We start from the raw sequence: 72,089 nt of genomic DNA on the forward strand, positions 1-72,089 counted from the left end.
GTTCAAAAAATCAAAAATTTAAACCCTAGTTATACTTTTGTTTGGGCCTAATTCTAAGCAAATTGAGTCTAAACTTGGTAAAAATAAGCTTAAACTTCATGAAAAACTTTGAAATGATCCTAGATGGTAAAATAATAATAAAATGATCATTTTCTGGTTAATTAAACTTGTGAATAAGCTGATTCTTTTTTTAATTTCACCCAAAATTCATAAATTTTGATGAATACATGAACTCTTTTATAACATTTGTCATTGATAATTGATGTAAAAAGCTGTTTTGAAAGCTTGGTTCAAACATACCAAGATATAGACCTAGTTTGATTTTTTTTTTAACTCTATTCATACAACATTATACCTAGGTGTAAACATGGTCAAACCTTAGAAAGAGTCCCAAATGAAAAAATATATATAATAATTTTATTTTTAGGAATTTAAATGACCATTTTGTGTTTAAGTCTGCTTGTGAATAGGCTAAAACCTCTTTTGTAACTTTTGCACTTGGCAATTTGCTTGAAAGTTATTCTGAATGTTTGGTTACCTTACCCAATTACCTAAATCCAATGAAGTAATTTTTCTTAGCTATTCTTCTATTTCTAAAGCATTTCATATCTTTAACAAAAGAATTTTAATTATAGAAGAGTTTATTCATGTTGTTTTCAATAAAGTTTTCGAAGTCAAGAAAAATAATTTTGATGATGTTGTCAATTTTTATGCTTTGAATTTAAATGAAACCCCTTCTTCATCTAGCGACTTGGATGCATCTTCTTCCGAAACATCCTTACCCAAGGAATGGAAGTATATAGATGATCATCCTAAGGAGCTAATCATAGGAGACACATCAAAAGAGGTTCAAACTCGTTCTTCTCTTAAGAATTTTTGTGCCAACATCGCTTTTCTCTCCCAAATTGAACTAAAATGCATTGACGAGGCCTTGAAAGATGATTCATGGGTTATCGCAATGCAAGAAAAGTTGAATCAATTTGAGAGAAATGAGATGTGAAAGCTTGTTCCTAGGCCAAATGACCATTTAGTTATCGATACTAAATGGGTCATTAGAAACAAGCAAGATGAATTTGGTATCATGGTTCGAAACAAGGTTAGATTAGTGGCCAAGGGTTTTAACCAAGAAGAAGATATCGATTCTGAAGAAACTTTCACTCTTGTGGCACGATTAGAAGCCATAAGGATGCTCCTTGCCTATGCTAGTAGTTGTTGAATCTCGGATTTTGATGATGAAGTCAATTGTCATTTGTTATCTAATCCATATGTTGAGATAAGTATGTAGGATTAACTACAATGGAAGTAAGACATGTAGTAGGAGTTGCACCGGAGTCAAGACCATGATCACATTGGGGGTTCGAGAGTTCGACGGAAGTTCGGACGGTCGTCGGAGGTTCTATGGGAATAAATCCGAGAAGTCCAGGAGCTTGCCAAAGAAGCTCGTCGGAACTCGTCAAGTGGATCGTCGCAAGTCCAGGAGTTTGCCGAAAGTCCGCCGGAGCATTGTCGAGGGTTCGTCGGATGTTCGCCGGAAGTTCGCCGGAAGAAGCGATTGATGCACCGGAGCAAGTTGTAGTAAATGCCTTAAGAAATATTATAGTTAGCATGTAGATTAAGCTAGGAATGGGTGGTGATCCCATTAACTTAATCTGGGGGAAATTGGGCCCTTGACAGACCAAAATTGGGCCGAATGGATCAGCCCATTCAGACCCAGATTTCCTAGCCAGCGGTGGCACCGCCCAGGAGCTCAGGAAAGCTGGGCGGTGCAACCGCCTAGGTCATGCTATGGTACCGCCCGAGCTCAATCTCCGAGTGAGACTGGGCGGTGGTACCGCCCCTATCAAGTGGTGGTACCGCTTGGGCTCAATCTCCGAGTGAGACTGGGTGGTGGTACCGCCTTTGTCAGGCAGTGGTATCGCCTAAGCTCGGTCTCCGAGAGGTAGTATCGCCCAGTTATGGCGATAGTATCGCCAGGACCCTAAAAATCTAGGAGATGACATTTTTTAGCTCTAAATTAAAACCACTTTGGGGCCTATATAAACCCCATCCTTTCCTGTATGAAAGGGCACTAAAAATCCAATCTTACTCTGTGATTTTTAGAGCTCAAAAGTGTTGTATAAGCTAAAAGTTCTCCTCCCTCTTTTCTTCCAAGTTTCAATCATTCAAGAGAGGAGTGAAAATTTTATAAGGGTTGTCTCCTAAGCCTGTCAAAAGGAGTGAAACTGTAAACGGGTGATTGGCCTTCGCCTATTGAAGGAAGGCCTCTAGTGGACATCGGTGACCTCGTCGGAGGAAGAAGCCAAAAGTGGATGTAGGTCAAGATTGACCGAACCACTCTAAAATTGCGGTGCTCTCTGGTTTGCATTTATTCTTGCTGCTTACCTTATTGTAAACCTTCATATGTGCTTTACTTTCTCATTACTTTTGCTACACTCCTTTACGAACTCACCTTCAAGTTAAGCTTCTAAAAACGGTTTTACGTCAGAAACGATTTCATCGTACGAACGTCGTTTTAAATCATCGAAAGTTTTCCGCTGCACTAATTCACCCCCCCTCTCTTAGTGCTCTTGATCCTAACAATTGGTATCAGAGCGGGGTTAACTCTCAAATGGATTAAAACCCAAGAGAGATGGCATACGCTAGAAACCAAGAGGGCCACTCTATTACACGTCCACCCATGTTCAATGGGACGGACTACACATATTGGAAGACCCGAATGAGGATCTTCCTTATTTCAATGGATTTTGAACTTTGGAATCTTGTCGAAAATGGATTTTCGAAGTCTTCTCTTCCAATGATCGATTGGAATAAATTCGAGAAGAAGACTTTCACTCTTAATGCAAAGGCTATGAATGCCTTATTTTGTACGCTTGATAAAAATGAGTTCAATCGTGTTTCAGATTATGAAACTGCGTTTGATATTTGGCATATACTCAAAGTGACTCACGAAGGCACAAGTAGAGTAAAAGAGTCAAAAATCAATCTTTTGATACATTCTTTTGAACTTTTCCAAATGACACCGAACGAGACTATTGGCGACATTACACCCGTTTCACGGATGTCGTCAATGGTCTAAAAGGACTCGGCAAAAGTTTTTCGGATTTTGAGCTCATAAATAAGATTCTAAGATCCCTTCCTAAGAGTTGGGACCCTAAAGTCACTGTTATTCAAGAGGCTAAAGATTTAAATAACTTCCCTCTTGAAGAACTAATCGGGTCATTAATGACCTATGAAATGACTTACAAGGCTCATGAAGAGCAAGAAGACATCCTTCGAAAGAATAGGAAGGATATGACACTTAGAACTTTAGATGACCACTTGAGAGAAAACTCAAGTGATGAGGACTGTGATGATGACTTGACACTTTGAACAAGGAAATTCAAAAAATTCATTAAGAGAAACAAGTTTAAAAATGACACAAAAAATAAATTTGAACCCAAAAAGGATCAAGTTATTTGCTACGAGTACAAAAAGCTAGGACATCACAAAAGTGATTGTCCCCAAGCCAAGAAGAGAACATCAAAGAAGAAGGCGCTCAAAGCAACGTGGGATGACTCAAGTGCATCCGAAGAAGAGGAGTCCAACACCGAGCAAGTTGCTCATTACGCCTTAATGGCCATCGGAGAGGAGGTAACAAATTTTATTGATGCAGATTTATTATTTAATGAATTATTAAATGCCTTCCATGACTTATTTGATGAATGTAAAATAATCAGTAGAAAATATAAATTGCTGAAAAATAAGTATGATAGTCTTGTTAGTAATTTTGATAAATTAAAAACTGAATATCATGTTAGTTTAGCTCAATGTGAAAAATGCCATGATCTAGAAACTCTCCAAATGGAGAATTTGCTACTTAAGGATGCCTTGAAGAAATTCGAGGTTGGTAGCAAGTCTTTGAACATGATCCTCACAAATAAGGGTCACATTCCCAAAAGAAGTGGAATTAGATTTGTGAGAAGTCCTCACCAAAATCCAACGACCTTCATATAAGGCCCTATCTTACATGTTCGACATCAAAGCAAATGCAACTTTTGTTGTAAATATGGACATAAAATGTATCATTGTCCATTCAAGAAAATTAGTTCGAACAAACTGATTTGGGTTCCTAAAGGAACCATGATAAACTTTATGCAACATGATAAACAATGTAGATCAGTTTTTTAGGCATCCAAAATTAAATGGGTACCTAAAAATCACCCTTTCTTGTAGAAACGTACACCATCAAAAGCTAGGAGCAAGAGATAATATCTTGCTTTTTGGGTACTCGATATTCATGACTCGAGATCCAAAAGAACATATAATGCTCTCTAGCCTAAATAATAAAAGGAGGCTTAGAAAATTAATATTATAGAGTGATACTGATACAATCCTGTTTGATCCCTCAGATTTCGAAACTCATAATTCTCCCTTCACATACCCTCCGGATTTCTGAACTCATCGAATTGATTTATTCTTTACCTTCGGATCCAACTATATCATGAACTTACGTCTTGCTAGCAAAGTTTGTCATAAACTTGCGAAGCTTACCAACTTGGATAATAAGTCATGAACATATCTAAAATTGTGTACGACATTTAACGTAGAGTATGCGCGTCACAAGATCTATCTTGAACGTACGAAATTTCTCATCTTGAAATGGAAACTCTTACATAATTATGAAAGTAAAGTTGATTGCTCCACAAATGAAAACTCTCCTCAAGTCAAAAACATCCAAATAAGCCCATACAGCCGCCAAACAAGGGCTCACCGCCTATAGGCGGGGTTAGGATCGAGAGCACTAAGAGGGGGGGGGGGGGGGGGTGAATTAGTGCAGCGGAAAGCTTTCAGCGATTAAAAACGTAAGCTGCGTTCGTTCGATAAAAACTATTTTAATGCAAAAGCCAATTCTAAGATTACTTATGATTAAGTGCAGTTTATGTCTAAACACAGTTTGCGTCTAAGCGCAATTTATGCAGTTTGCAGTTTGCGTCTAAATGCAGATTGCGTCTAAGCGCAGTTTGCATCTAAGCGCAGTTTGCGTCTAAGCTCAGATTGCGTTTAAGCGCAGTTTGCGTCTAAGCGCAGTTTACGTCTAAACTCAGATTGCGTCTAAGCGCAGTTTGCGTCTAAGCGCAGATTGCGTTTAAGCGCAGTTTGCGTCTAAGCGCAGTTTACGTCTAAGATCAGATTGCGTCTGAGCGCAGTGCAGTTTGCGTCTAAACGCAGTTTTACGTCTAAACACAGTTTTACGTCTAAACGTAGTTTTACGTCTAAACGCAGTTTGCGTCTAAACGCAGTTTTACGTCTAAACGTAGTTTTACGTTTAAAAGTAGTTTACGTCTAAAACACAGTTTTACGTCTAAGCAGAATCAAGACGTAAACGTAAACTGCAAAGAAACTTGTTTGCAGAAATCAGTTTGCAGTTATAAACAGAATTAAGACGTAAACGTAAACTACAAAGAAACTCGTTCGCAGAAATCAGTTTGCAGTTATAAACAGAATCAAGACGTGAACGTAAACTGCAAAGAAACTCGTTCGTAAAAGCGCAGAAGACAGTTTACAGTTATAAATAGAATCAAAACGTAAGTGTAAACCGTAATGTAGAGATCGTACGAAAACACCGATTTACGTCTGAATGCATATTTGAAAAGAACAGAACTTAGAAACTTGTTCGTAAAAGCGCAGAGAGCAGTAGCTATGTAGGAGGTTTGCAGTAATGATAAAGTGCTCAAAATGAAAGCAAACTAGAGATTTAGAGTGGTTCGGTCAGTCTTGACCTACTCCACTTTTGGCTTCCTCCACCGACGAGGTCACCGACGTCAACTAGAAGCCTTCCTTCAATAGGCGAAGGCCAACTACCCTCTTACAGATTCACTCCTTTTGACGGGCTTAGGAGACAACCCTTACAGAAGTTTTCTCTCCTCTCTTTACAACTCAAACTTGAAGAATAGAAAGAGGAGAACTAGCAGTTTTGAGCTCTAAGAAACACAGAAAGATAGCAAGATTTCGAGTGTGTGTTCTGTGCTTTCAGTGCTGAATGGGTGGGGTATTTATAGGCCCCAACCCAATTCAAATTTGGAGCTCAAAACGATCAAATCCCAGAATTTCGGGATCAGACGGTTGCACCTCCTGACTGGAGAGGTTGCACCGCCTGGCAGAGCTCGAAGACTGAGCCCAGGCGGTGCCACCTCTTGACTGAGGCGGTTGCACCTCTCTGCCAGAGCTCGAAGACCGAGCTCAGGCGGTGCCACCTCTCTGTCAGGGAGGTTGCACCGCCCAGTCTTGCTCGAAGACTGAGCTCAGGCGGTGCCACCTCCCGGTTGGGGAGGTTGCACCGCCCAATCTCGCTGGGAGGCTTAGCCCAGGCGGTGCCACCTCCTGGCCTAGGCGGTTGCACCTCCTGGTGCAATCAGGGTCCGAATGGTTAGCTCCATTCGGCCCAATTTCAGTCTTTCAGGGGCCCAATTGCCCCAAGATTAAGCTAATGGGATCACCTCCCATTTTCCAACTTAATCAACGTGCTAACTACGATTAGATCTAAGACAATTTCTGCAGCTTTGCTTCGGTGCGTCAATCGCTTCTTCCGGCGAGTTTCCGGCGAACTTCCGTCGATCATCCGATGAACCCTCGGTGATGCTCCTGCGGACTTCCGGCAAACTCCTGGACTTTGCGACGATCCACTTGGCAAGTTCCGACGAGCTTCGCTTGGCAAGCTTCTGGACTTCTCGGATCTGTTCTCGCAGAACCTCCGACGACCGTCCGAACTTCCGTCGAACTCTCGAACTCCCAACATGATCATGAACTTGACTCCGGCGCAACTCCTGCTGCTTGTCTAACTTTCATCATAGTTAATCCTGCACACTTAAAACAAACACTTCGATCGAGACAATTAATACTAAGCATTAATCACGTTGTCCGGCATGTCATTGGTCCCTCGACGCTTCGTCCGATTCTTCGGCGCATCGTCCTTTCCTGCAGCCTATTGCCCAATCGGCCAGTTGACTCTGCAACTCCGATATCCTTGGCACAATACCCGCTCTTCTTGGCCCGATGCCCGAGTCCACGACCCGAAGCCTTCTGTCGATACGTCGACCGATCCACCGGCCCGACGTCCAATCTTCTGACATGTTCCTCCGGCACAACATGATGTTCCTGCTTTAATTGTCTCATCCTGATCAAAGCATCCTGCGTCACTCAAAACGCATATTAAATCATAAACATATATCAAGTAGTTTCATTATCAAAATACGAGATTCAACAATCTCCCCCTTTTTGATGATGACAACCACTTGATGACGGAGTTAAACTTAACTCCCGGAGTTTAAACAAACTCCCCCTATCAATATGTCATATTGATAGAAACTCTTAGATTCAAAGATCTAAGCAACATGTCATCATAAACGGAGTTAACCTTAACTCCCAGAGTTTAAACAAACTCCCCCTATCAATATGCCATATTGATAGAACCTTAAACTGAATTCAAGTCATTGCAATATTCATCATGAATACTTGCAACACGTCAACATGAACATATGCATAAACTTATGCATCACATGTCATGTCATCAACATACTTTCATCAACATACTTCTCCCCCTTTGTCATCAACAAAAAGGAGAAGTATCACAATCAAGTGTTTGTGATATTGGTTCAACTCATTGCATGAAAAACATAATATCAAGTTTTATCATCATGCAATTTTGCTAGAAAATATAGCAAGTGTTGATTCATGCTTAGAATATTCAAGCTATCAAGTTTTAGATATGCAAGTTTTATAGCATACAAGATAGCACTTGGTATGAAAATTAGAGATGTTCAAGATAGCAAGTTCTACATCATGCAAGCTAGCAAATTAGATATGTTCAAGAAGGCAATTCTTGCTTCTTGAAATATGAAAATTTTGTCCTCTTTGCTAGATGCGCAAGTTAGCATGTTTGCCTCTTGAGATAGGCAAGATAGCACATTTGCTTCTTTTGAGATAGCAACTTTTCGCTTCTCTTTAGACTACAAGCTAGCAATTTTTTACAATATACAAGTTAGCAAAAACCTCGAAGGCAAATGCAAGATAACTTTCTTGTGTAGGCTCATGATTATTGCTTCCTATTGTAATGTGCAGGTTGCAAGTCTTGCTTCTTGAGATATTCAAGATGGTGATGTTCAAGAAGACAACTTTTGCTTCTTGAAATAAGCAAGTTAGCAATCTTTGCTACTTAAGATAGGCAAGCTAGTAATCAAGTTTTTGCATCTTCTTGACTTGTGCAAGCTAGCTATCTCCCCCTTTGTCATCGTCAAAAAGAAAGGAAGAATACAATTTTGTAGTTCTTTTTTCCTTTTACAACGATTTCAAAATCATGACAAAGGATGAATAATCAAGTTATGAATGTCAAGACAATTTTTCATCATGAATATTTTATCATTGCATTATCATAAGTTGAAGTATTACATGCATAATATCATATCATCATTCATAATTACATTAATGTTTCAATATAGCAATTTCTTCTCAAAATGTGTAACTTAGCACTCATCATGATTTACATCATATGCAATACATCACATCATAATTAGAAAGCACAAGTATTGCATGCATAATTGCAAATCATAAATGTTTCATATCATGATGGTATCAATTTTGTCAAATTATATCCTACCATGCATGATCAATAACTCCTCATTTGTATTTCATGCATTATTTCATTTCATCTCATAAGGAATATCAAGAAAAGTTATTGGATGAGGAGATAAATATTTTATGAATACACGGAATTGTATAAAAATCATATCATAAGTGTTTCATGTATTCATATTATCACATGAAGCATATTATCATTTTTAAGATTCATAACATGAATAACGTTATTACTATTTCATCAAAATCAATTTCGAGATTCACACAATATCATGAAATCATTAATCTCGATAAGATGGGAAAAGCATTTTCTTTTTAAGTGATTCTTTTAACGCATCATAAAAAAACTCATTCATAATTCAAGTGATTTACAAGATATCATAAATGAATTTATCACTTGTATTTCATCAAAATCGAGAACTCTAGAGATAGAAAATGATTGAAGCATTTAACATGATTGATGCATGATTCATATTTAAAGTGTATCTTATGTCGTAAATACGAATCAAGCATTTGTCAAATCTGAAATCATCCTCAAAATTACATTCAATAAATTCATGTATGACAAGCATAGATTTATTGAAAAATCAATAAGATAGAGGATTACATTTCAAGTGTTCATCAATTGTAGCATTTCATCATATGGTAAGATATCAATGCGTAAAACTGTGAAGCAAGATTTTGTTTGATATCTTGATACAGGGCATGATGTACACATTTCGAATATTTTGGCAAGTGTAGCATTGCATCACATGGTAAGATATCAGCTCGTATGATGCAAATTTTTGTTTGATATCTTGATACAGGGCATATAGCAATGATAGCAATCATATATTTCTTGGTGATGCAAGCATGGGATAATCATAGCATAGTGTTTATAGCATCAATTCATATATTTCTCCCCTTTTTTAAGTGTTTCATTTTAAGTGATCGATTTCATGTTAGCATGCCTTTTCATTTATGTCAAATGAAAACATGCATCAACGTTTAGGATCGTAAAATGAATTTCATCATAAAACCATCAATCACAAAAATCATCATGTATATCTCATGCATGAAATTGTCAATCGAAATATTTAATTTCATCATTATGCATTTCTTCAAATCAAACATGATCTTTAATCAAAATCGAGAAATAACAATGAAAATCAACGTAATGCACATTATTACTTCTTAACCATGATTTCATATTTTCAATCAAGATCATTTTATTTGTTTATCATAAAATATGCAATATTATCATTTTCGAAATTACTTAGTATGATCATAATAATTTTTTTTTAACATGTAATTTTTAAGAAAATTAATTCTAACCTAAAAGAGAAAAATACATCATGAAAGCATCAAGTAATTTCAAAATAAATTAGGGGGATTTCGATTACCTCATCATTGTGGGCTGTTAAGGCGTAGTTTGCCGCCTTGCTTTTGTTGACTTTCTCTTCTTCGGAGGAGCTCGATTCATCCCAATTTTTGTTCTTCTTCTTGCGTTTAAAGCAAGTAGTTTGATTCTTTTTGCTTTTTAATTTTCGTTTCATTTGTAGTTTAAGTTCACCATAACTTGAGCTTATGCTCGAGTGGTCTTCAAATGTTCTATGTCCCAAATCCTTCCTGTTCTTTGGAAGGTGGTTCTCAAGTTCTTCACGTGCATTGCACGTCATTTCATATGTGATCAATGAACCAATTAGTTCTTCAAGTGGAAATTGGTTCAAGTTTTTCGATTCTTGAATAGCAGTTACTTTTGAATCCCAAGTTTTAGAAAGTGAGCGCAAAACTTTGTTAACGAGTTCAAAATCCGAAAAGCTTTTACCAAGTGAATTTAAACCATTGACGACATCCGTAAAACGGGTGTACATGTCAACAATGGTTTCGCTTGGTTTCATATGAAAAAGCTCGAAATCATGCAGTAAAATATTAACTTTCGAGTCTTTGACTCTACTAGTTTCCTCGTGCGTGATTTCAAGAGTGCGCCAAATATCGAAAGCCGTTTCGCACAAAGAAACCCGATTGAACTCATTTTTGTCCAAAGCGCAAAATAAGGCATTCATAGCCTTTGCGTTTAAAGAAAAATACTTCTTCTCTAAATCCGACCATTCGTTCATCGGTTTAGAGGGAAGTTGAAAACCATTTTCAACGATATTCCATAAATCCAGATTTAGAGAAATCAAGAAAACTCTCATTCGAGTTTTCCAATAAGTGTAGTCCGATCCGTTAAAGAACGGTGGACGAAAGACCGAAAAGCCCTCTTGAAGAGCCATTTCTCTCGGGTGTAAATCCGAAATGAGAAATACCCCGCTCTGATACCAATTGTTAGGATCGAGAGCACTAAGAGGGGGGGGGGGGGTGAATTAGTGCAGCGGAAATCTTTCAGCGATTAAAAACGAAAGCTGCGTTCGTTCGATAAAAACTATTTTAATGCAAAAGCCAATTCTAAGATTACTTATGATTAAGTGCAGTTTATGTCTAAACACAGTTTGCGTATAAGCGCAATTTATGCAGTTTGCAGTTTGCGTCTAAATGCAGATTGCGTCTAAGCGCAGTTTGCATCTAAGCGCAGTTTGCGTCTAAGCTCGGATTGCGTTTAAGCGCAGTTTGCGTCTAAGCGCAGTTTACGTCTAAACTTAGATTGCGTCTAAGCGCAGTTTGCGTCTAAGCGCAGATTGCGTTTAAGCGCAGTTTGCGTCTAAGCGCAGTTTACGTCTAAGATCAGATTGCGTCTGAGCGCAGTGCAGTTTGCGTCTAAACGTAGTTTTACGTCTAAACAAAGTTTTACGTCTAAACGTAGTTTTACGTCTAAACGCAGTTTACGTCTAAACGCAGTTTTACGTCTAAACGTAGTTTTACGTCTAAACGCAGTTTACGTCTAAACGTAGTTTTACGTCTAAACGTAGTTTTACGTTTAAAAGTAGTTTACGTCTAAAACACAGTTTTACGTCTAAGCAGAATCAAGACGTAAACGTAAACTGCAAAGAAACTTGTTCGCAGAAATCAATTTGCAGTTATAAACAGAATCAAGACGTAAACGTAAACTGCAAAGAAACTCGTTCACAAAAATCAGTTTGCAGTTATAAACAGAATCAAGACCTAAACGTAAACTGCAAAGAAACTCGTTCGTAAAAGCGCAGAAGACAGTTTACAGTTATAAATAGAATCAAAACGTAAGTGTAAACCGTAATGTAGAGATCGTACGAAAACACCGATTTACGTCTGAATGCAGATTTGAAAAGAACAGAACTTAGAAACTTGTTCGTAAAAGCGCAGAGAGCAGTAGCTATGTAGGAGGTTTGCAGTAATGATAAAGTGCTCAAAATGAAAGCAAACCAGAGATTTAGAGTGGTTCGGTCAGTCTTGACCTACTCCACTTTTGGCTTCCTCCACCGACGAGGTCACCGACGTCAACTAGAAGCCTTCCTTCAATAGGCGAAGGCCAACTACCCTCTTACATATTCACTCCTTTTGACGGGCTTAGGAGACAACCCTTACAGAAGTTTTCTCTCCTCTCTTTACAACTCAAACTTGAAGAATAGAAAGAGGAGAACTAGCAGTTTTGAGCTCTAAGAAACACAGAAAGATAGCAAGATTTCGAGTGTGTGTTCTGTGCTTTCAGTGCTGAATGGGTGGGGTATTTATAGGCCCCAACCCAGTTCAAATTTGGAGCTCAAAACGATCAAATCCCGGAATTCCGGGATCAGGCGGTTGCACCTCCTGACTGGAGAGGTTGCACCGCCTGGCAGAGCTCGAAGACTGAGCCCAGGCGGTGCCACCTCTTGACTGAGGCGGTTGCACCTCTCTGCCAGAGCTCGAAGACCGAGCTCAGGCGGTGCCACCTCTCTGTCAGGGAGGTTGCACCGCCCAGTCTTGCTCGAAGACTAAGCTCAGGCGGTGCCACCTCCCGGCTGGGGAGGTTGCACCGCCCAGTCTCGCTGGGAGGCTTAGCCCAGGCGGTGCCACCTCTTGGCCTAGGCGGTTGCACCTCCTGGTGCAATCAGGGTCCGAATGGTTAGCTCCATTCGGCCCAATTTCAGTCTTTCAGGGGCCCAATTGCCCCAAGATTAAGCTAATGGGATCACCTCCCATTTTCCAACTTAATCAACGTGCTAACTCCGATTAGATCTAAGACAATTTCTGCAGCTTTGCTTCGGTGCGTCAATCGCTTCTTCCGGCGAGTTTCCGGCGAACTTCCGTCGATCATCCGATGAACCCTCGGTGATGCTCCTGCGGACTTCCGGCAAACTCCTGGACTTTGCGACGATCCACTTGGCAAGTTCCGACGAGCTTCGCTTGGCAAGCTTCTGGACTTCTCGGATCTGTTCTCGCAGAACCTCCGACGACCGTCCGAACTTCCGTCGAACTCTCGAACTCCCAACGTGATCATGAACTTGACTCCGGCACAACTCCTGCTGCTTGTCTAACTTTCATCATAGTTAATCCTGCACACTTAAAACAAACACTTCGATCGAGACAATTAATACTAAGCATTAATCACGTTGTCCGGCATGTCATTGGTCCCTCGACGCTTCGTCCGATTCTTCGGCGCATCGTCCTTTCCTGCAGCCTATTGCCCAATCGGCCAGTTGACTCCGCAACTCCGATATCCTTGGCACAATACCCGCTCTTCTTGGCCCGATGCCCGAGTCCACGACCCGAAGCCTTCTGTCGATACGTCGACCGATCCACCGGCCCGACGTCCAATCTTCTGACATGTTCCTCCAGCACAACATGATGTTCCTGCTTTAATTGTCTCATCCTGATCAAAGCATCCTGCGTCACTCAAAACGCATATTAAATCATAAACATATATCAAGTAGTTTCATCATCAAAATACGAGATTCAACAGGCGGTGGCACCGCCCAGCTGGTGGTATCACCGTCGGCTGTCACGGGTTGCAAGCGGTTGCACCGCCCAGCTAGCAGTGCCACCGCCCGTAACTTTGCCCCCTTTTAAACTGAGCTAGGGCCGACGGTGGAACCAACCCCAACTTACTCCCCTCTCCTTCTAGCAGCTCCAACACTTCTCCACCTCCATTTCTTCCCTTTAGCTGCCCAAATACTGCCCATTTCAAAGCAAAGATCAACAATCTCTCATTCTCTTGAATATCTCACTTAAGGTATTCTCTAAGAAGCTTTTGATTTTTGTTTACTCTTGCTCATTACTATCTTCTTAAATAGCAGTAGTTATAGGCTTTATAAGATCCTCTAGGGACAAAGGGAAGAGGAGATTAGAAGAAGACTTTGATTCCATCCTTTTCGATTCAAAACTTCATGCCCAAAAATTTGCTTCCATAGAGTTTAGAAATGTCCATAAGAGAAAGTATGTTGATCTAAATGAACTAAGTAATTTAGAGACAATTCAATGGTTTGTAAATTTAGATCTACTCCCAATACTACAAATTAGTGAACCCATCTACCCAAGATTTGTTAGGTTGTTTTACAACAATCTACAAGTAGATGAAGAAGAAAGAGTGTCTACCTATCTCTTATGGCAACATATTTTCATTACGGATAGATTCATTTGCGACATGATAGACATTCCCGTAAAACATAGAGGTCTTTATTTTAGAGGATTGTGGGATGATGAAACAGTTGGGACATCCTACATTGAAGCCTTAGGAATAATTTTTAGTAATCCCAACTTAGTGATAGTTCCTAAAAGCTGTGAGCATCTACTACCACTAAACACTAAAGTACTTCATCATATTCTAACTAGCATCATTCTCCCTAAACAATACCATCATGATGAAGTGAGTCAAATGGAATTATGAACCATGTATTGGATCAAAACAAACAAGCCTACACTTTATGAGCATCTTTAAAATGGTTTCAGAGAGACAAAAGTACAATATTTTTCATTATTAGGATTTTTAATGACTATTTTGTGGTTAATTCAGCTTGCAAATAAGCCAAATTTTTTTAGTTTCACCAAATTCTGATAATTTTTTATGAATCCATGAACTCTTTTTAAAAACTTTAGACTTAGTTACACTATTTTTTAGCCCTTTTTAAAAACTAGTGCACCTAGGTCTAAACTTAGTCAAAACAAGGTCAAACTTCATAGAAACCTTTGAAATAGTATCAGATGGATAAAAGTTACTTGAGAATTTAAATGACCATTTCGTGGTTAATTCAACTTGGGAAAGGTTGAAATGTTCTAATTGATTTAATTTTGATAAATTTTGATAAATTCAATAAGTCTTCTGAAACATTTTTATTTGATAATTGGTTTGAAAGCTATTTTGAGAGTTTGGTTCAAAAACACCAAGATTTAGACCCAATTATATTATTTTTTAGGCTCTATTAAAAATAGTACAGCTCGATCTAAACCTAGTCAAAAACAACTTCAAACTTTATAGAAACCTTTGAATGACCATTTTGTGGATTTTAAATAGACAAAAGTACAATATATTCTATCTTTAGGATTTTAAATGGCCATTTTGTGGTTAATTCAGCTTGTGAATAAGCTGAATTTTTTTAATTTCATAAAATTTTTACAATTTTGATGAATCCATAAACTATTTTATAACATTTGTACTTGATAATTGGTTTGTAAGCTTGGTTCAAAAATGCCAAGATTTAGACCCCAATTATACTATTTTTTGTAGCTAATCCAAAAACAGTATAGCTGGGTCTAAACTGGGTGAAAATAAGCCCAAACTTTATGAAAACCTTTGAAATAATCTCATATGGACAAAAGTATAATATTTTTTTTATTTTTTATGATCTGTATAATTTATATGTATATATTATTATTATAATAAATTGATATATATTAATAAATTATTTGATATTATTTAGTTTGAATCGAGACAATTTTGGGTTGGTTCAATTGAGTATTTAGTTGAATGTAATGAATTTGAAAAGGGCAAGAGAGGCTACAGATTTTTAAGGTGGAAAAGACAAAAAGTAGTTGAGGGTTATTTTGTCATTTTAAAAATTAGGGGTTCTCTACTGTAATAAATGGAAAAGTGAAAACTAGGGACTTTTCTATGGAAATTATCCAAGTTTTAAATATTGATCTCTTTTTATTTTTTACTTTGAAATTGTTGAGAATTATAATATGGTTTCGAAATTATTAGAAATATTAAAAATTGAAAGGTTGTCAAAAGAAAGTTATTATTGGCAAGATAGTCTGTCACTAAATTATCAACGTCCTTTTCATTTAAATAAGAATTAGCAACAAAATTGAAGTATTTTGTAACTAAAATAAATTTCTTTTAATTTCTTTTTTTGGGATATAAAGAATAACATTTTTTTCATATCCATCCATATGAAAAAGAAGCAATTGCTCATAACATTGTTATAATTAAGTGGAGATGTACAGCGAAGTGGTTGATTGCTTATAATTAAGTGGTGATGTGGATGACTTAATTGTTCAGTCCAAAGACTCATAGTGAAGTGGTTGAATGCTTAAAGACTTTCACATACTTCATGACACTTGAGGTTTAGACATGACCTATCAACTAAGAAGATGGTTCATACCCTATCTCATATTCTTCACTCTAGTTATGTATGGGAGGGCCGGTGGTTGCTCAACAATCAAGAAATCTAAAATGCATTATTCATATATACAATGCAAAGACTCACTACCTAAATAAATAACCAATGGAAGCTCTCATCCAATACTCTTCCAACATCTTCTCAACTTTAGAAGTGTATGTCCGAGAATAATATCGATTAATAATGTAATATAAACATACGTTCATACATTGTCAATAGACACGTTATTTGATAAAATGGATGTCCGAGCTCTGGCTTGCTCTTCCAATAATAAATTTCCACAATAGAACTCAATAAGATATTAACCATTTCTGGGATTTATCTAATAAATGAAAGGCCTATTGAGATTTGATTCATAGTTATCTAGGTAGTTATCATGATCTAGTAGTTACAGGGTGATCTCAATAACTACTTGAATCATAATCTAGTAGTTATAGGGTGATTTTAAAAACTACCTCAATCATGATCTAATAGTTATAGGATAGTTACCGCTAGGTCCTATAAATAAGACCATAGTTCATAAAACAAGAGATATAGAGAGTGTATGCACTTGGGAATATCTTGTAAGTGTTCTTATGAATCCTCCTGTTTTAAATACTACATTAGTTTTCTTGAATCGAAAGGATTCTTTTACTTGCATCGTAGTATTCTGTTTTATCGTTTCCTTGCTCCTCCAGATGACGAAATCAGGCTGAGGGAGAATAGAAAGAAGGACTTAAAGGTATTGTTCTTCATTCAACAAGATATACATGAGATAATCTTCTCGAGAATTGCAGCAGCGACAACCTCAAAGCAAGCTTGGTTGATACTTCAAAATGAATTTCAAGGCTCATCAAGGGTGATTATGGTAAAACTTCAAATCCTTCGTTGTGAGTTTAAAATTTTGTTCATAAAAAGCAATGAATCGGTACAAGATTTTCTTTCTCGAGTGACTGAAATTATTAGTTAAATTAAATCTTACGGTGAACATCTTCCTAATCATATAATTGTTGTAAAAGTTTTGAGAAGTTTAACACCAAAATTTGATCGTGTTGTTGTCGCAATTGAAGAGTCAAAAGATTTATCTACATATTCATTTGATGAACTAATGGGTTCCTTGTAAGCACATGAAGTAAGGTTGAACAGGTCATTTGAAAAAAGTGAAGAGAAAGCATTTCAGGTTAAAGGGGAGTCTATTGTAAAAAGTTTGGTCACATGAAGGCAGATTGTTGGAAAAGAGAAAAGCAAACAAGCTATGTGGAGGAAAATAAAGAAAATAGTAAGTTGTTTATGACTCATTCACAAGTTCATAATATCTTAAATAATATTTGATTTCTGGATAGTGGATGTTCTAATCATATGTCAGGCATATAATATTTATAGATATTATGAAACTCACAAGTTGAAAGTTAGACTAGATAACAAGCAAACCCAAGTGGAAGGAAAAGGTGATAATGTTTTCTTTGTTTCTACTTTATTACATAATTTGTTGAGTGATGGACAATTGATAGATGATGGATATTCAGTAATATTTGATGATGGTTCATGCACTATTAAAGATAAAAAAATTTTGGTTTGATTACAGTAAATGTCTGTATGATGCAAAACAAGATGTTTCCACTTGATGTGTCAAATAATGAAAGGCATGCGCTTGTCGTAACTCAAAAGAACGAGTCTAACTTATGACATTTAAGATATGAATACTTTAACATTAAGGGTTTAAAGTTGTTAAGTCAAAAAGGAATGGTTTTCGGATTGCTTAAAATTAATACACTTGATGTATGTGAAGGATGCATTTATGGCAAACAAAGTAAAAAATCATTTCCTATTGAAAAAGCAAGGAGAGCATCTAATTGTCTTGAATTCATTCATGCTGACTTATATGGACCTATGAATACAAAATCATTTGGTGGAAGTCAATATTTTTTATTGTTTACTGATGATTATAGTCGTATGAGTTGGATATATTTTCTGAAATTGAAATCTGAAACATTTGATAATTTTTGAAAATTCAAGGTACTTGTAGAAAGGCAAAGTGGCAGATATATAAAGACACTTCGGACGGATAGAGATGGTAAATTTTTATCTAATGAGTTTAATTCTTTTTGTGAAGAAAATTGTATTCACAGAGAATTGACAACACCATATACACCAGCAAAAAGGTGTAGCTGAACATAATTCTCTAATGGTTTACCTCTATGTTGATGATATTATAGATATGGGTTCATCTAACTCTTCTTTAGCAAAATTTAAAAAATGCATGATGAATAGTTTTGAAATATCAGATCTAGGTCTACTGCATTATTTTCTTGGGTTGGAAGTGAAGGATCAGATGAAATTTTTATTTCACAAAAAAAGTATGCATTGGATCTACTCAAAAAATCTAACATGATTAATTGCAAAGCTACAGCAACACTCATGAATATAAATGAGAAATTGAAACTTAAAGATGGTACAAGTCTGACAAACGCAAGATACTATAGAAGTTTAGTTGGAGGTTTGATTTATCTAACTCATACTCGACCAGATATTGCATTCTCTGGTATAGTATCCGGGTTTATGTATAGCCCAAGCAAACATCATCTCGGAGTTGTTAAAAGAATTCTGCGTTATATTGTTGGAACTACAGATTATGGTATTTGGTATTCTCATAATTTTAATTGTAAATTATCTGATTTCATTGATAGTGATTGGGCAAAAGCTTTAGATGATCAAAAAAGTACTTCAGGCAATGTTTTTAGCCTCGGATCAGGAGCTATATCTTGGAGTTCTAAAAAGCAAGCAACAACTGCGTTATCGACATAAGAAGCAGAATATCTAGTCACAACATCAACAGCTTGTCAAGCAATATGGCTTAGAAGACTTCTTGAAGATCTTCATCAAGAATAAAAAGAAGCAGCAGAAATATTTTGTGACAATAAAGCCACAATTGCAATAACGAAGAATCCAACGTTTCATGGAAGAACGAAGCATATAGAGATACGGTATCATTTCATTCGAGATCTTGTAACAAGTGGAGCCATAGCAATGAAGTATTGTGGAACAGATGAGTACATTGCAGATATCCTCACCAAGTCGCTTCCAGCTCAAAAGCATGTTTATTTCATATCGCAAATCGGTGTATGCAACTATGAATCAAGGGGAAGAGATTTGATTCATAATTATCTAGGTAGTTATCATGATCTAGTAGTTACAGGGTGATATTAATAACTACCTCAATCATGATCTAGTAGTTATAGGTGATTTCAATAACTACCTTAATCATGATTTAGTAGTTATAGGATGGTTACCACTAGGTCCTATAAATAAGACCATAGTTCATGAAGCAAGGGATATAAAGAGTGTGTGCACTTGGGAATATCTTGTAAGTGTTCTTATGAATCCTCCTATTTTAAATACTATATCAGTTTTCTTGAATCGAAAGAATTCTTTAAATTACATCGTAGTATTCTGTTTTGTTTTATCGTTTCCTTATTCCTCCATCCCCAACAAACCCAAGCTCTAATGTAAAGTACACAATACTAATCTTTTCTGGTATTAACAATCTTTTCTGGTATTAACAAACCCCACTGATCTTGCAAGATTTTACCAATGAATCACATAGAAATCCGATTAAATGGAGTGATGAAATTAATATAACATTTTGACAGATGGCCATTTGTATGTAGCATGCAGCATCCTAGCAAAACATTGTCTTGACTGTTGACCATTTGTAGCTAATGTAAAAGAGTCCACTGATTTGCAACCAATAAGTTAAAATCGGTCCACTCTTATTGATAAAACAACGAACAAATGTCAACTCAATTGAAGCCTGATAAAACTGACACGAAAAAGAAGACATGTATCGCTTCAGTCTCTCCATCTGTAGCCACAGCTTGGATTGCAGCAAACGAAGAATAGGGTCATACCTTCCTCTCCCCTGCTGGTAGCCTGCAATCAATCATATGGGGAACCATCAATGTATCACAACCTAAACTAGATGTGAGAGGCAAGTACAGTGTCCTACTTCAGAGATTACCATGTTCGAGCGAGAAGCCTACAACTACTGCTTTGGGCACTTATTGGAACTCAAAGTTTTGAGGTATAGTACATGTTGGCAGTTTCTCAATTTTGGTGTAATTTAGTGACTTTTAGTGATCTTCCACAAGGGAATGATGCATCCAAGATAGGTAACCAAATAGGAACACCTAGGCAATTTGTGGACACATAGGCACACTTAAACAAAAACGAACAGCCAGCAGGAATTGCAAAGCATGGTTAGCTCAACACTGGTAACCGTCGAAGGCAAGTACACAACTAAATTTCATTAGCTGGAAAGATGAGCAAGAATTTAGGGAACCCTTCTCCATCTGGCAAAAGATTCTCCTTGGTAGAAATAAACTCTAGCTTAAGAAGAGTTCCAAAACAACTTCGGAGTTCTCTAATAATATTAATAGATAGTTAAATAAAGAGCACACTTCTGATCTTAACATTTTATCCCATTATTCATATTGGCTATTTTGGAAATTGTGACTAGAAAACCTAATGAGGTCAAACTGGTGGCTGTCCACCCAATGAGAGAATGGAGTTGACATGATCCCTTTTCCTCATGCTTCAGAAGCATAGGCTTGGAGAACTAATTCAACTTCATCAGAAGTGCATGGAGGATTACTCTACCATGAGGAGCATGAATGCCCCTTGATGTCAAAGAGATCTGCAAAATAGAGGCCATTGGGAATTTTTTCGGAAAACCTCCTTTAATGCTCAGATCAAGAACTGCCCCAAGAGAGTGATGGATTTGTGAGCACTCTTTCTGAGAAAGTGAGAGTTAGACATGGCTTTTCTATTTGTTTTTCTCCCTTTTTGGGATTCTCCTCCCTTTCTTACCATACCCATAGATGTCTTTTATAGTGCTAAGAGAATAATGGTGCATCATTGAAGAAGATCCTCCAAATCCATATGGTCATTGAGAATATTCTTATTGATGCTCCAGTGCAAGATGGAGGCCGAATTGCAAGAGTGATGGTCAAGCTGGGATGGGCTGAGCTTTATGGAGACACCATAGCCCTTCCCAACCTACCCCCAGTCCGAACCGAGGTCCATGTCTCCAACCTACTAAGTATCACGTGGGCCAAGCCTCCAACCTACTAAGAGTCACGTGGGCCAAGCCGAATCACCCGAGTCATGCCAACCTAAATAGTTTCAATTTTAGCTAATTCCTAATTGTGCTGTGCTGATCCGGGTAGTCTCAACCTTAGTTGTCCTGACTGAGGTTGTTATAAGTTGCCACCTTGCATCCAATACTTCAGACTGAATGAAATATCTAGTTGTTTTATGGATCGTGAGGAGCATGGAGTTGCACACATGATAGTGTTCCATTGACATAAAAAATTTCCACACATCAGTTGCCCCCATCCCATTCTGAGACCAGTTTAGGTATCAGAATGCATTGCTTTTTCCAGTGGAGTGTAGATCGCCAACCTTGACACTTAAATCTGCAATTGTTGTAGAATAGGATAATCTAGGCTACCAACATGGATCATGGAAACATTTACTTGAGTCTGTCATGATCAATCTCAAATTTACTTGATGGCGAAGCTTAAGCTTTGCCGAGATAGGTGGTTCTGCTATTTTCTTTTGAAAAGATCCTATCTTTTCTGTGCAAACAAATAATTTTTGTCGATTCAAATCTTGTTCCACCTTCTAGGAAATGTCACATGTCCCCGAGTTTCTTTGACCGCTTGGCAATAGGGAATGAACCATCACTTCAACCTCATAAATTAGAATTAGGGCGTTTTCTTTGTTCATGCAACCTTTAAGCTCTCTAAACTGTCTTCCTGCCTTGTCTTCAACAACCTTGTCCTTGACTATTTCAGCTGATGTTACACCAATAGCACTTGAAGAATGCTTATTTAGGGTTTCTTTTTTGGGGGGCACAAGATAAGTTGTGAAGGCAGGATTTGATCCTAAGACCTTGCGGTGATCTATTGAGCCTTTTACAGGCTAAACTAGCTAGCACCTTTAAAAATATATATCGGATGAGGTTTCAAACCCTCGACCTTTGATAAGTACAAAACATATTGAATAAGGCTTTGAATCCTCAACATTTGGTAAGTGAGCCTAGTTTTGATGTGATATAATTTTCTAAAAACTAGTAGGTCTTCTCCCCTAGCCCTTCCACCTCGATTGCCCTCTTCTTCCAAGGGGTTTCCAACATCTGATCCCAATTCTTTAACCTTGTGAGAGCTAATTCCCCTCTACCTTTACAGGAGTTGGAATGTCATATCTTAAACTAAAATTGATAATATAATACCCATCAGACCATTATAAATCTATCTTAGTCCTGCTCACATTCGATGTGAGACTAACCGGGGTGTTATACCCAGGGACCAAGAGACCATGAGAGGTCAGCCTAGGTGACCCTCCAACCAGTTGTTATTGCACCTTGTCCTATTGAGGCCTACATTTGTCAACAAGAGAGCTTGGGAAGAGACCTTTGAAAGGAGGGAAGTTGGAGGTAGTCATCATGTTCACCAACTTGACTCAACCAAGAGAAGAGGAGGGTCCCTTGAAAAGGAGTTGGCAAGAGGAGCAAGGAGCTTGATTCATCCCCTCTTTCTTCAACCAAGTAATTGTGGTTGAGCGACTGACCAACCTGACGAGTGAGGAAATCAACTCTCGCTAGAGAATGATTGGCATGACCAAGCATGGAAGACCATGAAGGAAGATACAACCTTTGTCCAAGATGCCATATTTCTAAGGCTCACCAACGATCCCCTCTTTCTACATTTTTTTCTTCTTTCTTATTCAATATTAATATTGTCAAGTAGAGCTTCCACCTAAATGTCACGTTTATTGCTTGAGATCAAGATGCAAGTTCATGGTTATAGAGCTGATGGAGGAGATTAATTGACTCTTTGAATAATATAATAGACTAACCAAACAAAATACTATGGTGAACAAGGACAACCTGACTAGATTAAAAGAAGAGTGGGAGAAGCACTAATTTGTAATCAATAGAAGGAAGAAGCAAATGGTCAAGGTGAGAACTAATTATGAAAACCAAAGGAGCTATATGATGTCCAACAGAAGGTCCAAGTGCAAAATGACAATGTCGGTCTCCACTAACAGGTGTAGAATTCTGCATGAACATTTGCTAAACTATAGAGCATGGTAGATGAGTTGATAGAGCTAACATACATAGCTATGGAAGACTAGAAGTGTTCATAGGTTTCTTCAATTTACCCGGTTGACATCTCTATATAGGAATGCCCTCTACCATGTTTAGGCAAAAGTGATGTGCAAATGCTCAAAGTTGGACGCTAGCACATAGACTGATCATGAGGTTGATGAACATGTTTATCAGCTAGAAGGAGGGCAATATAATAATGATTTAAAATGCCTTGAACATAATCCTAATTTGCCCCAACAAGCTCTAAGCATCAGCAGATGAAGAAGTTATGCTCATGGATGGCGATCGTCCAATGCGTCAAGCTAAGGAGAGTGAAGCCGTGGGTTGGGTGGAGGAACACCGAGCTAGAGAGCCATTTAGTGATTTAGACTTGTAATTTTCCACTATTTGTTTTTATACAGAGGTCGGTTTGACCAAATTTCTTGCTAATGTAATTCGGTCGACCTCATTTCAGGTGTACTTTCATTTTCTATTAATGCAATCTCCATTTCCCGAATATATTGTGATTTAACCATTTTCCTCGTTGGTAGGACCACCCCTGTCCCATAAGTGAGGCAGATGGGAATTCCTCCCATAGATATTGTCAGAGCGTTACAATAGGTGGACATAATGCATGGGAGTTATTCCACCTATATTCATTGTGCACTTGTCACTTGCTTTTCCAAGCCATTAAGGATCAAACAGTCTATATCCTCTGCTAGCTTATTAGACTACAAGTGTCTACCAAACTAAATCATAAGGTAATATTATATTTGTCATAGGATTACAAGTTTGCTACCAAACTAAATCATAAAGTAATACTATATTTGTCATAGAATTCCTTGAATTTATATTGTTGAACTGGATTTCACTGTCAAAGACAAGGACCTTCAACATACTAATCTGAATTACGAAGCTCTTCTAGATGAATTGCTCAACCAACCTCTTTTTGTTAAGCTAGCAAGTAGCTCGACTTTGACTCATTTGGTGAAGTGGATGACTCAACTAGCAAATGTGTGATGCATTGAGGGGGGCAAGAATGACCCAAAAATGTTCGACCCCACTATGCAAATGCCTAGGTGCAATTAATCGAAGAGAACCTTTTTGTAGGTTGATGTGGAATGTTGGCGTAGTGCTAACATTAGTCACACTTTGTACATAGGCAAGAGTATCCTTCTTTATAGTTGGCCAATAATGCCATACCACCAAAGTGGACTCCGCATAGACCTTCCTATATCTTCTAGTACTTGGACAATGCCTACTGATCTAAGATATTACAGGTAGGATTGCGTGAAGGGTCTCCTATAGAGATCACTTAATAAGGCTAAAATTGGCCTCTCTTCTCTTGAGCAGCTATGTTGTGGCATTTTCGAATGGCAAAGTCTCATGGTCTTCTAAGTGATGATTTCATTCAACTCATTTCTTGATTGCCTACTTTAGATTTGTGAATGCTTCGAGTGATAAGAGTCTTAACCCAAATGTGTAAAACCCTATATTAGGATAGTTGGTTAGTGTTTCGGGCAGCAAGGATCCTGACCATAATGTGCCCTCCTATATTAGGGTATCGGCCAAAGGCAAGCTTCGACAATGCATCAACCAAGACATTTTCTGCCTGTGATACTGCACAATTTCAAAGTAATATACCTTAGCAACTAATTCTTCTAAGTTCTACCATCCTCAAGCCTTAAAACATTGTTCCTTCTTCAACTTCTTCTAAGGACTTGGTTGATGATAAATTGATAGTGTCTCGGTTGATGACAAATTGATAGTCATCGTAGACCATTAGCCTAATAACAGTTGATGTGCTACATCGTAGCTTCAAGGACTTGGTTGACGACAAATTGATAGTCATCGTAGACCATTAGCTTAGTGCCAAACAATTGATGGGCTAAATTTAGCCCGTGATTTCTACTCAACTTTGTTGTTGATGGCTCTAAACTCGAGGTAGAGAGCAAATTTGTAGGTTGCCCATTAGGGCTGATTAGAATAAGCCAAGCTCTACTTTTATTCAACAATGCACAAATTCAAACATCTCAACCATGTCAATAGTTTCCATTGCATTCAAATTGGATTCTTGACTTCAAGTCAATTCTTGAGCTTTTATGGCAACAAGGGTCTACTAGCAAATGTTAAACTCTTGAAGCTCAATGATCCACTACCTGATATTGTAAGCATAAAAACCATGATATGCTATTATTATGTGAAAAACTTTAATATCAAAATCTGAAATCAAATAACAATATATCTAAATTTCTGAAATCAAATAACAATATATCTAAATTTACGATGCACACCTTTGATGGTTCTCAAAAAACCCATTTTTTGATCTGCGAGTGCACCGTCATTAGATTTTAAATCTATAGTGATGCTGATCTCCAAGAAGAATTAGACTCGCCTTCTCATCTCATCTTATCCTTCATAGGACTACTATGAGCGATGGATGTAAGGATAAAGGAAAGATGAGAGAAGATCTGTGATCTCTCAATGATTGGTTCACATGACTAAGGGGAGACGAGAGAAGATCTGTAATCTCTCATTAATGTAATGTATCTGCGTATCCAATTATGTGTGTGTTGTGTGTATAGTCCCTAGGAAGTCTTATATATTTATAGGCAAGAGCAGAGAGTCTAGGATATGAAATTAGAAGCGTCCCACCCATCTACTAATCATAGGTGCCCTACAAGCCAATCACATGAGTGATGACACATGTGACATGACACGCACTCGTTTTGTTTATTATTATTATGGTATTTTCTCAAGAGATTCCAGCTTATTAGAGAGATCATGGCCCGAGGAGGTTTCATCCAAAAAAAACATCACAGATCCATTGACAAAGCCGTTGTCTCATATTATCTTTCAACGTCGTAGGGGTCTGATGGGAATCAGATATATAAGTGATTAGCTTTAGGTCAAGTGGGAGATTGCGAATCATAGGTGCCCTGCAAGCCAATCACGTGAGTCATGGCACGTGTGACATGACACGCACTCTTTTTGCTTATTATTATTATGGCATTTTCTCATTTTATATTGTTTATTATATATATATTGTGATATCCATAGATCTCTGCAATGGGAATTGGATCGTGATGAGATCAAGATAATGAGACCGATTCACCCTTAAACACAGACCCTAAATAATCTCAGTCATCATTTACTCGAGAGGGATATCGAGATAACCGGACAGACTAGTATCCATTCAATCGTTGATGCAAAGGCGAGAAAGGGCAACAACGATTGCTGCCCTTGCTGCCCTTGTTGAATCTCGGATTTTGATAATGAAGTCAATTGTAATTTGTTTAATCTAATCTATATGTTGAGAAAAGTGTGCAGGATTAACTACGATAGCAGTAAGACATCAAGCAGGTGTTGTGTCGGAGTCAAGATCGAGATCTCATTGGGAGTTCGAGGGTTCGACGAAAGTCCGAACGTTCGTTGGAAGTTCTGTCGGAACCAACCGAGAAGTCAAGGAGCTTGCCAAAGAAGCTCATCGGAACTCACCAAGAAGATCGTCGTAAAGTCCAGGAGCTTGCCGGGAGTCTACCGGAACATTGTCGAGAGTTCGTCGGATGTTCGCTGGAAGTACGCCGAAAGCTTGCCGGAAGAGCAATTGACGCACCGGAACAAGCAGCACTGTAATCATGTCTTAGTTATCGTAGTTAGAGTGTAAATTAACTTAGGATTGGGAGGTAATTCCACTAACTTAATTAGGGGCCAACTGGGCCCTTAACAGGGCTGAATTGGGCCGAATTGAGCACCCAATTCAGCCCCTGAAAACATGGCAGGCGATGGCACCGCCCCTGGATTTCTGGGCGATCGTACCGCCGACAGTTATTTCTGCCAATGGTGGTACCGCCCCTATCAACCAGTGGTACCGCCAAAGCTCGGTCTCCTAACTTTGTCAGGCGGTGGTACTGCCCAGTGTCAGACTGCAGGCGGTAGTACCGCCCAGTAATGGCGATGGTACCGCCAGTACCTCGGAAATCTGAAATGAGACACTTTTTTGCTCCAATTTTGAAGACATTGGGGCCTATTAAAACCCCACCATTTTTTGCATGAAAGGGCATGAAAGTATTGGCTTAATCTTGAAGTCTTGAGTCATAAAAGTGTTGTAAAAATTAGAATTCTCCTCCTTCATCTCTTTGCCTTGTAACCATCAAAGAAAGAGGAGTGAGACTTGTAAGGATTATCTCCTAAACCCGGGAAAAGGAGAAAACGTTGTAAAAAGGTGTTCGGTCTTCACCTATTGAAGGAAGGCCTTTAGTGGACGTCGGTGACCTCGTCGGAGGAGGAATCCGAAAGTGGATGTAGGTCACATTGACCGAACCACTCTAAAACTCGGTTTGCTTTTACTTTGAGCAATTTACTTCTATAGCAAACTGCCTCTCCTCCTTACTGTGCTTTTACTACGTAGTCCTACATACGCTTTCAAGTAAACACCTTCCGAGATCGGCTTTAATCGTATGAAGACTTTACGAAACCGACATTTTTCATTTGTGCAATTTACATTACTGCAAATCTCTTTAATCTTCTCTTGCACTTTTACGAAAGCTTTCAAGTTCAAATTCTCTCCGAAACGGATTGAATCAAAACCATTTTCGTCGGAATCAGTTTTTAATCGAAACTAGTCTTTTGAAATTGGAAAATTTTTTCGCTGCACTAATTCACCCCCACTTTTAGTGCTGCTCTTGATCCTAACAATTGGTATCAGAGCAAGGTTCACTCTCATTTGGTTTTAAACCTAAGAGAGATGACATTTGCCGGCAACCTAGAGGGTAATTCAATTACACGTCCGCCCATGTTCAATGGGACGGATTACACATATTGGAAGACTAGAATGAGGATCTTCCTAATTTCAATGGATTTCGAACTATAGAATATTGTAGAAAATGGATTTCAAAAGTCTTCTCTTCCAATGAACGATTGGAATGAGTTAGAGAAGACTTTCGCTTTAAACGCAAAGGCTATGAATGCCTTGTTTTGTGCTTTAGATAAAAACGAGTTTAATCGTGTGTCCATTTGTGAAACGGCGTTTGATATTTGGCACATACTCGAAGTGACTCATGAAGGCACTAGTAGAGTGAAGGAGTCAAAAATCAATCTTTTAGTGCATACTTATGAATTGTTTCGAATGAAACCGAGTGAGACCATTGGAGACATGTACACCCGATTTACGATTGTCGACAATGGTTTAAAAAGACTTGGTAAAAGTTTCTTGGATTTTGAGCTTGTTAATAAAATTTTAAGATCCCTTCCAAAGAGTTAGGACCCTAAAGTCATGGTTATTTAAGAGGCCAAAGACCTAAATAATTTTCCTTTCGAAGAACCAATTGGATCACTAATGACCTATGAGATGACTTGTAAAGCTCATGAAGAGCTTGAGGACACCCTTCCAAAGAATAGGAAGAATATGGCACTAAAAACTCAAGAAGACCACTTGAAAGAAAACTCAAGTGATGAGGACCTTAATGAAGACTTGGCACTCTTAACAAGGAAATTTAAAAAATTCATTAAAAGGAACAAATTTAAAAATGACACTAAAAATAAATTTGAACCAAGAAATATCAAGTAATATGCTACGAATGCAAGAAGCCGGGACATTACAAGAGCGAATGTCCCCTAGTCAAGAAGAGGCAACCAAAGAAGAAGGCTCTTAAAGCAACATGGGACGACTCAAGTGCATCCGAAGAAGAGGAGCCTATCATCACCGAGCAAGTTGTTCAATATGCACTAATGGCTATTGGAGATGAGGTAACATGTTCATTAGACGTAAATTTATCTTTCGATGAACTTTTAAATGCATTTCATGAATTATTGATGAATGTAGAACCTTGAATAAAAAATATAACTCTTTAAAAAAGGAACATACTTCTCTTATTAGGGATTTTGATAGATTAAAAGTTGAGCACAATGATAGTTTAGCTTCATGTACGAAATGTGATGAACTAGAATTACTTCGAAAAGAAAACTTGCTACTTAAGAAAACCTTAGAAAAGTTTGAGGTTGGTAGCAAATCCTTGAACATAATCCTTGCCAACAAGGGTCATGTTCATAGAAAAGGCGGAATCGGATTTGTGAGTAGCTCTCACCAAAATCCAACCACCTTTGTCAAAGGCCCTAGTTTGCATGTTTCACCCCAAAAGAAATGCAACTTTTATTACAAATTTGGGCATGTAGCTTATCATTGTCCATTTAAGAAATGTAGTCCACACAAATTGATTCGGGTTCCTAAAAGAACCTCAAATGACTCAATGCAACATGATAAGCTATGTAGATCGATTTTTTAGGCACCCAAGGTCAAATGGGTACCTAAAAATCATCCTTTTTTGTAGAAACGTTTACCATCACAAGCTAGGAGCAAGAGATGGTACCTTGATAGTGGATGCAAGACATATGACCGGAGATCCATCTCAATTCTCTAAGCTCACTAGCATAGACGAAGGATATGTTACCTTCGGAGACAACAACAAGGGTAAAATCATTGGCAAAGGAACCGTAGGTAACAAATCCAACTTCTTTATTGAAGATGTGTTGTTAGTTGATGGCTTAAAGCATAACCTCTTGAGCATTAGTCAATTGTGTGATAAAGGATATATTGTTAAATTTGAATCTAATGCTTGCATTATTGAAAAACCCTACAAAAACACATCTATGATTGCACTAAAACAAAATAACGTATACACTATTGACATCAATGATATTTGCAATGAAATGTGCTTTTCGGTTTTGAATAACAATGCTTGGCTTTGGCATAGGAGATTAGGTCATGCTAGCATGAAACTAATCTCTCAAATTTCATCTAAAGAACTTGTAAGAGAAATTCCTCATATCAAGTTTGTCAAAGATAATGTGTGTAATGCATGTCAACTAGGAAAACAAATAAAAGGTAGCTTCAAACCTAAGAACCAAATAAGCACCTCTAGACCTTTGCAATTGATCCATATGGACTTGTTCGGACCAATTGCTACATCAAGCCTAAGAGGTAGCAAATATGCGTTCGTCATTATGGATGATTTTAGTTGATAAACATGGACTTACTTTTTGACACACAAAAGTGATTACTTTAGGTATTTCTTTATGTTTTGTAAACTAGTTCAAAATGAAAAGGGATTTATGATTTCATCAATTTGAAGTGATCACAGTGGTGAATTTCAAAACCGTGATTTCCAAGAATTTTGTGAATCTAATAGATACAACCACAACTTCTCTACTCCAAGAAATCCTCAACAAAATTTAGTAGAAAGAAAGAATAGAAACTTACAAGAAATGGCTAGAACCATGTTAAATGAACATAGCCTACCCAAATATTTTTGGACCGAAGCTGTAAATACCAAGGTTCGCCATACCGTAGCGTACCGGCGTTTCGACCCAGGCTTGGTACGGTACGATACCGGTGTACCGGGCGGTACATCAGGGCATACCAAGCGGTACACCCTGGTGTACCGAACAATTTTATACTTTTTTCATATTGTAGCAATGCTACAGTATAGTACTGTAGCACTGTAGCGGTACCAGGCGGTCCGCGTACCGGTAACCTGTCAGACCGGTACATACCGCCCGGTACGAGCGGTACGCTTCGGTATGGCAGACCTTGGTAAATATAACATGCTATGTCATGAATAGGGTTCTAGTAAGACCATTACTTTCCAAAACTCCTTATATGTTGTGGAACAACAAAAAACCCAATGTTTCATATTTTAAAGTTTTTGGGTGTAAATACTTTATATTGAATGAAAAAGATACCTTAGGAACGTTTGATGCAAAATCCGATGAGGGAATTTTTCTTGGTTACTCTTCTATTTCAAAGGCTTTTTGAATCTTCAATAAAAGAACTTTAGTTACAGAAGAATCTATTCATATTGTTTTTAATGAAATTTTCGAAGTTAAGAAAAATGATTTTGATGATAATCTTAATTTTGATACTTTGAATTTAAATGAATCCCCTTCTCCACCTAGCAACTTGGATGCATCTTCTTCCGAAACTTCCTTACCTAAGGAATGAAAGTATATAGATGCTCATCCCAAGGAACTAATCATAGGAGACACATCTAAAGGGATTCAAACTCGTTCTTCTCTTAAGAATTTTTATGCCAACGTTGCTTTTCTCTCTCAAATTGAACAAAAATGCATTGACGAGACCTTGAAAGATGATTTATGGGTCATCACAATGCAAGATGAATTAAATCAATTTAAAAGAAATGATGTGTAGAAGTTTGTTCCGAGACCAAATGACCATTTAGTTATTGGTACTAAATGGATCTTTAGAAACAAGCAAGATGAACTCGATATCGTGGTTAGAAACAAGGCTAGATTAGTGGTCAAAGGTTTCAACCAAGAAGAAGGGATCGATTATGAAGAGACCTTCGCTCCTATGGCACGATTAAAAGCCATAAAGATGCTCCTTGCCTATGCTAGTAGTAATCATTTTAAGTTGTTTCAAATGGATGTTAAAAGCATGGTATGCAATTTCGAATAGTACCACCCGGTACGAGCAGTACGTACCGGTCCGACGACATACCGATACGTGAACCGCCCACTACTGGACGGAACGTGCTATAGTGTTACACTGTAGCACTGCTACGGTGCTACAATAAGAGGAAGAAATATTTAAAACCACTCAGTACGCCCTGGTGTACTTAGCGGTACACGAAACCGTACCGAGCCAACCTTGAAACACCGGTACGGTACGGTATTGCATACCTGGGTTAAAAGTGCATTTCTTAATGGCTTTATTTCCGAAGAAGTTTATGTTGAACAACCTCCTGGATTTGAGAATGATAATCTCTCTAATCATGTGTTTAAATTGACTAAAGCTCTCTATGGATTGAAACAAGCCCCAAGGGCTTGGTGTGAGAGACATAGTTCATTTCTTATCGAAAATAATTTCTCTAAAAGCAAGGTCGATACTACATTGTTTATCAAAAATTTTGAAAATAATTTTCTTATTGTTCAAATTTATGTTGATGATATTATTTTCGGTTCCACGAATGAATCTTTGTGTGAATCATTTGCTAAAAGTATGAGTTTTGAATTTAAAATGAGTTTGATGGAGGAATTAACTTTCTTCTTAGGCTTACAAATCAAACAACTAAGTAATGATATTTTTCTTAGTCAAACAAAATATGCTTTAGATTTGCTAAAAAGGTTTAATATGGATAGCTCAAAGGCTATCAACACTCCCATGAGTACCTCCACTAAATTAGACATTGATGAAACTGGAGAAAGCTTTGATCAAAAAGCTTATAGGGGTATGATATGATGTTTACTTTACCTCACCGCAATTAGACCGGATATAATGTTTAGTGTAGGACTTTGTGTTAGGTTTCAATCTAATCCTAAGATATCTCATCTTAAAGTAGTTAAGAGAATACTTAGATATCTTAAAAGAACCACAAATCTAGGATTATGGTATCCAAAATCCAAGAACTTTGAACTAATTGCTTATGCTGATGCGGATTTTGCTGGATGTAGATTAAATAGAAAAAGCACATCCGGAACATGTCAATTTTTAGGACACGCACTTGTTTATTGGTCTTCCAATATACAAAATTCAGTTGTACTATCTACAACCGAAGCTGAGTACATTGCAGCAAGTGCATGTTATACACAAGTTGTGTGGATGAAAAACACTTCAGAAGATTATAAGATTCATCTTAAAAGCATTCCCATAAAATGTGATAACACAAGTGCAATATGTTTAACAAAAAATCTCATTCAATATTCTAGAACTAAATATATTGATATTAGGCATCACTTTATACAAGATAATGTCAATAATCATGATGTAATCTTAGAGTTTATTGATACGAAACATCAATTAGCCGATATTTTTACAAAGCCCTTAAGTGAAGAACAATTTGATTTTATTAGAAGAGAATTAGGAATGTTAATTTGTCCGAATGCATGAATTTGTCAAATTTCGTTTTCGGACTTTCTTGTTTATTTGGATCACTCACTTAAATCTTTTCCTCTTATGATGCTGAAAATTATTTACCTTGATGTTGTGTTTGCTTTGATGTTGAAAATTTATGTGCTTTGATGTTGTAAACTTAAGATGTTGTGATCTCTTTAAATGATGAGCATGTTATCATACAATAATGCAATATCATGTTTACTTTGATGCTAGAAATTTCTATGATGATTATGATCTCTATTGAATATTAAGAAGTTTTAATCATACATGATACAATATCGGATTCTTAATTTTTGAGTGCTACAAGCACTAATGATATTACCTTATGCAAATGGTGATGAAAGATTATGACAAAACCTTTTATAAATGCATGAAGTGTTGATGTTTGATTCATGGAAGTCATTGACAAATGCATCTCTCACGGATTTCACTCTTATGAATTTTTAATGAGAAATAGATTTGATGTAATGCTCTTCTCACTGTGAAGTTTTATTTTTGAATTTCTCCTTCATGTGATATTATTCTCCCATGAATAATTGAAGGAATTCCAATGGATATATTAATCCTTGCAAGATGAATTTTCGTGTGTGATAATGAAAGCATGTGTGTGATAATTTTCGTAGGGATTTGATTTCATATGGATATCTCGATCTGTTTCATGAATCCCTTCTCTTTGTCAAAATGAAAGCATGTTTTAACGAAAACTTATTTATCATTTTTGACTTGATTCAAATCATTTCACAAATTTAGTTCATAATGGATTCTCTCCTTACCTTCTTTCCTCTTCTTCATGCAAAATGTAATGACAAAAGGGGAGAAATTGTTGGAATCTATTGTTTTAATGTTGATAACATTTAATGATGAGAACTTTTGAGTGTGAAACTTGCTTGATTTTTTTACCACACTTCCATTGTTGAATTGTTCTTCTTTTTGTTGATGACAAAGGAGGAGAAATAACACCAAAATGTGATAAATTGATGACAAATGTATGTAATGTATTTCATCGTATATACTTGAAATGTTTGCTTGATAAATTTCTTTCATTATGATAAGATATCTAGGGTTTAACTTGTTATTTTGTAATTGATATCTTGCCATAGAATGATGAATTGCTATCAGTGTCATCTTTCATATTTGAAACATCATACTTGAAAATTGATGTCATGCCTTGACATCATTTTGATAAATACTTGACATCGTATTTTGAGAATGATAGATCATGATAGGAATCATGATGTGTATGTTGATAAGTTTAATGAACTTATCTTATCTGTTTATTTCTTGAATTCAAAGGCCTTGAATTCAAGAATGTCTTTTCTCAGATATGACATATAGATAAAGGGAGTTAAGGTTAACTCCGTCATCAATTGATTGTCATCATCAAAAAGGGAAAGATTGTTGAATCTTATATTTTGATGATGAAATCAATTGTAATTTGTTTAATCTAATCTATATATTGAGAAAAGTGTGCAGGATTAACTACAATAGCAGTAATACATCAAGCAGGTGTTGTGCTAGAGCCAAGATCGAGATCTCATTGGGAGTTCGAGAGTTCGAGAGTTCGACGGAAGTCCGGACGTTCGTCGGAAGTTCTGCCGGAACCAACCGAGAAGTCCAGGAGCTTGCCAAAGAAGCTCATCAGAACTCGCCAAGAAGATCGTCGTAAAGTCCAGGAGCTTGCCGGGAGTCCACCGGAATATTACCGAGAGTTCGTCGGATGTTCGCCGGAAGTACGCCGAAAGCTCGCCGGAAGAGCAATTGACGCACCGGAACAAGCAGCACTGTAATCATGTCTTAGTTATCGTAGTTAGAGCGTAAATTAAGTTAGGATTAGGAGGTAATCCCACTAACTTAATTAGGGGCCAACTGGGCCCTTAATAGGGCTGAATTGGGCCGAATTGAGCACCCAATTCAGCCCCTGAAAACATGGCCGGCGATGGCACTACCTAGAAGGCAATGACCTTGGATTTCTGGGCGGTGGTACCGTCAGCAGTTATTGTTGCCAGCGGTGGTCCCGCCAGCAGTTATTGTTGCCAACGGTGGTACCACCCCTGTCAGGCGGTGGTACCGCCCAGTATCAGAGTACAGGCGATAGTACCGCCCAATAATGGTGGTGGTACCGCCAGTACCCCGGAAATCTGGGATAAGACACTTTTTGGCTCCAATTTTGAAGTCATTAGGGCCTATAAAAACCCCACCCTTTTCTGCATGAAAGGGCACGAAAGTATTGGTTTAATCTTGAAGTCTTGAGTCATAAAAGTGTTGTAAAAATTAGAGTTCTCCTCCTTCATCTCTTTGCCTTGTAACCATCCAAGAAAGAGGAGTGAGACTTGTAAGAGTTATCTCCTAAACCTGAGAAAAGGAGAAAGCGCTGTAAAGAGGTGTTCGATCTTCACCTATTGAAGGAAGGCCTTTAGTGGACATCGGTGACCTCGTCAGAGGAGGAATCCGAAAGTGGATGTAGGTCACATTGACCGAACAACTCTAAAACTCGGTTTGCTTTTACTTTGAGCAATTTACTTCTATAGCAAACTGCCTCTCCTCCTTACTGTGCTTTTACTACGCCTACATACGCTTTCAAGTAAACACCTTCCGAGATCGGCTTTAATCGTACGAAGACTTTACGAAACCGACACTTTTCATTTGTGCAATTTACATTACTGCAAATCTCCTTAATCTTCTCTTGCACTTTTACGAAAGCTTTCAAGTTCAAATTCTCTCCGAAACGGATTGAATCAAAACCATTTTCGTCGGAATCAGTTTTTAATCGAAACTAGTCCTTTGAAATCGAAAAATTTTTTCGCTGCACTAACTCACCTCCTCTCTTAGTGTCGCTCTTAATCCTAACAGCTCTCGCATAAGTGGCCAAAGGCTGTTTGCAGCCTTGGCCGCCTGCGTGCAGGCGACCTATGGGCAACCTGCCTGCAAGGGCGGCCAGCGCCTGCGAGAGGCGGGGCTCGCTCGCGGCGATCGCCCACATTGGCGCCTGCGGGCACTGCCCCCACCCCCTCGGGCAACAAAGAAGGAAGGGGATTAGGGCATTTTGGGGCAAACGGTTAATTTTACCCCTTTAGAATTTGAGAAATTTTAGTTTGTCCTTTCTGTCCAAATTACCTAAATACCCCTCAATTCAAAAAATTTCCTATATGTCTCGAATTTCAGAAAAATTTTAGTTAATTAAAATGTTTAATTAAATATTATTATTTATCTAGTAGTCCTCTATAATGATGTGCACATGTAATGTAAGACGTGGACGAATGATCATGGACGTGTGATGTGATGTATGTGATGTGATTATTATTATTATTGGGGCCTGCGAGTCTCCAATTTTTTTCTTATTTATTGTGGGGCATACGTGCTTGTAATTATGTTGTAATTACATGAGGAGACGTAGCGGGAGCATGGAAGCGATAGCGGGACCCACGAGGCATCCTTCCATTAATTAGGCATCCTTCCAAATCTTATGATTTTGTTAAATAAACTAGTTAACCAAACTACTCCCTTATCTCCTAAACTTTTCCAAATCTCAATAGAGATACCATGATGCCCCACACTCTCAATTATTTTTATCTTTATTAATGTGTCTTTTACTTCAGTAGCTAATTTTATGAATAAATCTATAATTATTAAATCTACCACCATTATTTATCGTTAAATCTAAGTCATGTGTAGAATATTCATTAAATAGTTTATAAAAATAATTTTTCCATCTTTAGCGACTAAACATAAATCAAAACTTGGTTAATTCTAAATATAAACACCAATCATCTTCGATAGCAAAACTTAAATCGGAACTTTCTTTGCATGATACCAAGGATGGAACAAATGACAAGTCAATGCAACCTTAACATAGATGTGTATGCAGCATACAAGCCATGAAATCCAAGAAGATGAATTTTCAGCACCATCCAAGACAAAGGAGTCCATACCTGAAAGAAAACAGCTTCTGGATGACCGCACACAGCACACCTGACAGACTTTGTACGAGGAAGAGTAGGATCAGCAGCAACATCTTGTAAAACTTGTGTACGTTCACCAACCGAGTGATGTATCTCATTTCTATATACACAGTTGTTGTCAGCAACCTCCTGAATAAGAGCCCAACAACTCTCAAGACATTGTTACATTGAATATATTTCAAAAAACTGATGACCGGATAAACAAGAAATATGCTATATGAGAATAACATGACAATAAGCATAAGTGTCCCAAGGAACACATGTTATAGAAGAACAGAGAAAAAATATTTAATAGATCAAATATAAAAGTCATGGTACCTTGTGAATCCCATTATAGACTCCATAATTTGTAAATATGGGCAACAAAATTGTATTCTTGAAGTTATTATGATGCACATCAAGGTCTTTATTCAGAAGTTGGTTACAAAATATTAAAATGTAAAATGCAATCTCGGAGTCAGTGTCCGACATGGACTTGCTTGCTCAAAGAGATTTAGCTTGTTCTTAAGTTTTATGAAAGAAAAATTAATTTAATGTATGAGATTCTCAAAATCCAACCCAAAATGCAAAATAAAATATCCCACACCCCACATTACCAAAAAGCAACTTTTCATCAAATCTCATACACATTTTTGTTAGAATTTTCTTTTCAATTTGAGGCCAAGTCAGGTTTGTCAAGGCTATCATGCATAGTGGTTACGAACCAACTCCAATATATATGGCTCAACTTTAAATTCCTTAGCAATGTGGGACCAACCTCCAGCAATTTATATCTTTATCGTGAATATTATATGAATTGTTAGTGTCAGAATTGGTTGTGAATTCCACGTGGTGGAATTGACCCAAACTGATCTGTTTTCCAAATGCGATCACATCAGAAAATCAGATGCCCCTTGAGAAGGTCTGGGCAGATTGTTCCTTCTCGTCTCGTCTCTTCTCTTTAAGAGCAGACTCCTCCCAAATAGGAGGAAATAGCAAAAATGATCCAAAGGCATGTCCAACAGGGCTCTTCTCATGCTTAAGTCAATAAAGAGCTAAAAGTAATGAGTCTAATTCAGAGAATATAGAGGTTAGTGCATACTTAGAAAGACTCTCCTTGCATAAGCCTAAGCTAGGGTATCAGTGGGGTATATTTCATTTAGATGTCACGTTGAAAGGGCACGCTTAGGTGGTGTGACATCATTACCATGCTATTTGGGTAGGATGAGGTGGCTCCACATCATCACCATGCTAGCTGGTCTCCCATGGCCCTGCACGTGATTTGATTGGATGTCACGTGTTGACTTCTAATTTGACGTCAAATCTAGTCATATCATGAATTTTTCTTTCAACATCTCCTTTTTCTTATGTAGTTTGATATTATTACCAGTACCTGTATGAATCTTCTCCCTAGGTTTGCTCATGCCTTCCTCATATCTCCCCATTATGGGGTAGTTCACTTGTGCATCTATCCGTCTTTACTCGACTTAAAAATATCACTTGATTTTTGCGTTAACACTTGGCATATTTGATTTTTTAAATTATGTTAAATATGAGTGAATCTGGTCAAGGCTATCATGCATGGTGATTGTACAACTTTACAATCCAATAGCATAAGTTGTTTAAGTTGCAAGCTAATTTCAGAATATACAGCATGACACCTTAATTCCTCAACAATGTGGAACTAATCAATAATCTATCTCTATCTCTATCTCATACATGAAATTCTTTAAAACAATTTTTTACTACAAAATGTGTAAAACCAATTCATGAATCGAAGAGCGAAATTATAGGAATTGATCATTAATGATGACTATGTCCTACTGAGGTGCAATATCAAATTTACCTAATCTTGAATGGCATATAACTTAACCAAGAAAATGAATTAAACAAGAATTCTTTAACTAGTTATAGAAATGATGCTTCCAAAGCTTAAATAAACCCATCAAGGGACACAATTCCAAAAGAAAAGGTTACTTCAATCATATCTTATAGCACAGTTATTAGAATAGGACCGAGATTCATAGGTTTGATCATGGAAACTATGAACTAGCTCAAAGAAATGATCTAATTCTATTAAAAGATTGGAATTTTTTGGACTCCGGGAATTGGGATAGACCAGCCAACTTACATGGTTCTTCAATAAACCACAAGAACTGATCAAGTAAGCAAAACTGAATGGGTTTTTCAATATGAGAAGTAAGCAATACCTTTTTTGTCTGAATCAAATGGAATCCTAGTAGGTGCAACTGAGTAATATCAGTACCCACATTCAAAAAATTTCTGTGACATTTAATAAGTCCTCCCATCTTAATCAGTCCCTAATTGTCGTAACCAAGGAGTTGAGGAGAAGGAAAAGATAAATGAGGAAGAAGGGAATCAAGGGAAATAAAAGTAGAGGGGAGGAGGAGGAGGAGGAGGAAAGGAAAGGAAGGAAAAAATGGAAAGAAAGAAGGAGAAATGCGAGAAGGAAAGAAAGTAGGAAAAAGAGAGGGAAAAGGAAGAGAAGAGGACAGAAAGGAAAAGATGGCAGAGGAGAAGGGCAGATAAGAGCAAAAGGAAGAGGAGGAGAACAGAGAGAGGATGGAGGAGAAAAAGAAAGAAGAAAAATAAAATAAAGAAACAACAAAAACTATTACTACATGCTTTTGTAGCATATTTTATTAAATTTATTATCAAACCAATTGATCCATCTGTCTAACCAGTAATTCAGTGCACTGATGGTTGGTGGGGTTAATGTACAATTTATTCTAATAACTATTCCTCATAGCTCAGTTACTTTGGAATTATTTTATACCCACCAGTTGGGAAATTGCATTAGAATCGTTGTTTAAACTCATGTCAACACAGCAGCAAGAAGGTAAAAGTTATTGAGATTATATGGATTACATGAAGAAGAATAAAACTAACTGTACTCTCCCCCTTATACCTTCACCCTAAATTATGCAGTAGTTAAGAACACACTCAAACAGCTCGAGAACAAAAATGATGCAGCCACATGGATCTATAATCAACACATGATGCCTCACAAGCTGCACAGTCAAGGCTTCCAACTCGGTTGATATAACTTGTGCAAGACAGACACTAAATTTGAAGATTTGCACAATTACCTTTATCGTCTTGTAATAGTACCAAACCATTCCTCAAATAAAGCACCATCATCTATCTTCCAAGATCGTGCCCACATTTTACAACAGGTTACTACGGCAAAATTTGGACGAACTTACATTTGCAACTAGCACAAATAATCCAGATGTCACTGAAAATTGAGATGTAAGCACCTCAGAAAAATTGTTATTGGCAGCGAAAAATCACTATAAGGTTCCCGTTAGTATCTGGTGTCACATTAGGCATGGCTTTAATCAATTCAATCAATCTGCAGGCACCTCTCCAGAAATAGATAAATGAATCTCTTAGAGAACAAAGCAGTGAATCATCACCAGCCAAGCAGAAAAGAGACGAGGAAAACGAAGACAAACCCGCCTTAAATGGATGACTCACAGTTTGTTCCGAGCTCAATAAAAGGACTAATCCTTTTGTTTACCTCAAGCTCCCGCATTCTCCGCTAGAAAGACCGAGACAAGAGACCAAACAGGGAAAGAAAGTTTGGGAGGTGGGAAGGGAACCTGGTGATCGCAGTTGCGGCACGCATAGAGGAGGATCTTCTGCTCCCTGTCTTCCTTAGGGTACAGTATGTTGTTGCTGTACCAATCCAGAGGAGGAATACCTATTAGCAGGGTGAAAAAGGCAGGCATGATGGAGTTCTTCTCGGCGAGGGTTTACCATTCTCGGCAAAACTTCATGGTACTCATCGCGGCGGCAGAGGTTCTTACGAGCTACTTTTTTTTCGCCGGTTTTTGGAGTATTTGACTGCAGCGAACTGGTCCACTCCTGTGAATAAATGAGATCAGTCTGGAATTGAATAAAACACGCTACTGTAGAACAATTTATTACATTTGGTTTACCGTCATGGGTGGGAGAGTTGGAATAAAAAACCGACGAGGCGCAACCGACCACATTATATTGTGTCGGATCCCGGATCTGCTGTCATCGGCAGATCCTGCTGTTTCTGACGAACAAGCTCCAGCACTTATCCAGCCAACACGGTGGCGTCCACGCCAGAATAGAAGAATGAAACATGCTTTATTTATTGCCCGTCGATCATTTCTCTTGGATCAACCCAGATTTGCGTTCTTAGACGATGGGATCAGAACATCGTCGTACTATTATCGCGATGCAAGAGAATAAAAAATTTCCACATCATTATATCAAAGTCATATGGGGATAAATACTCATGAACGATTCATCTTATATGTTTTTTATTAAATTATAATAGAATTTAAAAATAAGATACACTTATATTAAAATCTGGGCTTAAGTTTGTATGGGATTATCAAAATGAATGTCATGTATATTCTTAAGATGCATACGATAGATAATCTTAAAATGGAAACATATATTATCTTATAAATCTCTAATCCTCCATTGAAACATTATGTATCTTATGAATCTTCCTTCTGTGGTAGAAGGAAATATATGACAATAAAATAATTTAACGGGGGATACATATTTTCATGCTATGATTTTCTACACATAACTCTTGTAAAATTAGACCTATCATATTCGTACACAGATATTTATCTTTATAAATCTTATATCTTAAAAAAATTAAATTAATAAAGAATTGAGAGCTTATAGCTACCTCTTATATCTTAAAAAAATAAATAAATAAAGAATTGAAAGCATGTAGCTACCAAGAACCGTGCATAAATGATAAGAGAGTCCTTACGAGTGAGAGACTCTACCATATTTCTTATTTCCTTTGTCCATGTGACCACCATCCTTCTCCTTCACTTTCAATCATCATAGTAGCACCATTACTATCGTAGCATCGCTACTACCACAACCAAAAAGAGTAATAACATCAACCACTAATTATCGTCTATCACAACCCTTGTTGATAACCACCATCGTATGTGCCACCTCTTCTACTATGTTATTCACTCGACTATCATTTCTGCTAGTCATATATACCCTACAAGCTAATCATGTGAGTAATGGCATGTGTGACTTAACACGCAGTCTTTTTGCTTATTATTATTATTTGATATTTTATCACTTTATATTACTTGTTGCATGAATATATTGTGATATTCATGGATCTGTGCAATGAAATCGGATCATGATGAAATCATGATAATGAGATCGATTCGTCATTAAACATAAATCATAAATAATCCCAGTCATAGGTTACTCGAGAGGGATATCGAGATAATCGGATAAACTAGTATGTTGTATACTTGTCCATATGATGGAGACAACTAGTCTCATAGTTGCTCATGTGGGGACACTAGAGCTACAGTGCATGTGCTCATTGGAGAATGAATTCACTAATTAATCAACTTATCGGATACTGCCTGGAGGATGAACAAAGGCTTCTTGTGTATGAGTTTATGCCTCGCGGAAGCTTGGAGAATCATCTCTTCAGGAGTAAGTTATCTGTGGTGGTCTACACACCCTGCATTTGATATTCATTATACTAGAAGCATTCTTCATGCCTATTGAAGATTGTCTATTTTGATGGTGATGCAGGGAGTTCATACTATCAGGCACTCTCTTGGAATCTCCGAATGAAGATTGCGCTCGGAGCTGCTAAAGGACTCGCTTTTCTTCATAGCGACAAGGCGAAAGTCATTTATCGTGATTTTAAAGCTTCCAATGTGCTTCTTGATTCAGTATATAATCATCTTGAAAACTTGTAGATCTATGGGAGAGGATGAAGGAGGTCAAATATCCTCCTCTCTAGCAGTGATCCTCACGGTAGGGGCCGCGAAGATGCTCCTCAAATCGTTGCCCAAAACTCTTCCTCGCGCGCACCATGCAATCAAGAAAGGGCTACCCCTTCTTGCTGTTCATACACTCTAAATAGGGGCTACAATATAAGGAGGAGAGGGAGAGAGGAGAATAGGAGGAGGTAGCCAAAAAGAACCTCTAGTCTATCGGTCTTTGGTTATCTCCTATTTATAGAGGCCCCTTGTCAACTTAACCCTAATGGATCCTACCATATTGGATACTGGATCTCCATCTAACTACCCAAGCCTCTTAGATTAGTGGGTCTCTACCTAATAATCTCTTATTAGCTCTTATTGGATCTCATCTAACGCCTACTATATGTGTGTGACCCTCTAGGCCCAATATTGAGTTGGCCATGAGTCATACTTATTAGAACTCATTCTGGTTCGGTAAATTTTTATCTTCATAATAATTTACTCAACTCATCGATTGTGGATGTACTAGGCCACTACGCCGCAGTCCCTAATCGATATAGTGAAATCCAATCCTTTGTACCTATCTATCCTCAATTACCATATACTTATAATCCATCATCTATCTAATAACCCATAGACTGTATACCGAGCATGGTGTTGTTAAGTTCATACAGTTTCTACATGAGTCTTACTCTAATCGGATTCTCCCAGAGAACTATTTCTCTCTCAATCTGAATGACCATAACCAAGGATTTGTCTTAGCAAGAACATATGAGATATTTCTTTCATAACATCAAGAATGGATGATCCTCTATCGATACTCAATAGCCCTCATAAGGTTGGCTACCACTCCTGATAACCGGTTGTGCTATATCTAGAACCTCCAGACCTATAAGTCTGGTATCAAAGAGTGGAGTCTTCATATAGTACATCCTTGGTGTCTCAACTCTAAGGACCATATACACCACTGGGATGACAGAATCACTATTTAACAATAAGGCATCATCAACCATTAAATATTCCGTAAGCAAATCAATCAATGAACTCATTCTCCAATAAGCACCTGCACTATATCCTTAGTGTCCCCACACAAGCAACTATGAGACCAACTGCATCCATCATATGGATGGGTATACAACACACTAGTGTTGAATCTCGTATTTTGATGATGAAACCACTTGATATGTGTTTATAATTTAAACTGCATTTTGAGTGATGCAGGTCTACACGATCAGGATTAGATAGTTGACGCAGGAGGAATTGACGTTGCGCCGGAAGAGATCACGTCAGGATATTGGATGGCTGAATGCTTCGGACGTCGGGCATCGGGCCAAGGAGAGCGAAATTGCGCCAAGGATATCGGGATTGCGGAGGTCAACCACCGATTGGGCAACCAGCCGCAAGAGAGGATGATGCACCAAAGAATCAGACGAAGCACCAACCAATGACATGCCGGGCAATAGAATGTCAATTCGCGTTGTAATAATTGTCTAGATCGGAGTAGAGTTTTGGTTTGTGTGTGCAGGATTAACTACGATAACGATGAAGACATAAAGCGAAACAAAGTGCTGGAGTCAAGCGCGAAGGATTCGTTGGGAGTTCGAGAGTTCGACAGAAGTCCGAAGGTTCGTCGGGAATGCTACCGGGACTAGCCGAGAATGAGTAGGGAGCTTGCCGAAGGGTTTTTCGGAACCTCGCCGGAAGGTTCGTTGGAAGTTCGCGCAGCTCACCGAGAAAGATCGGAGCTTACCAAAGAAGCTCGTTGGAACTCACCAAGATCAAATCGTGAAGTCTAGGAGCTTGCCGGGAGTCCACAGAATGGTTTCCGAGAGTTTATCGGAAGACCGTCGGAAGTTCGCCGAAAGCTCACCGGAAGAAGTCTTGACTTACGGACTTTGTAATAGCTTAGAAAATATCTTTAAATTCGTAGTTAGCATGTTAATTAGGGTTAGGATTAGGTGTTAATCCTATAACCCAAGTAGGGGCCAATTGGGCCCGAGTTCGGACTGGTTTGGGCCAAGTTTGGAGCCCAACCAGTGAGCAGAATTGGGCGGTGGCACCGCCCAGCACCCGAGAGCTGGGCGGTGACACCTCCTGGGCTGGGCGGTGGCACCGCCAGCATCGGGAACATAAGAGAATTCAAATTTTTGGAGCCCAAATTTGAATCCTCTTGAGGCCTATAAATACCCCTCAAGTCTCAGTTGAGAAGACAACTTTTTGAGCAGCAAGTGATTGAGAGAAAAGTCTTAGAAGAGTCTTTGCCTTTCTTGTTTTCAATTTGCTAGAGAGTTCTCCTTCTTTCTTACTGAAAATTTGTAAGAGGTTGAACTGCTTGTAAAAGGTTGTAAGAGAGGTATTTGCCCTTCCATTTCAAGAGATTTGCTAGTGGAAGGTGGGAGCCTCATCAAAGAGGGGCCTCGCAAGTGGATGTAGGTCATTTGACCGAACCACTGTAAAATCTGCGTTATCTGGTTTGCATCCTTCTCTTGCCATTTACATACTGCAAACTTCTCTACTTAGTTACTACGCTTCCATACGTTTCTAAGTTATCAAGCTTCTAAAATCGGTTTCCATTGATATTGCGTTTCATCGTACGAAAGATTTATCAAAACCGAAGTTTTAATCCGCTGCACTCTTAGTGCTGCTCCGATCCTAACAACTAGTCTATCTCGTTATCTTGATATCCCTCTTGAGTAACCTATGATCGAGATTATTTAGGATTTATATTTAAAGACGAATTGATCTCATTATTGTAATCTCATCATGATCCAATTTTCATTGCACAGATCCATGGATATCATAATATATTCATACAATAAGTAATATAAAATAATAAAATATTAAATAATAATAAGCAAAAAGTCTGTGTGTCAAATCACATGTGCTATCACTCGTTTGATTAGCTTGTAGGGCACCTATGACTAGCAATCTCCCACTTAACCTAAAGTCAATTAACTTTGTGTCTAATCCCCATCAGGCCCATATGATGCTCAAAGACAATATGAGACAATGGCTTTGTTAATAGATCTATAATTTTATCTTCGGATGGAACTCTTTCCACTACTATATTTCCTCGGGTCACAATCTCTCTAATTAGGTGGAACCTTCTTAGAATATGCTTAGACTTCTGATAAGACCTAGGTTCCTTTGCTTGAGCAATCGCCCCATTATTATTGTAATATAAGGGAATCAGCTCCTCGCTACCTGGCATAACTCTTAAATATATGATGACCTTCTTCATCCAGACCCCCTCCTTTACTACCTCTACTACAGCAATGTATTGAATCTCGTATTTTGATGATGAAACATCTTGATATATGTTTATGATTTAATCTGCGTTTTGAGTGACGCAGGGTGCTTCGATCAGGATGAGACAATTAAAGCAGGAAAATCATGTTGTGCCGAAGGAACATGTCAGAAGATTGGACGTCGGGCCGGTGGATCGGTCGACGTATCGACAGAAGGCTTCGGGCCGTGGACTCGGGCATCGGGCCAAGAAGAGCGGGTATTGTGCCAAGGATATCAGAGTTGCGGAGTCAACTGGCCGATTGGGCAATAGGCTGCAGGAAAGGACGATGCGCCGAAGAATCGGACGAAGCGTCGAGGGACCAATGACATGCCGGTCAACTTGGTTAATTGCTTAGGATTAATTGTCTCGATCGAAGTTTTGTTTTAATTGTGCAAGATTAACTATGATAACGATGAAGACATAAAGCGAAACAAAGTGTCGGAGTCAAGCGCGAAGGATTTGTTGCCAGTTCGAGAGTTCGACGGAAGTCCGAAGGTTCGTCGGGAATGCTACCGGAACTAGCCGAGAATGAGTTGGGAGCTTGCCGAAGGGTTTTTCGGAAGCTCGCCGGAAGGTTCGTTGGGAGTTCGCGGAGCTCGCCGAGAAAGATCGGAGCTTGCCGAAGAAGCTCGTTGGAACTCGCTAAGAACAAATCGTGAAGTCTAGGAGCTTGCCGGGAGTCCGCAGAATGGTTTCCGAGAGTTCATCGGAAGACCGCCGGAAGTTTGCCGGAAGCTCGCCAGAAGAAGTCTTGACTTGCGGACTTTGTAATAGCTTAGAAAATGTCTTTAAAATCATAGTTAGCACATTAATTAGGGTTAGGATTAGGTGTTAATCCTATAACCCAAGTAGGGGCCAATTTGGCCTAAGTTCGGACTGGTTTGGGCCAAGTTTGGAGCCAAACCAAGTGAGCTGAAATAGTGAAAGAGGTGGCACCGCCCCAGCCAGGAGGTAGCACCGCCCAGGCTATGTCTCCCAGCGAGACTGGGAGGTGCAACCGCCCCAGCCAGGAGGTGGCACCGCTTGGGGCTCAGTCTTCGAGCAAGACTGGGCGGTGCAACCTCCCTGACAGAGAGGTGGCACCGCCTGAGCTCGGTCTTCGAGCTCTGCCAGGCGGTGCAACCTCTCCAGTCAAGAGGTGCAACCGCCTGATCCCGGAATTCCGGGATTTGATCGTTTTGAGCTCCAAATTTGAATTGGTTTGGGGCCTATAAATACCCCACCCATTCAGCACTGAGACAGCAAGAACTTACCCGAAATCTTGATCTTTTCAGTGGTTCTTAGAGCTCAAAACTGCTAGTTTTCCTCCTCCTTCTGTTCTTCAAGTTTGAGTTGTAAAGAGAGGAGAGAAAACATCTGTAAGGGTTGTCTCCTAAGCCCGTCAAAAGGAGTGAATCTGTAAGAGGGTAGTTGGCCTTCGCCTATTGAAGGAAGGCCTCTAGTTGACGTCGGTAACCTCATCGGTGGAGGAAGCCAAAAGTGGAGTAGGTCAAGACTGACCGAACCACTTTAAATCTCTGGTTTGCGTTTATTTTGAGCACTTTATCATTACTGCAAACCTCCTACATAGCTACTGCTCTCTACGCTTTTACGAACGAGTTCTGTGCAGTTTACGTTCACGTCTTAATTCCATTTACAAACTGCAAACTGCTCTCTGCGCTTTTACGAACGAATTCTGTGCAGTTTACGTTTACGTCTTGATTCCATCTACAAACTACAAACTGTCTCTCTGCGCTTTTACGAATGAGTTCTGTGCAGTTTACATTTACGTCTTGATTTCACTTACAACTGCAAACTATCTTCTGCGCTTTTTTTACGGACAAGGTTCTGTGCAGTTTACGTTCACGTCTTGATTTCATTTACAACTGCAAACTGTCTTCTGCGCTTTTACGAACAAGGTTCTGTGTAGTTTACATTTACGTCTTGATTTTATTTAGAACTACAAACTGTCATCTGCGTTTAGACGCAAACTGCGTTTAGACGCAAACTGCGTTTAGACGTAAACTGCGCTTAGACGTAAACTGCGTTTAGATGCAAACTGCGTTTAGACGTAAACTGCGTTTAGACGTAAACTGCGCTTAGACGCAAACTGTGTTTAAACGCAAACTGCGCTTAGACGCAAACTGCGTTTAGACGTAAATCTGCGTTTAGACGTAAATCTGCGTTTAGACGTAAATCTGCGTTTTAGACGTAAAACTGCGTTTAGACGTAAACTACGTTTAAACGTAAAACTACGTTTTAGATGTAAACTGAGTTTGGACGTAAATCTGCGTTTAGACGTAAATCTGCGTTTAGACGTAAATCTACGTTTAGACGTAAAACTGCGTTTAGACGCAAACTGCATTTAAACGTAAATTGTGTTTAGACGTAAACTACGTTTAGACGTAAACTGCACTTAGTCATAAGTTATCTTTGAGTCGGCTTTTGCTTCAAAACTGATTTTTATCGAACGAACGCATCTTTTGTTTTTAATCGCTAAAAGATATCCGCTGCACTAATTCACCCCCCCCTCTTAGTGCTCTCGATCCTAACAATTGGTATCAAAGCGGGGTATTTCTCATTTCGGATTTACACCCGAGAGAAATGGCTCTTCAAGAGGGCTTTTCGGTCTTTCGTCCACCGTTCTTTAACGGATTGGACTACACTTATTGGAAAACTCGAATGAGAGTTTTCTTGATTTCTCTAAATCTGGATTTATGGAATATCGTTGAAAACGGTTTTCAACTTCCCTCTAAACCGAAGAACGAATGGTCGGATTTAGAGAAGAAGTATTTTTCTTTAAACGCAAAGGCTATAAATGCCTTATTTTGCGCTTTGGACAAAAATGAGTTCAATCGGGTTTCTTTGTGCAAAACGGCTTTCGATATTTGGCGTGCTCTTGAAATCACGCACGAGGGAACTAGTAGAGTCAAAGACTCGAAAGTTAATATTTTACTGCATGATTTCGAGCTTTTTCATATGAAACCAAGCGAAACCGTTGTTGACATGTACACCCGTTTTACGGATGTCGTCAATGGTTTAAAATCACTTGGTAAAAGCTTTTCGGATTTTGAACTCGTTAACAAAGTTTTGCGCTCACTTTCTAAAACTTGGGATTCAAAAGTAACTGCTATTCAAGAATCGAAAAACTTGAACCAATTTCCACTTGAAGAACTAATTGGTTCATTGATCACATATGAAATGACGTGCAATGCATGTGAAGAACTTGAGAACCACCTTCCAAAGAACAGGAAGGATTTGGGACATAGAACATTTGAAGACCACTCGAGCATAAGCTCAAGTGATGGTGAACTTCAACTACAAATGAAACAAAAATTAAAAAGTAAAAAGAACGGAACTACTTGCTTTGAACGCAAGAAGAAGAACAAAAACTGGGATGAATCGAGCTCCTCCGAAGACGAGGAGAAAATCAACAAAGGCGAGGTGGCAAACTACGCCTCTACGCCTTTCGACGCTAAGGTAATCAAAATGCCTTTAATTTACTTCGAAATTACATGATGTTCTTCATGATGCATTTTTCTTTTTCTTTAAATTTTCTTGAAAATTATATTTTTAATAATTTAATAATGTAAATGCAAAAATATGAAATGATATGGTTGCTATTACTGATAATGATATGGTTGCTATTACTGATGATAATATGGTTGCTATCACTGATGCTATGATTGGGCCGTACTTGCATCACCAAGAAATATATGATTGCTATCATTGCTATATGCCCTGTATCAAGATATCAAACAAAAAATTTGCATCATACGAACTGATATCTTACCATGTGATGCAATGCTACACTTGCTAAAATATTCGAAATGTGTACATCATGCCCTGTATCAAGATATCAAACAAAATCTTGTTTCACAGTTTTACGCATTGATATCTTACCATATGATGAAATGCTACAATTGATGAACACTTGAAATGTAATCCTCTATCTTATTGATTTTTCAATAAATCTATGCTTGTCATACATGAATTTATTGAATGTAATTTTGAGGATGATTTCAGATTTGACAAATGCTTGATTCGTATTTACGACATAAGATACACTTTAAATATGAATCATGCATCAATCATGTTAAATGCTTTTCCCATCTTATCGAGATTAATGATTTCATGATATTGTGTGAATCTCGAAATTGATTTTGATGAAATAGTAATAACGTTATTCATGTTATGAATCTTAAAAATGATAATATGCTTCATGTGATAATATGAATACACGAAACACTTATGATATGATTTTTATACAATTCCGTGTATTCATAAAATATTTATCTCCTCATCCAATAACTTTTCTTGATATTCCTTATGAGATGAAATGAAATAATGCATGAAATACAAATGAGGAGTTATTGATCATGCATGGTAGGATATAATTTGACAAAATTGATACCATCATGATATGAAACATTTATGATTTGCAATTATGCATGCAATACTTGTGCTTTCTAATTATGATGTGATGTATTGCATATGATGTAAATCATGATGAGTGCTAAGTTACACATTTTGAGAAGAAATTGCTATATTGAAACATTAATGTAATTATGAATGATGATATGATATTATGCATGTAATACTTCAACTTATGATAATGCAATGATAAAATATTCATGATGAAAAATTGTCTTGACATTCATAACTTGATTATTCATCCTTTGTCATGATTTTGAAATCGTTGTAAAAGAAAAAAAAACTACAAAACGGTATTCTTCCTTTCTTTTTGACAATGACAAAGGGGGAGATAGCTAGCTTGCACAAGTCAAGAAGATGCAAAAACTTGATTGCTAACTTGCTTATTTCAAGAAGCAAAAATTGTCTTCTTGAAAATCACTATCTTGAATATCTCAAGAAGCAAGACTTGCAACCTGCACATTACAATAGGAAGCAATAATCATGAGCCTACACAAGAAAGTTATCTTGCATTTGCTTTCGAAGTTTTTGCTAGCTTGTATATTGCGAAACTTGTATATCGTAAAAATTGCTAGCTTGTAGTCTAAAGAGAAGCGAAAAGTTGCTATCTCAAAAGAAGCATATGTGCTATCTTGCCTATCTCAAAAGGCGAAAATGCTAACTTGCACATCTAGCAAAACTTGACAAATTTGCATATTTCAAGAAGCAAGAGTTGCCTTCTTGAACATCTCTAATTTGCTAGCTTGCATGATATAGAACTTGCTATCTTGAACATCTCTACTTTTCATACCAAGTGCTATCTTGTATACTGTAAAACTTGCATATCTAAAACTTGATAGCTTGAATGTTCTAAGCATGATGTAACATTTGCTAATTTTTTTGGCTTCAAAACTGCATGATGATAAAACTTGATATTATGTTTTTCATGCAATGAGTTGAACCAATATCACAAACACTTGATTGTGATACTTCTCCTTTTTGTTGATGACAAAGGGGGAGAAGTATGTTGATGACATGACATGTGATGCATACGTTTATGCATATGTTCATGTTGACGTGTTGCAAGTATTCATGATGAATATTGCAATGACTTGAATTCAGTTTGAATTCAAGGTTCTATCAATATGGCATATTGATAGGGGGAGTTTGTTTAAACTCTGGGAGTTAACGTTAACTCCGATTATGATGACATGTTGCTTAGATTTTTGAATCTAAGAGTTTCTATCAATAAGGTATATTGATAGGGGGAGTTTGTTTAAACTTCGGGAGTTAAGTTTAACTCCGTCATCAAGTAGTTGTCATCATCAAAAAGGGGCAGATTGTTGAATCTCTTATTTTGATGATGAAACTCCTTGATATATGTTTATGATTTAATCTGCGTTTTGAGTGACGCAGGGTGCTTCGATCAGGATGAGACAATTAAAGCAGGAAAATCATGTTATGCCGAAGGAACATGTTAGAAGATTGGACGTCGGGCCGGTGGATCGGTCGACGTATCGACAGAAGGCTTCGGGCCGTGGACTCGGGCATCGGGCCAAGAAGAGCGGGTATTATGCCAAGGATATCGGAGTTGCGGAGTCAACTGGCCGATTGGGCAATAGGCTGCAGGAAAGGACGATGCGCCGAAGAATCGGACGAAGCGTCGAGGGACCAATGACATGCCGGACAACTTGGTTAATTGCTTAGGATTAATTGTCTCGATCGAAGTTTTGTTTTAATTGTGCAGGATTAACTATGATAACGATGAAGACATAAAGCGAAACAAAGTGTCGGAGTCAAGCGCGAAGGATTTGTTGCCAGTTCGAGAGTTCGACGGAAGTCCGAAGGTTCGTCGGGAATGCTACCGGAACTAGCCGAGAATGAGTTGGGAGCTTGCCGAAGGGTTTTTCGGAAGCTCGCCGGAAGGTTCGTTGGGAGTTCGCGGAGCTCGCCGAGAAAGATCAGAGCTTGCCGAAGAAGCTCGTTGGAACTCGCTAAGAACAAATTGTGAAGTCTAGGAGCTTGCTGGGAGTCCGCAGAATGGTTTCCGAGAGTTCATAGGAAGACCGCCGGAAGCTCGCCAGAAGAAGTCTTGACTTGCGGACTTTGTAATAGCTTAGAAAATGTCTTTAAAATCATAGTTAGCACATTAATTAGGGTTAGGATTAGGTGTTAATCCTATAACCCAAGTAGGGGCCAATTTGGCCCAAGTTCGGACTGGTTTGGGCCAAGTTTGGAGCCAAACCAAGTGAGCTGAAATAGTGAAAGAGGTGGCACCGCCCCAGCCAGGAGGTAGCACCGCCCAGGCTATGTCTCCCAGCGAGACTGGGAGGTGCAACCGCCCCAGCCAGGAGGTGGCACCGCCTGGGGCTCAGTCTTCGAGCAAGACTGGGCGGTGCAACCTCCCTGACAGAGAGGTGGCACCGCCTGAGCTCGGTCTTCGAGCTCTGCCAGGCGGTGCAACCTCTCCAGTCAAGAGGTGCAACCGCCTGATCCCGGAATTCCAGGATTTGATCGTTTTGAGCTCCAAATTTGAATTGGGTTGGGGCCTATAAATACCCCACCCATTCAGCACTGAGACAGCAAGAACTTACCCGAAATCTTGATCTTTTCAGTGGTTCTTAGAGCTCAAAACTGCTAGTTTTCCTCCTCCTTCTGTTCTTCAAGTTTGAGTTGTAAAGAGAGGAGAGAAAACATCTGTAAGGGTTGTCTCCTAAGCCCGTCAAAAGGAGTGAATCTGTAAGAGGGTAGTTGGCCTTCGCCTATTGAAGGAAGGCCTCTAGTTGACGTCGGTAACCTCATCGGTGGAGGAAGCCAAAAGTGGAGTAGGTCAAGACTGACCGAACCACTCTAAATCTCTGGTTTGCATTTATTTTGAGCACTTTATCATTACTGCAAACCTCCTACATAGCTACTGCTCTCTACGCTTTTACGAACGAGTTCTGTGCAGTTTACGTTCACGTCTTAATTCCATTTACAAACTGCAAACTGCTCTCTGCGCTTTTACGAACGAATTCTGTGCAGTTTACGTTTACGTCTTGATTCCATCTACAAACTACAAACTGTCTCTCTGCGCTTTTACGAATGAGTTCTGTGCAGTTTACATTTACGTCTTGATTTCACTTACAACTGCAAACTATCTTCTGCGCTTTTTTTACGGACAAGGTTCTGTGCAGTTTACGTTCACGTCTTGATTTCATTTACAACTGCAAACTGTCTTCTGCGCTTTTACGAACAAGGTTCTGTGCAGTTTACGTTTACGTCTTGATTTCATTTAGAACTACAAACTGTCATCTGCGTTTAGACGCAAACTGCGTTTAGACGCAAACTGCGTTTAGACGTAAACTGCGCTTAGACGCAAACTGCGTTTAGACGCAAACTGCGTTTAGACGTAAACTACGTTTAGACGTAAACTGTGCTTAGACGCAAACTGTGTTTAAACGCAAACTGCGCTTAGACGCAAACTGCGTTTAGACGTAAATCTGTGTTTAGACGTAAATCTGCGTTTAGACGTAAATCTGCGTTTTAGACGTAAAACTGTATTTAGACGTAAACTACGTTTAAACGTAAAACTGCGTTTTAGACGTAAACTGAGTTTGGACGTAAATCTGCGTTTAGACATAAATCTGCGTTTAGACGTAAATCTGCGTTTAGACGTAAAACTGCGTTTAGACGCAAACTGCATTTAAACGTAAATTGTGTTTAGACGTAAACTACGTTTAGACGTAAACTGCACTTAGTCATAAGTTATCTTTGAGTCGGCTTTTGCTTCAAAACTGATTTTTATCGAACGAACACAGCTTTTGTTTTTAATCGCTAAAAGATATCCGCTGCTCTAATTCACCCCCCCCTCTTAGTGCTCTCGATCCTAACACAATGTACTCCACTTTTGTGGTCGAGTCAGTAGTAGTATTTTGTTGGGAACTCTTCTAGCATACTACTCCTCCATTCAGGGTGCACACATACCCCAAATTCGACTTACTATCATCGACATCGGACTAAAAACTCGAGTCTGTGTAGCCTTCAAACCTAAGGCTACTACCTTTATATACCAATAAAAGATCCTTAGTCCTTTTGCTTTCCAATGCACCAAGCTTGGATTTTCTTGATACTTGCTTATGACACTCAGAGCATGCGCTATATTAGACTTGGTACATAGCATGACATACATGATAGACCTTATCGTTGAGGCATAGGGTATCCTATCCATGTTCGCCCTTTTTTTAGGAGTCTTTGGGGAAATACTCCTAGAAAGTGATATCTCATGTCTCATCGGTATGAGACCTCTCTTGAAATTTTTCATGCCGAACCTTTTGACAATAGTGTCTATGTACCTGGATTGAGACAAGCCAAGCATCCTCTTGGATCTATCTCTATAGATCCGAATCCCCAAGATATAGGATGCTTCCCTTAAGTCTTTCATAGAGAAGTATCTAGATAATTAAGCCTTTATTGTGGATAGTAATCATACATCATTCCCAATAATCATGATGTCATCCACATATAATACCAAGAAGGTGATAGCGCTCCCAATTACCTTCTTGTATACACAAAGCTCATCTTCGTTCTTAATGAAGTCATAAGATATGATTGCCTCATTAGATCTTTATTCCAACTTCGGGAAGCTTACTTTAGTCCATAAATAGACCTAAGCAACCTGGACACCATATTTGGGCAGTCCTTAGACATGAATCTCTCAAGCTGTATTATATATACCTCATCCTCGAGGTTGCCATTGAGAAACGTAGTCTTCACGTCCATCTGCCAAATCTCATAATCATAGTATGCTACAATAGCCAATAGTATTTGGATAGATTTTAGCATAGCTACGGGTGAGAAGGTTTCGTAACACCTTGCCTTTGATGATACCCCTTAGCCACTAGCCTTGCTTGATAGGTTTCTACCTTTTCATCTACTTCGATCTTCTTCTTAAAGATCCACTTATAACCGATGGGTACAATACCCTTGGGTGCATCAACTAGGTTCCAAACCTTGTTAGAGTACATGGAATCCATCTCAGAAATCATGGTTTCTTGCCACTTCTTAGAGTCTATACTTGTAATTGTTAGGAACAAGTCGACACTAAGAGGGGGCCGAAATAAAATCACATCAGTTCGAAAAATTCATTTTGATTAAACCTGTTTCGTAAAGATGCTTAAATTGAAAGCATGCGGAAGAGTATAACAAGTAAGGAAGTTTGTAGTTAAAGTAAATTGCTCAAAAGAAATGCAAACCGAGTTTATAGTGGTTCGATCGCGTGACCTACATCCACTCCCGATTCCTCCTTCGTTGAGGCCACCAGCATCCACTATCAGTCTTCCTTCAATAGGTAAAGACCAACTACTCTTTTACATCCCTCTTCTCCTTTTTTTATAGGTTTATGAGACAATCTTTTACAAGCACACACTCCTCTCTAAATAGAATTCTAAGTTTAAGCTAGAGGAGGGGATATCTCAAGTAATTTCTATAGCGTTTTCTTACTTTTAAGTTCTCTGTGGTTATGTGTGTTAACCAGAGATGAGAGGGGTATTTATATGTCTCAAGTTGATTCAAACTTGGAGCCTAAAAAGGTTTTATCATGGGTCCTAGCGGTACCACCACTTGTGTTGGGCGGTACCATCGTCTACAGCATTGACACTAGGCTGTACCACTGCCCAGTCTGGCGGTACTACCGCTTGGGAGACTTTGTCTGGGTAGTACCACCACCCAGACTAGTGGTACCACCGCCTAACACTGACACTGGACGGTACCACTGCCTAACATAGTCTCGGAGACTGTGCCACGATGGTGCCACCTGTTGGGTCATTGTTTGAGCCTTTCACTTGGCCCAACACAGTCCATACATGGGCCCAACTGGCCCCTAATTGGGTTGGCCTAATTTCAATCTCAATTATGTGCTAACTATGAAATTTAAGATATTTACTAAGCTAAAAAAGTCCATAAGTCTAGGTTTCTTCCGGCGAGCTTCCAATGATCTTCCGACAAACTTTCGATGATCTCTCGATAATGTTCTAGCGGAATCCCAGTAAGCTCCTAACTTCACGACGATCTTCTTGGCGAGTTTTGACGAGCTTCTTTGGCAAGCTCCTAGACTTCTTGATCAATTTTGGTAGAACTTTCGATGAACGTCTAGACTTCCGATAAACTTTCAAACTCCCAACGAAATTACGTTCTTGACTCTGAGACTTCGTTTTGCTTTATGCTTTGCTATCGTAGTTAATCCTGCATACTTAAACCCTACTTTGATCTAGATAATTATTACTAAGCTAATCAAATGTTATGCGATATGTCATTGGTTCATCGATGCTTCATCTGATTCTTCGGCGCATCATCCTCTCTTGTGGCCTATTGTTCAATCGGCCAGTTGACCTCCACAACTCTGATATCCACTCTTCTTGGCCCGATGCCTGAACTCATAGCCTGAAGCCATCTGTCGATACGTCGATCGATCCTTCGGCGTAACGTCCAATCTTCTAACATGTTTTTCTCCGGCCCAACATGATTCTTCCTGCTTTAATTGTCTCTCCCTAATCAAAGCTTCTTGTGTCACTCAAAACGCAGAAAATCATAAACTCTATCAATTGGTTTCATCATCAAAATCCAAGATTCAATAATCTCCCCCTTTTTTATGATGATAACCAATTGATGACGGAGTTAACGTTAACTCCCCCTATCAATATGCCATAGAACTCTTGAATTCAAAAATCCAAGCAACATATCATGATAAAATCACACATAATGTCATACTTCTCTCCCTTTGTCATCAAAAAAAGGAGAAGCTCAATTATCAAGTGTTTTAGACATACAAGTTCAAATCATTGCATAATCTCTAGTTTTATTATCATACAAGTTTTATAATATATAGCTAGCAAATTTGTTCATCACCTTACAACATGCATAATCATCAGCTAACAAAATTTTACATCATTTTACAACATGGAAGCTAACAATTTGGCAAATGTTACTTCTTTTTGAAGTATGAAGGTTAACAAGTTTTTGAAAAAGAATGCAAGATAGCAATGCATCATTTTAAAATATACAAGCTAGCAAATTTTAAGTTTTGTAAGTTTGTAAATTTTGCTAGATGTGTAAGTTAGTATGTTTGCTTTTGTTTATGATGTTCAAACTAGTAAGTTTTTCACACATGAAAGTTGGAAAATTTTTTGCATCTTGAGTTAGCAAATTTTCTCCCCCTTTGTCATTGTCAAAAAGAAGGGAAGAATACAATATTGTAATTCTTTTCCCCTTTATATCAATTTTCAAATCATGACAAAGTTAAAGTATCAATCTTTTTTCAATATGTTTATGCATCATAATAGTTTCAAATTAAAACATGTACAATTTTAAAACCTTATATTTGATTCTTACGTCATGTATGATACTAAAAATAAATCAATCATCACTACAACTCATCATGCACAATATCAAAATATAATATCATCAAACATGATACAAAAATTTATTTTCAAAATATTCATCATTATTTTCAACTCATTTAATTTGTCAAATCAATAAAGTCACTTTCAAGAGATTCAAAATGAAATAAAGAGATTTATCGATCTTTCTAAATGCAAGTGATTTCCTTTCTCCCTTTTGTAATTGTAAATAAGAAAGAAGAATTTTTAATGGTGCAATTTATTTCTTTCTTACAACAATGCTCTAAGCATCACATAAATATAAAGGTAATCATATGAAAGTCATGACATGACATGAAGGATGAAAGATCAAGAAAGATCAATTCGCAAATGATTCATCTTGATAAATCTCCTTCAAATAACAAAAAGAAATCTTAGGAGATTAAATAATCAATAATCTTCAAAGGTAATCTCATGTTATGAATTCTGAAAAATCAAGAGAGAAACCATGATTTATTTGGATAAATCTCAATTAGAAGATACACGAATATATAATAAGAGATCTTGATTCATAAACGATTTCAAGTTATAAATCACGAGAAATCAAGATTATGATTTCGATAAAACCCATTAAATTCAAATCATTTTCATAATCCATGAGATTCATAATTTCATGATATTAAATTAAGTACAATTTCAAAGTAACGGCAATACAAGAGACATATTATTTCATTGGACAATTTCACATTAAGCATGATATCAAACCTCTTAACATTTTCATTAAGACATCAAGCATGATTTCATTGGACATAAAGTATTTTCAATCAAAATCGGAAATCATCAAGATACATATTATTTCTGCTTAAAAAACATACATAGGATTATCATTAGATTTAAATCTAACATTTTATTCCTTTATAAAGCATATAATTTTCATTATCATTTTTAAAATTACTAGCATGATCCCAATTTTTTAGCATTTTCATTACATTATTAAACATGTATTTTTTTAAAAAAATAATTTTTCTAAACTAAATTAAAAATAACTTATAAAGAACATCAAGTAATTTCAAAGTAAACTAAGGGGATGTTGATTTCCTCATTGTAGAAAGTCGTTAAAGCGTAATTTACCATATCACATTTATTGGTTTTCTCCTCATCTTCGGATGAGCTTGATTCATCCCAGAGTGCTTCCTTCTTATTGCATTCATAGCAAATAGTTAAGTTCTTTTTAAGTTTATTTTTATGCTTCAATTCTTGTTTCATGAACTTTTTAAATTTTATAGTGAGAAGTTTAAGTTCACTATCATTTGAGCTTTCGCTCGAGTGGTCTTCTTTTGTTCTAAGTGTAAAATCCTTCTTGTTCTTTAGAAGGTTGTTCTCAAGTTTATTTTATTCCATATAATTCATTTCATAGGTCATTAAAGACCCAATCAGTTCTTTAATGGGAAAATGGTTCAAGTTCTTTGATTCTTGTATTGTCGTTACTTTAGAATCTCAAAGTGAACGTAAAACTTTTTTAACAAGTTCAAAATTCGAAAAACTTTTACCAAGTGCTTTTAAACTATTGATGACATACGTAAAACGGGTGTATCTGTCAATAATAGTTTCGCTCAGTTTCATATGAAAAAACTCGAAATCATGCATCAAAAAATTAATTTTAGAATCTTTAACTCTACTAGTGCTTTCGTATGTGTGATTTCAAGTGTGTGCCAAATGTCAAAAGCTATTTTACAAGTAGAAACCCGATTGAATTCCTTTTTATCTAAAGCATAAAATAGAGCATTCATAGCTCTAGCATTTAAAGAAAAAGTCTTCTTCTCCAAATCATTCCAATGGTTCATTGGAAGAGAAGACCTTTCAAAAATGCTTTCGACAATATTCCATAAATTCAAATCTAAAGAAAGCAAGAAAACTCTCATTTGAGTTTTTCATTATGTGTAGTTCGTCCCATTGAATATAAGAGGACGAATGAGAGAGTGACCCTCTTGAAAGTCGAAAAGAGTCATTTCTCTTGGGTGTTAAACCAAATGAGAAATAACGTGGCTCTGATACTAACTGTTAGGAATGAGTCAACGCTAAGAGGGGGGTGAATTAGTGCAGCGGTAAAATCATATTAGTTTAAAAAATTTGTTTTGATTAAACCCGTTTCGTAAAGATGCTTAAACTGAAAGCATACGGAAGAGTATAGCAAGTAAGGAAGTTTACAATTAAAGTAAATTGCTCAAAAGAAATGTAAACCAAGTTTATAGTGGTTCGGTCATCGTGACCTACATCCACTTCCGTTTCTTCCTTCGTTGAGGCCACCGACATCCACTATCTGTCTTCCTTTAATGAACAAAGACCAATTATCTTTTTACACCCCTCTTCTCCTTTTCACAGGTTTAGGAGACAACCTTTTACAAGCACATACTCCTCTCTAAACAGAATTCTAAGTTTAAGCTAAAGGAGGGGATCTCTCAAGTAATTTCTATAACGTTTTCTCACTTTTAAGTTCTTTGTGCTTGTGTGTGTGTTAACCAGGGATAAGAAGGGTATCTATAGGCCTCAAGTTGATTCAAACTTGGAGCCTAAAAAGGTCTTATCCCGGGTTTCCCAAGTCCTGGTGGTACCACCGCTTGTGTTGGGAGGTACCACCGCTTGTGCTGGGTGGTACCACCGCCTGCAGCACTGACACTAGGCGGTACCACTGCCCAGTCTAGTGTTACTATCGCTTGGGAGACTATGTCTAGGTGGTACCACCACCCAGACTGGCAGTACCACCACCTAACACTGACACTAGGTGGTACCACCGCCTAGTCTGGTAGTACCACCTCCTGACATAGTCTCGGAGACTATGCCACGATGGTGCCACCTGTTGGGTCATTGTTTGGGCCTTTCACTTGGCCTAACATAGTCCATACATAGGCCCAACTGGCCTTAATTGGGTTGGCCTAATTATAATCCCAATTATGTGCTAACTACGAAATTTAAGATATTTACTAAGCTAAACAAGTCCGTAAGTCTACGTTTCTTCCGGCGAGCTTCCGACGATCTTTTGGTGAACTTCTGATGATCTCTCAGCAATGTTCCAGCGGACTCCTGGTAAGCTCCTAGACTTCACGATGATCTTCTTGGCGAGTTCTGATGAGCTTCTTTGGCAAACTCCTAGACTTCTCGATCAGTTCCGGTAGAACTTTCGATGAACGTTCGGACTTCCGATGAACTCTAGAACTCCCAACGAAATCACGTTCTTGACTCTGGGACTTCGTTTTGCCTTATGCCTTGCTATCGTAATTAATCTTGCACACTTAAAACCCACTTTGATCTAGAAAATTATTACTAAGCTCGTCAAATGTTGTCCGACATGTCATTGGTTCATTGATGCTTCGTTCGATTCTTCGGCGCATTGTCCTCTCTTGTGGCCTATTGCCCAATCGGTCAGTTGACCTCCGCAACTCTGATTTCCTTGATGCAATATCTCCTCTTCTTGGCATGATGCCTGAACTTATGGCCTGAAGCCTTTTGTCGATACATCGACCGATCCTTTGGCGCGACGTCCAATCTTCTGACATGTTTTTCTCCGACCCAACATGATTCTTCCTGCTTTAATTGTCTATCCCTGATCGAAGCTTTCTGCGTCACTCAAAATGTAGATCAAATCATAAACTCTATCAATTGGTTTCATCAACAAAATCTAAGATTCAATAGTAATAGCCTCCTTATAGGTTTGAGGATCAATATCCTTAATATCCACTCGTCTAATATGTCCCACATATCTCTAAGGAGGATGGAATACTCTATCAGACCTATGTAAAGTCGGAACTTGTGTGCTAGGTGCCTAAACAAACTCGAGGTGTGGAGTGATGCTTGAGCTAAGTTCTCCAACCTCGCTCAACTCTATCATGTTGAATCTTGGATTTTGATGATGAAACCAATTGATAAGTGTTTATGATTTAATCTGTGTTTTGAGTGACGTAGGATACTTCGATCAGGATGAGACAATTAAAGTAGGAAGAATCATGCTGGGCTGGAGGAAAACATATCAGAAGATTGGACATCGAGCTGGAAGATCGGTCCACGCATCGACAGAAGGCTTTGGGCCATGGATTCGAGCATCGGGCCAAGAAGAGAGGATATTGTGCTAAAGATATCAGAGTTGCGGAGTCAATTGGCCGATTGGGCAATAGGCTGCAAAAGAGGATGATGTACCGAAGAATCGGACGAAGTGTCGAGGGACCAATGACATACCGAACAACATGATTAATGCTTAGCATTAATTATCTAGATCGAAGTGTGTTTTTACATGTATAGGATTAACTATGATAGCAAGGCATAAAGCAAAATAAAGTCCCGGAGTCAAGGACGCGATTTTGTTGGGACTTTGAGAGTTCATCGGAAGTCCAGACGTTCGTCGGAAGTTCTATCGGAATTGGTCGAGAAGTCTCGGAGCTTGCCAGAGAAGCTCGTCGGAACTCACCAAGAAGATCGTCGTGAAGTCCAGGAGCTTGTTGGAAGAAGCTCATTGGAACTCGCCAAGAAGATTGTCGTGAAGTCTAGGAGCTTGCTGGAAGTCTGTTGGAACATTGCTGGGAGATCGTCGGAAGTTCGCCGGAAGATCATCGGAGGCTCGTCGGAAGAAACCAAGACCTAGGGACTTGTTTAGTTTAAGTATGTCTTAGATTTCGTAGTTAGCACATAATTGAGATTGAATTTGGGCCAACCCAATTAGGGGCAAGTTGGGCCCATGTAAGGACTATGTTGGGCCCAATGAAAGACCCAAATAGTGACCCAAGAGGTGGCACCGTCGTGGCACACTCTCCGAGATTGTGTCAGGCGATGGTACTGCCCAGGCATAGTCTCTGAGAGGCTACAGACAATGGTACCGCTAGTCTGAGTGGTGGTACCACCCAGTGCAGTGTCAGTGTCAGACTTACACTGGCGGTGGTACCGTCGAGACCTAGGAAACCCGGGATGAGATGTTTTTAGGCTCCAAATTTGAATCAACTTAAGGCCTATAAATATCCCTCTCATCCCTGATTAACATACACAAGCACAGAGAGCTTAAAAGTGGAAAAATGCTGTTGAGATCACTTGAGAGATCCCCTCCTCTAGTCTAAGTTTAGAATTCTATTTAGGAGAAGTGAGTGCTTGTAAAGGTTGTCTCCTAAACCTATGAAAAGGAGAAGAGGGGTGTAAGAAGGAGGTTGATCTTCGCATATTAAAGGAAGATCGATAGTGGATGCCGGTGGCCTCGACGGAAGAGGAATCAGTGGAGTGGATGTAGGTCACGATGACCAAACTATTATAAAAATCTGGTTTGCGTTTCCTTTGAGCACTTTACTTTTATAGCAAACTACCTCTCCTATTTACTGTGCTTTTATTACGCCTACACTCGCATACGCTTTTAAGTATCCAAAATTAATTTTTAACATACAAAAGAATTTTCTGAAACCGATGTGATTTTATCGCTGTACTAATTCACCCCCCCCTCTTAGTACCGACCCCTATCCCTAACAATTGGTATCAGAGCCTCATTTTTCTTATTTGGTTTAATACCTAAAGAGAAATGGTTCTTTTTGGCTTTCAAAAGGGTCACTCTCTCATTTGTCCTCCCTTTTTCAATGGGATAGACTATACTTATTGGAAAACTAGAATGAGAGTTTTCTTGCTCTCATTGAATCTCGATTTATGGCACATAGCCGAATTTGGTTTTCAAAGGTCTTCTCTTCCAATGAACCATTGGAATGATTTGGAGAAGAAGATTTTTTTCTCTAAATGCAAAGGCTATGAATGCCTTATTTTGCGCCTTAGATAAAACTAAGTTTAATCAGGTTTCTATGTGCGAAACGACTTTCGATATTTGGCACACTCTCGAAATCACACACGAAGGCACTAATAGAGTAAAAAATTCGAAGATTAATTTTTTAATGCATGATTCTAAGCTATTTCAAATGAAGCCGAGCGAGACTATTATTGACATGTACACTCGCTTTACGGATGTCGTCAATAGTTTAAAAGCTCTTGGCAAATGTTTTTCGAATCTTGAACTTATGAATAAAGTTTTACGCTCACTTTCTAAAACTTGGGAATCAAAAGTAATGACTATTCAAGAATAAGAAAACCTAAACCATTTACCAATTGAAGAACTTGTAGAGTCTTTGATGACCTATGAAATGACGTGCAATGCACGTGAAGAACTTGAGAACCACCTTCCAAAGAACAGGAAGGATTTCAGACATCGAACAAAAGAAGACCACTCAAGCGAAAGTTCAAGTGATGATGAACTTGAACTTCTCACAATAAAACTTAAAAGGTACATAAAGCAAGAATCAAAAAATAAAAATAAATTGAAGAAGAAGAAAGCACTTTGGGATGAAACGAGTACCTTCGAAGACGTGGAGCAAACCAACAAAAGCGAGCTGGCAAACTACGCCTTAACAACATTCGACGATGAGGCAATCAAAATGCCTTTAATTTATTTCGAAATTACATGATGCTTTTAATGAGTTATTTTTAATTTAGTTTAGAATAATTATTTTTCTTGATAATTGCATGTTTAATGAAAATACAAAAATAAAATTGGATCATGCTTACCTTTCTAGTGATTTTAAAAATAATCATGAAAATGACATATTTTATGATAAACAAACAAAATGATTTTGATTAAAAAATATCTTATCATGATGAATGTTTTGAAAATAAATGTTTGCATCATACTTGATGATTTTTATGCATGCGGACTTGAAGTAATGATTTGAAATCATATGTTTGGAATGATGTGTTACTCTTTTTTATCTTGATGATTTTTTATCTTTCCGTTGTAAACGTTGATGCATGGTTTTGACATAAGAATAAATACTTGGGCATGCTTGTGTGAAATAAATCAAATAAAAAAGGGGGAAGGAAAACATTTTTCTTAAAGAATTTCTCAATTCTACTTTATCGATCTTTCAAAAAGGGGATATCAATGAATGTATCTTTGTTATTTTTTTGAATCTCTTAAAAATGATTTTGAGTTGATGATTTGAATTTGAATGAGCTATCTCGATTTTTCAAGATTTATAACTTGAGATTTCTTATGCATGAATCAAGATATTATATCATTTAATCTCTTATATTTATTTTTGCTATTTATAAAAAGAAGAGATTTGATGAAATGAATCATATCATTTGGAATTCAAGAGGTCTTATCTTTCATGACATGATGTCTTTGTATTTATGGCTTGTATGCTTTGAAATGATAGAAATATTTTATACTATTTTGTTCTTCCATTATTCTTTCTTGTTTACAATGATAAAAGAGGGAAAAGGGAAAAATGATCATGCATGGTAGGATGCAATTTGACAAATTAATACTATCATGATTTGAAATACTATGATTTGTTGCTAATATTGATATAATTATGAATGATGATTTGGTATTATGCATGCAATACTTATACTTTTTAATTATGATGATGAATGTGATGTATTGCATATAATGTGAATCATGATTGCTTTGATTTGAATTCAAGGTTTATCTCAATTATGGTATTTTGAAATAAGAATGATTACTTACCTTTGTCATGATTTAGAAATTGACGTAAAGGGAAAAAGAATTACAACATTGTATTCTTCTCTTCTTTTTAACAATGACAAATGGGGAGATAACTAGCTTACACAATTCAAGAAGATGCAAAAACTTGTTTGCTTGCACATCTAAAGAGAAGCAAAAATTACAAACATACATATCGCAAAAAGAGGCAAAACTTATTAGTTTGCTCATCTCAAAAGAAAGGAGTGTTATCTTGCCTATCTCAAGAAGCAAAACATGCTAACTTGCACATCTAGCAAAATTTACAAACTTGCATATTTCAAGAAGGAAGAGTTGTATTCTTGAACATCTCAAATTTGCTAGCTTGTATGTTATAGAACTTGCTATATATTGATAGCTTGCACGTTCTAATATAATGTAGCACTTGCTAAATTTGCTAGCTTGCATAATGATAAAACTAGAAATTATATTTATTATATAACGATTTTAACTTACATCTCAAAAGTTGCACTTCTCCTTTTTGTTGATGACAAAGGGGGAGAAGTATGATCGTGTTATGCATGATGATGTATTGCAAATATTCATGATGAAATTTGTAATGACTTGAATTCGGCCTGAATTCAAGATTTTATCAATATGGTATATTGATAGGGGGAGTTTGTTTAAACTCTGGGAGTTAAGGTTAACTCCATCATCACTTGGTTATCATCATAAAAAACGGGGGAGATTGTTGAATCTCAGATTTTGATGATGAAACCAATTGATAAGTTTTTATGATTTAATCTACATTTTGAGTGACGCAGGATGCTTTAATCAAGATGAGACAATTAAAGATCAATCAACGTATCAACAGAAGGCTTCGGGCCATGGATTCGGGCAGCGGGCCAAGAAGAGCGGATATTACGCCAAGGATATCGGAGTTATGGAGTCAAATGGCCGATTGGGCAATAGGCCGCAAGAGAGGACGATACGCCGAAGAATCGGACGAAGCGTCGAGGGACCAATGACATGCCGGACAACATGATTAATACTTAGTATTAATTATCTAGATCAAAGTGTGTTTTTATATGTGTAGGATTAACTACGATAGCAAGGCATAAAGCAAAATAAAGTCCCGGAGTCAAGGACGCGATTTTGTTGGGAGTTTGAGAGTTCATCGGAAGTCCAGACGTTCGTCAGAAGTTCTATCGGAATTGGTCGAGAAGTCTCGGAGCTTGCTAGAGAAGCTCATCAAAACTTGCCAAAAAGATCGTCGTGAAGTCCAAGAGCTTGCCGGAAGAAGCTCATTGGAACTTGCCAAGAAGATCATCGTGAAGTCTAAGAGCTTGCCGGAAGTCCATTAGAACATTACCGGGAGATTGTCAGAAGTTTGCCGGAAGATCACCGGAAGCTCGTCGGAAGAAACCAAGACCTAGGGACTTGTTTAGCTTAAGTATGCCTTAGATTTCATAGTTAGCATGTAATTTGGATTGGATTTGGGCCAACCCAATTAGGGGCCAGTTGGGCCTAATGAAAGGACCAAACAGTGACCCGAGACTATGTCAGGTGGTGGTATCGTCGGTGTGGGCGATGGTACCACCCAGACACAACCGTTGCAGGGGGTGGTACCGCCTAGCATAGCCTCCCAGGCAATGATACCACCAGATTTGGTGGTGGTACTGCTCAATGTAGTGTTAGCGATCCCCTCCTCTAGTCTAAGTTTAGAATTCTATTTAGGAGGAGTGGGTACTTGTAAAGGTTATCTCCTAAACCTATGAAAAGGAGAAGAGGGGTGTAAGAAAGAGATTGATCTTCGCCTATTAAAGGAAGTGTTGAATCTTGGATTTTGATGATGAAGTCAATTGTAATTTGTTTGATCTAATCTATATGTTGAGAAAAGTATGCAGGATTAACTATGATGGCAGTAAGACATAAAGCTGGTGTTGTGCTGGAGTCAAAATCGAGATCACGTTGGGAGTTTGAGAGTTCAACGAAAGTCCGGACGTTCGTCGGAAGTTCTGTGGGAACCAACCGAGAAGTCCAGGAGCTTGCCATAGAAGCTTGTCGGAACTCGCCAAGAAGATCGTCGCAAAGTCCAGGACTTGCTGGGCGTCCGCCGGAGCATTGCCGAGAGTTCGTCGGATGTTCGCCGGAAGTACGTCGGAAGCTCGTCGGAAGAGCAATTGACACACCGGTACAAAAAGAGCTGTGATCATGTCTTAATTATCGTAGTTAGAGCATAAATTAAGTTAGGATTGGGAGATAATCCTACTAACTTAATTAGGGGCCAATTAGGCCCTAAGTTGGGCTGGGTAGGGCCAGATTCTAGGCCCAACCACGATCCTGACTTCCTGGCCGGTGGTGGCACCGTTAGGGAGACTCGATCTCCTAGGAATTTTGGGCGGTGGTACCGCTAGAGCTCGGTCTTCGAGCTCTGTTAAGTGATGGTACCGCCCAGACTAAGCGGTGGTACCACCCAGTAATGGCGGTGGTGCCGCCAGGACCCTGGAAATCCGGGATTAGACACTTTTTGGCTCCTTTTTTGAAGCCATTGGGGCCTATAAAAATCTCACCCTTTTCTACATAAAAGGGAACGAAACCTATTGGCATAATCTTGAGTTCTTGAGCCTTAAAGTGTTGTAAAAGTTAGACTCCTCCTCTTTCATCTCTAAGCCTTGTTACCATCCAAGAAAGAGGAGTGAAACTTGTAAGGGCTGTCTCTTAAACCTGACAAAAGGAGAAAAGCTATAAAAGGTGGTTAGCCTTCGCCTATTGAAGGAATGCCTCTAGTGGACGTCGGTGACCTTGTTGGAGGAGGAAGCCGAAAGTAGATGTAGGTCACATTGACCGAACCACTCTAAAACTCGGTTTGCATTTACTTTGAGCAATTTTCTTTTATAGCAAACTACCTCTCCTCCTTACTGTGCTTTAACTATGTCTACATACGCTTTCACGTAAGCATCTTTCGATATCGGCTTTAATCGTACGAAGATTTTACGAAACCGACGCTTTTTCATTTGTGCAATTTACATTGCTGCAAATCACCTTAGTCTTCTCTTGCACGAAAGGTTTCAAGTTCAAATTCCTTCCGAACGGATTGGGTTGAAACCATTCTCGTTGGAATTGGTTTTGATCGAAATATGTTTTTTAAAATAGCGAAAGTTTTCTACTGCACTAATTCACCCCCCCTCTCAGTGCCACTTTTGATCCTAACAATTGGTATCAGAGCGAGGTTCACTCTTGTTTGGTTTAAAACCCAAGAGAGATGGTATTTGTGTTGGGAAATCTTGGGGGTGACATCATATGCGCAGCGGAAGAACAAGAAAACAAAATCCTCGATTCTCAAAGAGATGTTCGTCGTCGTGCGAAGATTGGTACGCAAAATCCGCGAAACTTAAAACTGCGTATAGAGTAGATTATGTTACCTAGGGAGATCGTATATCCCTGTTTCCTTGCAGATCCTTAGGAGAGGGTGAAGGAGGTCAAGCGTCCTCCTCTCTAGCGGTGATCCACACAATAGGGTTGCGACGACGCTCCTCAAAACTCCAGGCCTGCTCTGAGGTGGAGAGGGAGAGGAGAATAGGAAAGGCAATCAAAAGCTCTAGCCTATGAGGCTCTGAATCCCTCCTATTTATAGAGGTCCCCTATCAAACCCTAATGGGTCCTCCCCTAGTGGGTATTGGATCTGCATCCAATAAGATAAGGGCTCCGTCGGATATCTCATATCCGAACCTCTACTCATCGCAATGCCTACCATATGTGTGTGACCCTCTAGGCCCAATATCGAGCTGGCCGTGAGTCACCCCCGTCAGAACTCCTTCTAACTCAGTGAATTATTATCTCTGTAATAATTTACTTGACTCATCAACTACAGACGTACAAGGCCACTACTCCATAGTCCCCAGATGATACAGGGGAATCCAATCTATTGGACCTGTCTGTCCTCAGTTACCGTGTACCTATAGTCCCTCATCCATCTAATATCCCAGAGACCGTATATCGAGCATGGTGTTGTTAGACCCATACGATTTCTACTCGAGTCTTACTCTAATCGGATTCTCCCGGAGAACTCTTTCTCTCTTAACCCAAATGACCCTGGCTAGGGATTTGTCTGAGCAAGAACACATGGGATATTCCTCTCATGACGCCGAGAGTGGATGATCCTCTATCGACACTCAATAGCCCTCGTAAGGTCGACTACCACTCCCAATGACCAGCTGTACTAGATCTGGGACAGCCAAACCTATAAGTCTGGTATCAAAGAGTGGAGCACTAATACAGGACATCCTTGGTGTCTCAAGTCTAAGGACCAAATACACCACTAGGACTACGGAATCGCTATCTGACAATAAGGCATCATCAACCATCCAGCATTCCGTAAGCGGATCAATCAGTGAACTCATTCTCCAATGAGCACCTGTACTGTATCCCTAGTGTCCCTACACGAGCAACTATGAGACCAGCTGCATCCATCATATGGACAGGTATACAGCACACCAGTCTGTCCGGTTATCATGATGTCCCTCTCGAGTAACCTATGACCGGGATTATTTAGGATATGTGTTTAAAGGTGAATCGATCTCATCATCGTGATCTCATCACGATCCGATTCCCATTGCACAAATCCAAGGACATCACAATATATATATGCATTTATGCAATAGTTATAAAGTGATATACGCCAAAATATAATAAGCAAAAAGATTTTGTATCAAGTTACACGTGCCATCACTCACGTGATTGGCTTGCCGGGCACCTATGACTAGCAATTTGTTGGTAACCACGAGGGTCATTCAATTACACGTCTGCCCATGTTCAATAGGACAGATTATGTATATTGGAAGACTAGAATGAGGATCTTCCTAATTTCAATGGATTTTGAGCTTTGGAACGTTGTCAAAAACGGTTTTCAAAAGTCTTCTCTTCCACTGAACGATTGGAATGAGTTGGAGAAGAAGACTTTCACTTTAAATGCCAAGGCTATGAATGTCTTATTTTGTGCATTAGATAAAAATGAGTTTAATCGAGTATCGATTTGTGAAACGACTTTTGTTATTTGGCATACACTCGAAGTGACTCATGAAGGCACTAGTAGAGTGAAGGAGTAAAAAATTAATCTTTTGGTTCAATCTTATGAGTTATTTCAAATGAAACTGAGTGAGACCATTTGAGACATGTACACCCGATTTACGGATGTCGTCAATGGTCTAAAAGGACTTGGTAAAGGTTTCTCGGATTTTGAACTCATTAATAAAGTTTTAAGATCCCTTTCAAAGAGTTGGGACCCTAAAGTCATGGCCATTCAAGAGACCAAAGATTTAAATAATTTTCCTCTTGAAGAACTAATTGGGTTACTAATGACCTATGAAATGACATGCAAAGCTCAAGAAGAGCTTGAGAACATCCTTCCAAAGAACAGGAAGGATATAGCACTGAGAACACAAGAAGACCACTTGAAAGAAAACTCAAGTGATGAGGAATTTGATGATGACTTAGCACTTTTAACAAGGAAATTCAAAAAATTTATTTAAAAAATAAATTTAAAAATGACACTAAAAATAAATTTGAATCCAAGAAAGATCAAGTAATATGCTACGAATGCAAAAAACCAGGACACTACAAAAGCGAATGTCCCCAAGCCAAGAAAAGGACACCAAAGAAGAAGGCTCTCAAAGCAACATGGGATGACTCAAGTGCATCCGAAGAAGAGCAGCCAACCAACACCGAGCAAGTTGCTCACTATGCGCTAATGGCCATTGGAGATGAGGTAATAAGTTCATTAGACGCAAATTTATCATTTGATGAACTATTAAATGCTTTTCATGATTTATTTGATGAATCTAAAATAATTAGTAAAAAATATAAATTATTAAAAAAAGAGTATGATTCTCTTATTAGTAATTTCGATAAATTAAAAATTGAGCATAATGATAGTTTAACTCCATGTACGAAATGCCATGAAGTAGAAACACTTAGAAAGGAAAACTTGCTACTCAAAGATACCTTAGAAAAATTTGAGGTTAGTAGCAAGTCCTTGAACATGATCCTTGCCAATAAGGGTTACGTTCCTAAAAGAAGTGGAATCGGATTTGTGAGTAGCTCTCACCAAAATCCATCCACCTTTGTTAAAGGCCCTATCTTGCATATTTCACCCCAAAACAAATGCAACTTTTGTTGCAAACGTGGACATATAGCTTATCATTATCCATTTAAAAAATATAGCCCACACAAATTGATTTGAGTTCCTAAAGGAACTATAAAGAATTCCATGCAAAATGATAAGTTAAGCCGATGGATTTTTTAGGCACCCAAGGTCAAATGAGTACCTAAAAATCATTCTTTTTTGTAGAAACGTTTACCATCACAAGCTAGGAGCAAGAGATGGTACCTTGATAGTGGATGGTCAAGGCATATGATCAGAGATCCATCTTAATTCTCTAAGCTCACTAGCATAGACGAGGGATATGTCACATTCAGAGACAACAACAAGGGTAAAATCATTGACAAAGGAACCATATGTAACAAATCCAACTTCCTTATTGAAGATGTGTTGTTAGTTGATGGCTTAAAGCATAACCTCTTGAGCATTAGTCAATTGTGTGATAAAGGGTATACTGTTAAATTTGAATCTAATGCTTGCATTATTGAAAAACCACAAAAAAACACATATATGATTGCACTAAAATAAAATAACATATACACTATTGACATTA

At 38.3% G+C, this 72,089-nt stretch overlaps 1 protein-coding gene across 1 annotated transcript; it reads right to left on the reverse strand.

Moving 5' to 3' along the window:
* Positions 1–19,671: 19,671 nt before the first annotated feature.
* On the reverse strand, positions 19,672–40,983 carry LOC135595146 (DNA-directed RNA polymerases II, IV and V subunit 9A). Its single transcript, XM_065085681.1, has 4 exons — positions 40,861–40,983; positions 40,704–40,779; positions 37,069–37,227; positions 19,672–20,009 (listed from the first exon to the last, which is right to left on the reverse strand). Exons 1-4 carry the CDS (start codon positions 40,887–40,889, stop codon positions 19,929–19,931), a joined length of 345 nt encoding a protein of 114 aa, XP_064941753.1. The 5' UTR covers positions 40,890–40,983; the 3' UTR covers positions 19,672–19,928.
* Between the last annotated feature and the right edge of the window lie 31,106 nt (positions 40,984–72,089).

This window comes from Musa acuminata, chromosome BXJ1-10, assembly GCF_036884655.1.
Source record: "Musa acuminata AAA Group cultivar baxijiao chromosome BXJ1-10, Cavendish_Baxijiao_AAA, whole genome shotgun sequence".
Taxonomy (NCBI): Eukaryota; Viridiplantae; Streptophyta; class Magnoliopsida; order Zingiberales; family Musaceae; genus Musa; species Musa acuminata.

Bases quoted from the DNA above. Each gene is read 5' to 3' on its own strand.
- LOC135595146 (XM_065085681.1), bottom strand. From the start codon at position 40,889: ATGAGTACCATGAAGTTTTGCCGAGAATG. The intron at 40,780-40,860 runs GTAAACCCTCGC...GGATTGGTACAG, and splicing joins ATGAAGTTTTGCCGAGAATG to CAACAACATACTGTACCCTA. The intron at 20,010-37,068 runs GTATGGACTCCT...GATTGATTGCAG, and splicing joins CAGAAGCTGTTTTCTTTCAG to GCTACCAGCAGGGGAGAGGA.